This window comes from Mustela erminea, chromosome 16, assembly GCF_009829155.1.
Source record: "Mustela erminea isolate mMusErm1 chromosome 16, mMusErm1.Pri, whole genome shotgun sequence".
Lineage (NCBI taxonomy): Eukaryota > Metazoa > Chordata > Mammalia > Carnivora > Mustelidae > Mustela > Mustela erminea.
In genome coordinates this window covers 83,220,064-83,290,131 of record NC_045629.1, presented here as the reverse complement: position 1 = coordinate 83,290,131, position 70,068 = coordinate 83,220,064, and positions in this window count along the sequence as shown.

Genomic DNA, 70,068 nt, shown 5'->3' with positions numbered 1-70,068 from the left:
CCATCCCAGCTCAGGAGGGAGAGCCGCGTGCGCGCTGTGTCTGCACCTGCTGTGTGCCCCCGAAGCCTGCGGCCTCCGCACCCGACCTGCGTGGTGAGGGGCCGACGGAGGCCCAGCCCAGGTCACGGGACAGTGGGAGCCTCAAAAGCCGAGACTTGGGCTCCCGGCGGGCGCACACACCGTGGGGCCACTGGCTGGCGGGGGGCGGGGGGTGTAGGCGACAAGGGGATTAAGCCGGGGGTGCGGGCGCTGCCCCTGGGGTGTGAACCCACTGGCTGCTCCACAGGGAGAGGCTGTGCTCGGGAAGCGGGCTCCGGGGTGGGCCTGGCCCAGGACGGGCGCCCGTGGGGTGAGCAGGGGGACGCCGGCTGAAGGACGGACGGGGCCTGGCGCCCGGCCCGCTGGGAGCCGAGGATCGCAGCTGCGCCCTTCCCGTGCCGGGTTACAGGAGGCTCAGCGGCAGCAGCGGGGGCGTCGGTGTCACTTCCTTGTTAATGAGAAACGATTGATCGCGCTTCTTGCTCCTCTGTCCTCCTCACCCGGCCCCGGACTGGACGCAGCCGCTCCTTCGGGTGCCCGCAGGGGCTTGCTGGAGGGGACCCCTCGGCCCACCCCCACCGCTCCTCCAGCCGCAGAGCAGCAGTGACCCGGCGGGCAGCAGAGGGCGCTGGGAGCATGTGGCGGCCGGGAGGAAGCAGGAAGCAGGAGGGCGGGGAGTTTACACTGTGTGGCCTTCCAAGAGGAAGGGTGGGTCCCCGTTCTCCCGCCTCACTGAGCTCCTGGACAAGGCGCCATGGGGACCACGGGAACGAGTGCAGCTTCCGAGGAGCCTCACCCCCAGCGCCCTGACTCCCGAGGCCTTGGTCTGGGCGAGCCCACGTCTTTCGCTCTTCCCAGGCCCCGCTGAACATCGCCAGCAAAAGCCACCCTCGCGGCCGGACCACCACCCATTCCCAAAACCGTTCCCTCTCCTGGGCATGGGACTGTCCGGGTCCGCCAGCCTGCCTTGCTGTCGGGGGGTGGCTGGACAACCATGTTCCGGACAGTGGCGTGAGCGGGGGACACGGGCCTCCTGTGGGGCCAGCCGGTCCCCTCCTCCAGCTGGTCACGGATGAGTAGACCGCAGAGCCGTGAGATGGGAGGCATCGGGGGTGGTCCTGCGTCCCTGCCCAGCTTGCCTCCGTGCATCCCGTGACAACTAACGTCCCATCAGGGCGCAGCCGTGGCACGGGCGTGGGCCTGTCTGTTCCCTGGGTCCCCGTCCGTGGCACAGGCGTGGGCCTGTCTGTTCCCTGGGTCCCCGTCCGTGGCACAGGTGTGGGCCTGTCTGTTCCCTGGGTCCCCATGGGGTCTGTGGTGCTATCTATACGAGACACAGGGACAGGCGCTGGGAGGGAGAGTGGACCCCGCCCCACGGATGTCAGTGAGAGGGAGACGGACTGTCAGGAGCCATTCCCGACCAGTAAACTCCCCGAAGCCCACATCAGGTGCCAGAGAGCTGAGGACCCAGGAGGCCTGTGGTCGGGAAGGGCCTCGGGGGATGCCGTTTTGGCCGGGGTCTGAGGACAGAGGGGATCAGGCACTGGGGGTGGGGGGGGCAGTGCCCCAGCAGAGAGAATCACGCACACGGTGCCCTGGAGGTGGGCAGGAGGGAGGTGGGCTCACGGGTCAGAGAGGAGGCCAGTGTGGCCACAGCCGGAGGGACAGTGGTGGACACAGGTCATGGCCAGATCCGGTGAGTCCTCCCCTCCCCCAGCCCACTGTCAGTCCTTGGGTGCCAAGCTTGGAGCCCCTCACGTGAGTGTCGGTGGCCGCGTGGGTGCACAGAGGGCCAGCCGCGGGCAGCGGGGATGGGCAGGTGCTCCGCGGGCCCAAGGCCGCCTCTGTCCTCAGTCTCTCTCGCCTGAGCAAGCCGCCCACGGGGGACAGACAGGCTCACCCTTCCCGGGCGACGTCGGTCGTGTGGTCGGAACCCAGCTTGGCCTCAGGCCTGACGCCTGGTGGAGGGGCTCCCCATCTTTGCGAGCGCCCCCGGGCCTCCCCACCTTCCCCGGGCGCCCTAGCCTGTGCTTGGGGTCCTGCGGATTATGTCTGGGGAGCGTGTGGCACAGCGGCAAGCCCCGACCCCTCTCCTTTGGCTCCTGGTGGGGGGGTCCTGGCGTCGGGGGCGTGAGCTCCTGCCTGAAGCAGGCGGCCGAGGACAAGCGATGACCAGGATAATTGCATCCGTCCCTGCCCCCGCAGTGATGAATGGGCCGGGAGCCGCGGCGCGCGGGAATCGATGCTGGGATGTCTTTATCCCGGTGAAGGGACGAGGGAGATGGGGACACACGTGCCGGGCTCGCCCTCCAAATCCGGGGCAGGCCACAGCTCCCGGGACGGTGGGGCGAGGAGGAACTTCTGGGGGCCCGACGACGTGGAGGCACGGGGACCCTGGCCCAGTGCCCTCCCAGGCTGAGTGGCCTCCAGGCATCCGGGGGTCCCTCGGCCCTGGTGCTCGGAGGGACGGTGTGAAGAGCTCTGCAAAGTTCCAGGGGACGTGCGTGGGTCACACGGTGGGGACAGCACAGGCCGACGGCGGGAGGCCCCAAAGCTGCAGCCGGGGGCCTGCACATGGTGTGATGAGACCCCTGGCCGCTGGCCTGTCCTGCTCTGTGTTCCTAAAAGGTGGTGTTGCAGACTCGAGGTCACATCTTCGGTGGGGCGGGTCGTCTTCCTGAACGCTGCCCGTGGGGCTCGGGGCTCGGAGACAGCCCTGGGGCCAGGAGGGGCCGGGACGGGGACTCCGCACCTTCAGGGGGACCCGGAACGGCCTCCCGCGAGACAAACAGCCATCTGTCTCCTGGCTTTGTTTTTCTCGGGGCACCTCTGGTGAGAAATGGACTTACCTTCCGGCGCACGGAGGCTAAAACAAACGACGCGATTTCTTGGCTCATCTCGTGAGCGACGTCTTCTTCTTGGGAAGAGAAACATCACTGTCTCCTCCTGTTTGCTCAGCCGCGAGGGCCACGCATTTGTTGTTCAGGTGAGTCCTCCGACATCAGCTGTCTCGAGCCCGGCCGGCCGGCGGAGTGACCAGGGTTAGTCTACCATGCACCGGCCCCCATCTGTCCCCCGGCCGCCCTCTCGGGGCAGAGACTGGGCATCCACGTTGGGGAGCAGGGATACGTCTCCGGGGGCAGACACAGCCCCAGCCTGGGGGCACTGTTCAAGCTGACAGGGCAGATGGCCTCTGTTATGCTGGTCAGATGGTGGAGACAGAGCCCCTGATCTGATGGTCAGATGTGGGAGACAAGCTCCCGATGCCACATGGTCCCCCGGCAGGAGGTCAAAGGTGAAGAAGGCCGGATTCTTTTCCCAAGGAGCCTCTGGTCTCCAGGGAAACCACGGGCTTCCCAGGGATGGGAGGCACAGGGCGCCTGCCCCGTGGGCATCCTGCGGTCTGAGGGTAAGCCAGCACCTATCCACGGAAGGGTGAGTATCCCTGCCCCAGAGCAACCAGCATATGCCCAGGCTGCGGGGCGGCTGCCTGATTTGGTTTTATCGACTCTGGAAGGAGCAGAGAGGCACTCCGCCGACTGGTCGAAGGGGGGAAACGCAACGATTCAGCCAGATGTCCTCAGCCTCCCCCCGCGCTGAGCCACACGCGGCAGATCCCTGGACGGTGGGCTCGGCGTCCTCCGAGTTCCTACCTGGGCTCTGGCTGGCCTCCAAGGGGGACTGAGGGGGACGAGTGTCATGGCTTCGGTGAGACTTCAGGCCCGACCTGCATGGCCTTGCCTGGGGCATCTCAGAACCAGAAGCCCCTCACACGTCCCTCCAGAGACCCCAGAAGACCCATCCCCGGAGAGCATGGATGTCTCTCCAGGACTCGGACCCGAGCCATGGCCTCCCAATCATGAGGCCCTGCACTCTGACAGCCTTCGGGTCGGCCCCGTAGGAACCTCTGGTCTTCCTGCACCGTCAAGGGCAGGAAGGCTGCAGAAAGCCAGGGCCACAAAAGGGTCCCCACTGAGCTCTTGGCAGAGCTGTGGGCGTGAAACCGCCCATAGGCATGTCCCCTGGCCCTGGTTCCCCCTGTTGTAGCTTTTCTCTGGTCTAGGGCCATGATGGGCCCGGATCACAGCAGACAGCTATCTCCCCGAGGTTGTGGGACAGACAGCCGTGGGACCTCCTGCTGAGAAGCACACGCTGGCCGTCCTCTGCCTGTCAATTCCCAAAGACCCTGGTCTGTTCCCTCTGCTCCCTGCACGGACCCTTACAGCGATGCCCGCCAGCACCTAAGTGGGGAGAGATGACTCGTGTCTCATTGGGACCTCAGACTCCATTCACCGCCGGGCCCAGGGGAGGGGGACAGAGACAAGCAAAGCAGGAAACCAACCCAGGTGTTCTCCATGACCCAGTTCTGTCTATAAGCTTCTGGGCCTGCGTGTATGAGGACCAGGGTCCCTGCCCTCATCCAGCCGGGTCTGCGGTCCTCTGGCTGCTGGAGCGCGGCCGATGGCGGGGGTCAGCAAAGGAAAACACCGTCGCTGCCGGCAGATGTGCTTGCAAGAGCCAGCCTCAAGTGTCTAAGTGCTCTCTCCTTCTGAGCCCAAAGTCACGGTCAGTAAGCCACTGGACGCGCCCCTGGTAATTGGAGCCAATGCCGATCTTCCTCCTCGGAGCGCCCGCGGCGTCTCGCTGTCTGTGGTGCATGCGCGGATCTGGCCTTTCTCATGTTTATTTTGTTCCCCAATTTCCTGAGGGTTCATGTTCTGCAAGATCGATGTCTGGTTCACCCGCAGCCTTCACCACCCAGCATGGAGCCTTGACCTTTGGGACAGTGTGAGAGGCGGCTGCCGCGGCTTCTGCTCCTGGTCCTGCTGGTGACAGTGGGGCCAGGGGGCAGCGTCTCGGGGCCTCCGAGCAGCACCCCCGCTGGCGAGCCCTCCTGACCACACTCAGAGACAAGCCGACTGCACTCCCAGCTCACACGTGGGCACAGAGAAGTTACAGAACCTGCCCGAGGTCTGGCAGCCCGGGCCGTCTGCTCCCAGCGTCCACGCGGACTGAAGACAAACACGACAAACTTAGCCAAAGCCAACTGGTTTGCTAAGCTGAGCAGGAGAAAGAAGCCGGATGTCTTCTCCTAAGGGGAATAGAATCTCAGAATATGGGGCACAAGAGATCGTCCGGTCCAGAATGATCCCCTAAACGAGCAAAGGTCTCGTGTGTGTGAGGGGTGAGGCTCGCATCCACTGGGCCTCGAGCGGATCAGGTTACAGGCAGACAGTGGCCGTCTGCCCCGTCCCCTGGGATCTGCAGGGCCTGGCCAGCTCCACGGGTCACCTGGGGTTGCAGGGCTGTGCCACACATTTGCTATGGGCACTGGGAGATACTGAGAATGCACATACCAAGCCTGTGCCAAATGTGGGCTCCGCGGGGCTCATGTTTATAGAATAAGATGGCGGCAGTAGGGCTAGACGACATTGGCAGAGCGTGGTTGGGTTTCTGCATTTCTGTGGGAAAAATGTCATCAGCCCACGTGTTTGTTGGGTCACGGGTTCCTCTGGATGAAGTGGACGACTCGAATTTTGAGTGGCTTCAGCATGTGGATGACGGCAGGCGTGACCGGGCCGAAGGGCAGGCCCCAGGCCTGGGCCCCCTGCAGCTCTCGGCCCTGCAGCCTGTGGGGGCCGAAGGTGAGGGGGCAGGCAGGCCTCGTCCAGGGCCATGACCCGGAAGTGGCCATGTCACCTGACTTCCCAATTGGAGGACCCAAGCAAGGTCACGTGGCACTTTCGCCACACAGGGACCAGCCAGGTTATTGTTGGGGGCAGGTGCCCCGTCCAAAACTGGGGAGAAGCAGAGACTGGGTACCGGGCCCGTGTCCCGCTGTGTGCGCCAGCAGCACGGTTCTGACCGACACGGACAGGCACACGCCGGGCTTCGCGGGGAGCCTCGCTCCCTCTCCCGATACTGCCCTTCTCACCTGCCCCGTTTCTGCGTCCCTGGCCTGTCTCATAATTAACGATCTTCACCGCACCCCAGTGACCCCCCCCCCCAGACCTGGGCTTATCCTCGGGTCCAGGGGAGGAAGTGGACGTCCAAGGGCTCTGACCTGTCCACGGTGAGGCTGCAGGGCCCGGGCTCCCCAACAGCGTGCGGTCCTCGTGTCTCACACAACACGGGCAAAGGGCTTAGCAAAATCAGTTGATGTTGACTCAAAGCACGAGGTTGCCACTCTGCCCGGGGCCGTGTTTGCGTGGCCTGGAGCTGGGGCTGCCGCTGTGCAGGGCGGGCCGTGCCCTGGCGGCCGGGACGCCAACAGCCACGCTCCTACTACTCCTGGCCCGACCCTCCCCGCTCCCCCCCAGCGCGGATTCAGGCTTCTTAGCTGCCCCCAGGAGATGGTCCTGGGGCTCTGTCAGTGAGGGTGAGGCACGAGGACAAGGGACACACGGAGGTCTCACCTGCAGCCCTGCCTCCCGGCCAGGAGCCTGCGGGTCACAGACCGCTGGTGCCCGGAGGATGGGCTGAACTTGGCTTCCTGATCTCTGGCAGGGAGATGGATACCAACCTGCAACGCTCAGATCTCATGCCCCAGGGACACCCCTCTCATCCCGTGATGCGATGAATCGCAGCCAGTCCCGTCCTCTGTCGCAGAACAGAAACGGGCCTGAGGGTGCGCCTGTGAAGGAGCGGGGAGCGGATCATTACGGGACTCACGATGGGCCCGGCCTGGTGGGGGGGGCACCTGAGGCCCCGCGTGAGAGGCACAGGTGCGGGGCTGGGTCTTGTCCCGGGCTCTGCTCACACCTCCTGCTCAAACAGTTTCTCCCGGAGTGTCAGCCCCGAGTCCTCCGAGCAGCACACCTGGCCTCGAGGCTGCGTCCTTGTCGGGTCACCTCCCCTTCTTAGAGACACCGGGCCTTCACCAAAAACAATGGTGGATTCCCCAAAACCATTGCCTGCTCTTTTGCAGATTCTGGAAACTCTCTAGCCTGACCGGCCAGGTCACCGATGGGACCCGAGCCCTCGGACGGACCCAGGTCCAACACGGTGGACTCCTCACTGCAGTGTGGCGTGGTGCCCGACGACCGGCGTATGGGCTTGGATGGTCTCGCTGTGGCCACGGCACACAGAGCACTGTGTCCTGGGAGCCAAGATCGGTGTGTGGCACACGGGTCTCCTTGGAACCAGGGCCGGGCTGGGGACTTTGGGCTCTGTGGCCTTCAGGGCGCTCTGTGCCCCCTGCAGCGGGGGAAGGTGGGGATCATACCTGTGTGCAGGGCAGTGGGAGAAGGGGCCCAGTGTTCCTTCCACAGGGACTCCGTGGCTTTCCAGGGTAGTGCTCGGGGTTGGGAGGTCCCATTCCCAGGTGGTCACTCTATCATCTGCCGTCCTGTGTGCTGTTCCTCGGCCCAAACCCGGGTGGACAGGGAGGAGGCTCTGGGCTCACCCTGGACCCACACTTCTTCCTAGAGGCACACCTGGCTCTGTGCTGCTCGGACACATGGCCTGGTCACCGGGGGACAGGCTGCGGCCCCTGTGGAGCCCAGACCCGTTCCCTTCCTGGGACCACCCCGGGTTGGCCTCAGGGCCTGGTAGGCTGGATTTCTTTTCTCCCCCGCATGTTAGGCATGTTATTCCGTTCAGCATGGCGGGGCTTCCCCTGGGGTTATGAAATGCGGGACAATGGGCTGAAGGCCGTGCTTCCTTCTCACCTGCAGGAGTGGTCTGCACGCGCCCCTGCTGGGCGCTCCCTGCACACGGGGCTCGGGGGGGCAGACTCCCCGGCCCACCTCCCCGGGGACCCAGGTTTAGGACCTTCCTCCAGCTTGTCTTTCGTCCAAACAAGAACTCTGACAGGAACCGCGGCGATCTCCAAGGAGGCAGGCGGTGCCGGCCTTGGCTCGTCTTCCTGTGTCCACACGGCCTACTGCCGGGGAGGGAGCAGCTGTCCTGCCGCTGAGACCCGGCCACGGTGGCAGGAAGGCCTGCGCCCAGGCGAGCTGCGTCCCTCAGTCCTGCTCTTCCTGGCTCTGGGCCCCGGGGGATCCAAGGCTGAGAACCCCTTGGTCTCCCTGAATGGCAATCTCTGAGGCACACGGGGGGCTGGCCAGCACGGCCAGGGCGGAGCCCACTTGGAGCCGGGCTTTGGGTCCCCACCCCGCTGAGGCGTCCCTGCGTCTGTCCCTCGTACTTCTCAGCATCCCCCAGGATGGGCGCTTGGACCCTGTCGACTCCAGACCCTGCAACTTACTCACCCGGGGGCTGGGTCTGTGCAGCCCCGGGCATGGCCATGGCCTCTGGCCAGCAGCGAGCCCCCCATCGTCACACCCAGCTGGGCCCCAGCCCGTGGAGGCTTCTTGCAGGAAAACCGTGGGTATAGAAACGAGTCTTCAGTGACGGTATATTTCTTGAGGTCTGCTGGACGCTGCCACCCGCTGAGCCCGTGCAGCATCCCCTGGAGGTGGGTGCTGCCCGCGGCCCCATTGTGCAGATGGAGATGCTGAGGCTGCCGCAGGCCCAGTCAGGTCTCCCCGAGCTCCGGCAGCAGCACCAGGCTCTGAGCTCCGAGCACATCCTGGCACGCAGCCCCCACGCTGGACCGCCAAGCGAGTGCCTGGCTTGGGATGATGTGTGGGGACTTTAAATAAGAACCCCAGACACCCCTGGACAGTTCCCAAGCGCTGGGTGCTCTCCAAGCAGCCGCATCTCCGGAGACTCCGAGACACCCTCTCCCGCCCCAGCTCTGCCCTGCGTCTCCCACACCCTCCCCTTGCTGGTTGTGCCCTGACACACCTGCTGCCTGCATCTGGGGCAGGTCCCCTCCTGTCCCCAGGGTCTAGCTCAGAGCCCAGGGTGGGGGACCCAGCGCCACTCCTGCAGCATGCACCCCTGCGTGCAAGTCCTGTCTGCCGTTTGTGCCGAAGGTCACCCCACAGCAAGAGAGCATGGCCGAGTGTGAGCTGGGACTCGGCAGGCTGTGTTCCAAAAGCAAGCCTGGAGACGCAGGAAGGGGCTCCGTCCACCCAGCAGCTAGCAGAGGGGATGGCGTTTGGGACGTGGGTCCTGGATTCCAGACTGTGGCAGCAGGACCGAACACTCCATTTTCACCGTGGACTTTCGTATCTTCTGAATTTTGTACCAAGCACATTTGAACAGTCAGTAAAAGCTAAGATATTAAAAATTCACCAGGGCGATGCCTGCAGCTGCCCCCTCCCCAGCTTTGCCAAGCACTGGGACCTCATCTGGGGGCCGTCAGCCATGTCCCTGTGCGGCGGTCAGGGTGGCTGTGAGGCCGGGCCCTGCCCTTCCCAGCCTGGTCCCCGCAGGCCAGGCCACCTCTTCTCCCCGTGCCCCGGTGTCCTCTTGTGATGATGGACCCAGAACAAGCGGGTCTGGCGTGGTTTGGGGGGACCGGGGTGGAGGTCTGGCCCTGCTCTGGGCAGCCTAGGCCGGGATTCCAAAACCCCCGGAACTTGTCTTGTGTCTTGGGGCCTTTCTGAGCTTGCCTGTAGGATGCCGGGGGGGTGGGTCTCGCGGGTTGATTTCTTCTCCGACATCCTGTGACCTCACCGCTACGCCCCACGACACAGCTGATGTCCCCCTGCCCAGGCCCCCAAGCAGGGCCCCTAAGCTGGTGGATGCTGACGGCTGGAGGGCCTCCAAGCCACGTGACTCAAGAAAAGGCTTTTGGTTATTCCTGAATCATCAAATGTCACTTAATTATTAAAAAAGCAAACAGCCTTGCCACCGAGTAAGACGCGTGTGATTACACAGATCCGTGAAGACCGTAACTATCGCTCAAGAACCAATTAGCGCCTCATTAACTGTGCCGCTTACCGGGCAGAGGTCATGCGGGGCAGGGCCGTCCTCCCCACCTGCCCTCCCGAGGGGCCCCCCGGCCGCCCCGCACCCCTGCGCCCCTGCTGCCCAGCTGTACGGGGCACAGCTGACAAATACAAACATTATGTATTAAGTTGTACACGATGGTGGTTTGTTACATGCATTATACTGTGCAAGAACCCCGCGGTCCTGCTGATGGGCTCGTCTGTCCCCGGAGGCGTGACCGGTGTCCTCCCTCCGGCCGCGGCTGTGGCGAGAACGCTTCGGGGTCACCTCCCCCCGGGTCTGGGCTCCTGGCACAATCCCGTTCGCGGCAGCCACCCCGCCCTCGCCAGGTCCCGGAATCTGTGCCCTTGACCAGCGCCTCCCGGTCACCGCAGTCCCACGCCCGCCCCTGCGGCTGGGACTCGTCTGTCCTTGGTCCCGCAGGGAGGGGGATCTGCGGTGTGAGTCTCTGACTTTCGCGGTTCCTGCAGGCCCCTCGGTGCCGTCGCAAATGGCAGGATTTTCTTCCTCTTCAAGGATGAGCAACGCTCCTTCCTGTGTGTGTACGCCTCGTCTTCCCCGTGCATCCGTCCGTCCGTCCGTCTGCGCACACTCCGCTTCTCGTCTAGGCTCGTGAATGGTCCCCGATGGCCCTCCCCCTCCCGCTCTGCCTCTCCTCCCCCCTGCATCGGTGCCTTCTGTCTCCCCATCCCTCTGTCCTCCCCCTCCTCTGTCTGTCTGCCTCCCGCCCCCAGACGTCGGTGCCGCTGTGATGCGTGTGTGTCACGGTGCTCGCACTTTCCGGTGATACCGGGCTCGGCGGCGTCTCACTCCTCCCGTGGGAGCGCAGTCCTCACAGCACAGAGGCCCCGCACCAGCGTGCACCCGGGGCCCGGGCCGGCGGGGACAGAGCACCATCGCCCCGGAAGGACTGTGGGTGTTGGCCGCGGCTCCGGAGGCCTGACTAGGAGGGATGGGACAGCCCCCACCCTTCGGCCAGTCCTGGGACTTGGGGTCACCGCCTCCCTGTGAGGTCGAGTTTATCGAGGTGTGATTCACAGACCGTCAAAGGCGCCATGTCAAGCGGCACTTTGACGAGTTTGACAAATACATGAGACGAGCACCAGGACCGTGAGGGCGCAGCACCTGCTGTCACCCCAGAGCCCACGGGGGCCGGGCCGCTCTCCCCCAGCCGGCAGCGCTGTAGGGAGGACCCTACATGTGCGCCGTGCGTGCCGTGGCATGTGTGGCCGCGGGCGATCCTCTGTGCCCTCGTGTGTCCCTGGGCTCAGGCTCTGCAGGTTCTGTTGTCTGACCTGCTGCCGTTTGTCCATCCTGTGAATAGGCACTTGGGTAGTTTCCTTTTGGAGCGAGCCCTGTCAGGGTTGGAGGCTGAGATGGGGACCAGGGGTCCAGGCAGTGTGAGGGACCTGCTCGGGGACACACAGCCAGGGGGTGGCCCAGCCTATGAGCGCAGGGTTTCGTGTTCCCGGAGTCAGTCCTGGGTGCCGGGGTCACAGCTCGGCACCAACGTGGACACGCCGGCCAGCTTCTGGTGTCCTGCAAGGCTTCGGGGGGACGAGTCGGGCCACATGGGTGAAGGGCGGGTGGATTTCCAGGTGGGAAGAGGCACCGGACACATTTCCAGCCCGTGCGGCCGTCCCTGTGTGTGCGCACCCGCACCCGCACCCGCACCCGCACCCGCACCCACACGTTCCCCGCACCCGCACCCGCACCCGCACCCGCACCCACACGTTCCCCGCACCCGCACCCGCACCCGCACCCGCACCCGCACCCGCACCCGCACCCGCACCCGCACGTTCCCCGCACGTGCTCACCTTGTTGCATGTGCAGCCCCTCCCGGGCCTGGAGGTTGCGGTTTGGAGTAATAGTACCATTTCTCTGGCGAGGGCCCTGGACCTCCAGCCTACCAGTCCCCGGCCTGGGCACTGCCAGCCTTCCCCAGGCCTGAGGGGGCTCTTAAAGTCAAGTCCCCTGCAGACAAGGGCTCGTCCTGGAGTGGGGACGGGGCCCCGCGGGTGGGCCGGCCGTGGTCTGCAGGGCCAGCCGTCTGCCCTCCAGCACAAGAGTGTGGAGCATTCCCACGCGACGCGACGTGGGGCTAGGAGGTCCTCTGGGCGCCCTTCATGGGGCGGAGGCGCTGGGGCAGTGCCCGCGGCTGGGCAGCAGGTGGGTGGAGGGTGTGGGAGGAGCCCAGGGGTTCAGCGCAGAGAGAAAAAGATGAGCCCCCAAGTGAGGCTCTTCACCAAAATGAAAAACACAGACGCGAGTCACAACGCACATTTTGCCAAAACATAATCGAACAACAACAGCGACAAATCCACCTTAAGCCCCCGGAAGGCAGCCTGCGTGCGGGAGGGGACAGCCCGGAGCCGAGAGCAAAGTAGAGCCCCGCCGAGAAGGCCCTGCCTGGACCCCGCGCTCTGGACGGGGACTCACGGGGGTCTCTGTGCCCGGCTGGGGGGTGGAGGGAGGGGACGGGGCCGTGCTGGGACACGGAGGTGCAGGACTGGTGTCCTTCCTGTCAGCATCACTCGGCTGTCTCGGCTGCTCAGGACAGGGCTGGGCAGCCCTTTGCCTGGGGGCGGGTGGTCCTCCTAGAGGCCAGGGCCGTGCCCTTGGTCCCGACTGCTTCATTCTTTCGCTCTGCCACGTTCTCCGCAGACGCCGGACGTGTACGGATCCGAGTCCAGGTGGCTGTCTGCTGGAGTCCGGGGACGCAGAAGCACCCTCCTGCCCCTCAGGGGAGTTCGAGGGAGGCTCCTGAGCAGGTGGGGGGCTGCCTGGAGGCGGCGGCCCGGAGCGAAGTCTAAGCAGTGGGGAGGTAGGGCTGCACAGAGGGAACAAGGCTGGGAGGGAGTCCAGGGCTAGGGACTGAGACTCCACCTCTCCAGACGCGCCCGACACCCCGAGGAACCTGCCTCATCACAGCCGGTGAGCACTGGAGGATGGGGGGCCCGAGAGCTCCGAGCAGGGACCGTTGCTGTTCCCACTTCGCTTCCCGGGGTGGGGGCTGCGAGGAGGGCTCGTTCCCCCCCTCACCTCTCTGCAACTGCCTGCGTCCTCCGGCTCAGGCCTCCGGTCTACCCATCTTGCCTCCTGCAAGAGGCAGCGGCCCGGCTGACCCATGCTGGGGCAGGGGTGCGGCAGCCTCGGCCGACTGTCTGAGCTGCCTCCTTGTGGGGTGTCCTGCCTTCCTGCTTGCCGTGCTTGGACCCACTCCCCATCTGCCCCTCATCCGCTCCCCAGCCCCACGGAATAGAGGCTGAGCTCCTTTGCATGGCATGGGAGGCACTCCGGGGTCTGGCCCTCGTACGTACCTCCAGCTCCGTACCCGCCCTGCCCCCTGGAACCCCGGCCGCTAGCAGGGCCCCGCGGCTTGTTGTTCTCACACAGATGCGCAGAACAAGGGGAGTTTACTCCTGAGCCTTTGCAGCAGTTCCATTGCTCGAGCGTCTTTTGTCCCAACTGAAAACTCCTATCCACCCTTCAAAACCCTGCTGATGTACAACGACACGTTGGCAGCATTCTCTGACGCCCTCGGACAGGACAGAACTCTCACCCCGTGTTCAGACGGCTCCTCTTCGGTTGTTCCAGTACTCTCATTTTTGCTTACTTGCGTCTCTCCGCCATCAGGTCAGGAGCTTCTAGAAAGCAAACCTGTGTCTTGAACACCTGCATTTCCTCGGCCCCAGGCCCTTTGATCAGCATAAACCTGCGTGGCACAGACGAGCGGAGGAAGAAAGCAAAGAGGCCCTCGTGGCCTTGTGCGGGGCTGTCCTCCCTGCGAATCTGGGGCAGGAGGGAACACGCTGCCCGTCAAGGTCGCTCGGCACGCCTGCCCCTCCGTTCACACGGACGCCATCTCAGAGGGCATGACAGTGTGTCTCGGGAGCCCCTGCCAACTCGGTGGCCCGCCAGGTTCAGGCAAGACAGATACTCAAACTAGGTCAGAGCCCCGGCTTGCCTGCCTCGTTCACAGGAGCGCACGCCGGGGCTGGAGAGAGTTAAGCTCACGTGAGATGATCTATCCATTTGGCTAATGAGACTTCAGTAAACCGCTTCACGCCGCAGCTCCACGGTGCAAGAGGAATCTCGGTGGGCTTTGCCGGGAAGTACTGTTGGCGTTGGAGGTGCCCAGGTGGGGTGGGGGATGGAGGGGGCTGGCACGGGGGCCGCCACGCCTCTACCCTGTCACCCCAGGCCCGTGCTCCTTATGCACACATCCTGGCTTCCTTCGTGGCACGCACCATGCAGGGCTCTGAGGACACTGGTGAGGCCACCCTGACCTGCCCTCTGGGGCTTGAGGCCCACAGTGGAGGGAGCCACGGAGGGCGGGGCCACAGCCCATACAGGGCCCCGGAGCCCTTCACACACACAAGCCCACGGGATGCGCTTGTCACCCGTCCCACACACCAGGAGACAAGCACAGAGGGGCTCAGCCACTGGCCCAAAGGCACACAGCAGGGGGTGGAGCCCCGGGACCCCCAGCTGGTGCTGGTGAGGCTGCATGTGTGTCTGTCCATCCTACTGCCTCTCGAGTGCACTGCTAAGTCGGGACTGTGGTGCTAAGTGTTCTCAGGGGGAACCAGCACGCCTCCTGGTTTCGGCCGGGGAGGGTCTGGGGATATCTGGACCGAGAGTCAGAGGCGATTAGGAGTTGGCCCCCAGAAGCTCATGGAGTGGAGGTCACAGCAGGTGCAAAGACCCTGAGTCAGGAGGGGTAAGAGCATGAAGGGTGAGCCGGGCTGAGATGGGGGTGGGTGACCCACAGAAGGAGGGTCTGGGGAGGCCGAGGATTGCAGGTTGGAGGGGCGTCCCTCTGCAGAAGGGCACGGATGAGATCCCACTTATCTCTCCCCCTCTGGGAAGCCCACCCAGGTGTCTCCCTCTCTTCAGAGGAGAGGGGCAGAGGGCTGCCAAGGTGACCTTTGGTGGCTCTGTCGCCCCTCTGTTCCCGTCCCCTCCCCGGACTTTTCCGCAGCCGTCCGCGCAGTATTTTGGATGGAGTGCAGGTCAGACGGCCCAGGGGCAAACCCACACCCTAACACTTTCTCTGTGATTCTGCTCAGAGGGCTCCACCTCTGCAGAGGGCCAGGCAGGAGGGCACGTGTGGACCTGGGACGCGGCAGGCAGGAGGGCACGTGTGGACCCGGGACGCGGCAGGCAGGAGGGCACGTGTGGACCCGGGACGTGGCTCTGAGACATACCTTCTCCTGCTTCAGGCTCAAGGAGTGTTGGGGAAATCACGGGGATTCTGTGGCCGGGGTGGACCAGAAAGCACCCAGATGCCTGGGGACGGTGACCTTCGAAGGCAACACTTTGGCGTCCAAGCCTGGGGGCAGCCCCGGCGCAGGCCCAAAAGCCCGCCTGCTTGGCCCCTGGCCCACCGCATAGCTCCGGCGAGGTCACTGGGCCTCCTGGGCCGAGGGTCCTGGTCTGAGAAGTGACAAAAAATAATTACTGGTTCCCACATTCTCTGCTTATTGTGTCCTATTGTCGTGGCCCGTGAGTCCCACATGCTGATGCCTTGATCCCTTACCAGAGAGAGGCGTTGTTAACATCTAGGCCTTCCAGGTAGGGAAACAGAGGCACAGAGAGTGAAGTAACAGGCCCAGGGTCACACAGCTGGCAAAGGCGGGACTCGGCCTCAGACTTGGGCGATCTGGTTTCCTGGTGCTCGGAAAACGGGATCAGACAAGTTCTCTCAGCAGGAGGCCGAGGCCGTCTGGGGCTTCCCCTCCGCGGCCGTGGGCCGGGCCTCAGCCATTCGTTCCCTCGTGTGCTCGTTCATCGAGTCCTGGCCCCGGCCGGGTCCCCGGGCGCTGTGATCCCGGCCATGACGTTGAAACGAGCAGCCTGACGGGTACTTGCTGCTGGACCAGTGTGAGCACACCGCAGGGCCCCGGCTGGTACGGAGCCTCCCCCAAGCCCAGACCGTCTCCACGCGGCCACCTCGACGGCTGACCTTGAGGGGTGACCCAGCCCTTCTTCACCAGGGTTCGGGGCCTGCCGCCGTGACATTTCAAGGGGTGTTGCTAGGTCTGCCTCTTGATGGCCACGGCTCAGGAGGCCCCACGGGTGGGAAATGGCCACCTGATCCCACACCCATGCCCCGCCATGCCCCATGGATGGGGTCTGTCACCTTGCCAAGATGGCCACCCCCACCTTGCCTGGCCCTCCGCCGACATGAGGAGCCTGAAGTACCCAAGGGCAGCCTCGGTTTGCAATTCCATGGGACACTTCCCGTGCCCACCTGTGAGCACCAGAACGTCCAAGTCCGCAGAGCCTGGAGCCATAGGGAGAGACGTGCAAATGCCTGGTTGGGCACAGGGAGTGGGGCATGGGCTGTCCTGTTGGCTCCCTGGTTCCCAGGTATCTTCCTGGGGCCCAGGGGCATCGCCAGGGTCTTGCGTGTAGTGCAAACATTACACTGTTGTGGGGGCAGCACCCCGTCTGCTGGAGAAGTGTCTCCGACAGCTGGCTCCCATGCTCTGTGAACTTGCAGCTTCCGGGCGGTCAGCGTGGGATGTGGCCAGAGGTCCCTGTGGTCATGGGCCTGCCCCCCACCTCCCTGCTGGAAAGTGGGCTTCCTGGCCTGTTGTGATGGTGGGAGGGGGGCCGAGCCCGTGGGCCAAAAGCTTGGGCACCCTCCGTGCCGTAGGCTGAAGTCTGGTAGGCAGGAAGCCCAACCCATGCCCAGAATCTCCACTTGTGAAATGACGTGCAGACCCTTCCGTCCGGGACCCAGTGTGGTCCATTTGCAGCTGTGTGGCCGTCTGGTCCCCTCGAGGGATGAGCTGTATGCTGCCGGCGGGTGGGTGTGGGCTGGGCAGCCGCGTGGGTAAGTGGGAGCTCACGCTGTTGGCTCATGGGGTGCCTCCTTCTCAGCCTCCGTGGGCATCCATTCAAATGTCCTCCAGTCAGTGTAGGGGTGGCAGTGGCTGGGGCTGGCTAACTACGCCTGGTGGGATCAGCCATGCACCAGGCGTCTCCACTGCAGACACGCTCCGTGGGCATGGGTGTGCGACACCACGAGCTTCAGGCTTCATGTCCTCTCCTGCTTGCCTGTCCACGTGAACCTGACTCTCTCACCCTTGCCAAGTTTAGTCGCTTGGACTCCTGACCCACCCGCTAGACCACTGCTCCCTGCCCGTGGTCTGTGCGCCTTTCAAACTTAGGGCAACTCCCTTGGCCCAGTGTGGAGGAGCAGGTGCACGGCCCAGAGCTCAGCTGCACGGGTGGCCTTCCTTCTCCACTATCTTTTGCTGTCACCCGGGGGAGGGTGGAGGGCAGCTTGTCCCACACACTAGCCATGGGCTGAGCTTTGGACTCTCCCTCCTCCTTCAGAGGGTCCTCTGGGATGCCCTCTGCAGCCATGTGAGTGAACTGAGGATGACGGGCCCCGAGGTCTCGGCTACTTGCTCAGGAAGCTTCTTGGGTGAGGTTCCACGTGTACACACCTGGACTGGATTTTGCCGGGACCTGCGCCTCCTGCTGTGTCTGACCACAGATCCCAGAGCTGTCCACCTCCAAACATATAGGGTCTCCCTCATCATGGGGCTCATGTGCCAGGCTGCCAGCATGACAGCTAACCCACTCCTGCTCAAAGCCCGGGCCCTGAATCCAGATTCTCTGCAGGGACTTGGTGTCAACTCTGTGGCAGTGCAGTGAGGACCTGCTGGCTTTGATTTCTAGTTTCCTTCCTTTATGATCTGCTAGACCATTTTTATGATTTCTATTCTTTTGAATTTTTCAGGGTTTGTTTTAAGGCCCCAAATATGTCTATCTTGGTGAATGTTCCACGGGCCCTTGAGAAGAGCGTTCCATCAATGTTAATTAGACCTCGTCGGGGCATACTGTTGTTCGGCCTAATATATCCTCACTGGTTTCCCGTCTGCCTGTTCTACCAATTACAGGGAGAGAAGAGCCACCATTTTTCCCCGGAACTGTGGGTTTTGCCTTCCAGTTCCACCGCTTTGCTCATGTATTTTGAGGGTGTTGTTAGGCGCGTACATGTTTGAACTGGCCCCTTTATCACTATGTTGTCTTCCTCTTTAGCTCTGATAGTAGTCCTCCTTCTGGATATACTTGGTGTAAACTCAGCTAATTCAGCTTTCTTCCCATCAGTGACTGCATGGTGTCTTCTTCCATCCTTTTTCTTTCCCTGCATCTATATTTTAATACCGGAACTTGGCCTCTTGTAGACAGAATATAGCTGATTTTTGCTTTTTTAAAGATCCAATCTGATTCTCTGTTTTTTCACTGCCATGTTTCCACTATTCACAGGGAAGCCTGTGACCAAGATGGTTGGACGCAAATCTGCCATCGTGCTCTCTACTGTTCATTCCACTTCTACTTTGTTTTCCCTTCTCTTTTTGCCTTTTCTGAATTTATTGAGCACAGTTTATGATTTTATTTTATCTTCTCTATTGGCTTATTCTTTATTTCTCTTTAAAAAATACTAGTGGTTTCCCTAGGGCTGACAATGTACATTTTTAAGAAATCTGAGTCTACCCTTGAGCGCACAATCCTTACGTGAATGATGTGACTCTCCACGTGATGCAAAGATCTGAGGACAAGATATTCCCAGTCGCCTTCGCCCATCTTTCCTGCCCCTGTCCTGTGTTCTACTTTTATGTGTTCTGTAAACACACAGAACATTGTTACTTTGTTTTCTCAGGCTGCTTCCTTTTAGGACAAGGGTCCGCGGCCCGTTTTTGCCAACAAGGGCTTCTCAACACACTGCCGCGCCTTTGGCCTCCCTCGGTCCTGCTTTCATGCTTCCATCTTCACTGGTGCTGAGCTGTTATCATGGACCAGGTGTCCCCAAACCCTAAATATTTACTCTCTGTCCCTTTAAGAAGTTTGCCTACCTCTACTTTAGATCAGTCATAACTAAAGGAAAAAAAGCATTTTACTTTACCTTCATTAGTTTCATTTCCAACAATGCTCTTTATTTCTTTCTGGAAATGTGTGTTTCTGACTTATCTGTGCCTCTTGCCTGAAAGAGCTCCACAGACTTCGTGGAGACTAGGTCTGTCAGCAATGAATTCCCCCAGGTTTTGTTTGTCTGAGAAAGTCTCAAGTCCTTGTTCATTTGTGTTATGAACCTGATGCATTTTTATCATCGAAAATTCCAAAGTTGTTTACCATGAAAAGGGCGCCACATAAGGAATGTGCAAATAATCCTCTCCGGCTTAGCAGGACCCGGCTCTGGGCCCGTCTTCAGCAACACCCTGGCCAATCCGCCTAAAAACCCCATGTCATCTGCAATGCAACTTGAGACTGTGTCCGTAACAGATAATAGCTTCAAACCATTAAGGATAGTCATTTAAAAATCTTAAGAAATTAGTTATATCACATATGAAAAATTAACAATACTCTGTTAATATTATTAATACCCTGCTAATATTATTCAAGCAAGGTTTGAAATTCCTTAATGACTGCATAAAGGCATGGCATTTTGGAAAGGTTTCTCTGAAAGACCTGGGGGTTGATAGGCCTTCCTTCAGCACTTTGAAGGCATCTCCAGTGGTCCTCTCACGCACGTGATGAGAAGTCACCAAGATTTGTGCCTTTCTGCTGCTGAAGGTGACACGTTTTCTCCCCCACCCATGCTGCCTTTAAGATTTTCTGGTTGTTGGTATCCGGAAGTTTGAATATTTTGGGGGAGGAGAAGAGTAGTTTGTTCTGCTTGGTGTCCTCAGAGCTTCTCCAGTCTGTGATTTGTGTCTTTGACTATTAAATATTTCTGGGCCGTCGCGTCCCACATACTTCTTCTTGCCTGCCCTCTGTGGCCTCACGCTCTTCCAATTATGCGTGTGTTAGACCACTTGATGTTTTCCTATATGGCTTCCGGGTGCTCTGTTCTGTCCTTCCCCTCCCCCAGCTTCTTTTTCCTCTTTGTGTTTCCAGTTGGATAATTTCTGTAGATACGGATACATTTTCAGGTTCACCGGTTCTTTTCTCTGCTGGGTCAAGTCTCCTTTAGAGGCTATCAGAAGCACTCTTCCCCTCTGTGACAGTTTTCCATTCCTGGCGTTTCGATTAGAATTCCCTGCTGTCTGCTGAAATCACCCATCTGAGTTAGCATGTTGTGCACCTTTTCTATGAGAGTCCTGAACACATTAATCATAGTTATTTCAATTTCCCTGACGGAGGGTTCCACCCTCTGTGTCATATCTGAGTCTGATTCTGAGAGCCGCTGTGTCTCTTGGGGATGGACCACGTCCTGCCTTTTTGCGTGGCTCACAGGTTCTGTTGGAAGGTGGATGCCTGGTTTAGGACAGAAGATGCAGAGGTAGATATGTTTATGCGTGCACGTGAGCCCGCCTTTGCTTCCTGCACCAGCAGGAAGGTCTCTGAGTGGGGTCAGGAGCTGGGCTGGCTCTGAGGTTTTAGGGGCTGACTGCCCTCCGTGCTCCGACTGCAGACCCCGGGGTGTGGGCTGCCCGTGGACTCCTGCTCATTCCCTAGTAATTCTGGTTGGAGCATATGTTCTCGCTCACTCCCTGGGCTGGGGATTGTATTTTAATATTTTCCTCTTTAATTGCTTGAGAGTGGCAATGGTTTCCATCAGTGCCAATTTCTTTGGGGGAGGGGCTTTTCCTCCCATAGATTAAGCCTTTTTCTTCCCCCGTGGGGTGATGGGACGGATGGGTTTGAGCAGACCTTCAGAGCGGCTGGTGTTCTCTTCCTCCAGGTGAACCTTGGAAAGTTTTTCCGGGAAGGTCACAGGTCTTCCTTGTAAGCTCCTGGTGGAGTTTGAGCGGGGAAATTCTATGGGAAGGTATGACACTCTCTACATTCAGAGTCCCCGGGGCTCGCCCTTACAGCGAAACCCACACTCGGTCCTCAACAGCCTAGTAACTCTTGGCCGGCTTACATCGTGTCTGCCGCTCTTGGGTCCTATCTCTCCTCGCAGCCGCCTCCTTTCCCAGATCTCGAGTTACTTGATTTTCTTGTGACATCCATTTTCTGGTGCGCCCAGCAGAGGACATCAACACCTTCCAGCATTTGTCTTTCGTAAGAAAGTGAGGGATGCTCTCCCCGTCCCTGAGCTGGGTTCAGAAGTCCCCAGGAGTCAATCAACAATGAAATGATCTAGAAAATGAAAACACCAAGGTAAAAGCTTATGACTTAGAGATATGACGAAGGCCACCAGGAGCATCCCATCCCGAAGTGGTTGTCTCGGGGGACATGTCGGGGGGGGGGTCCTGGTGGAGGGTGTCTGTTTTTATTCTGTGTCCCTCTGTGCTTTTCTGTGAAGAGTCAATCCCACACTCGTGTTGGTGTGCTTAGGGACCAGTTACACTCGCACTCACACTCACGCCCCTGCAGGAGCCGCTAGAGAGGTACCAGGCGGGTCAGGCTGGTCCCGTGGCATCAAGGAAAGGGGGGCTTGGGGAGAGGAGGGGGGTCAACACCAAAGAACAGATTTGCTCTGACGAGCTCTGCTGGCCTGGAAGTTTGCAAGTCCTCGAAGTCTCGCTCTATCGATTCTTATTTTTCCAAATGACAATATGAATTTAAGAAGGAATCATAACTCCGGGTCTTCCAGCAGCTCATGGAATATTAACAGGCAACTCTCTGGCTTAGTTACTTGACATCAAACTGAGGAACAGCATTGACTGGGAGGGTTTCTGGAGATTGAGTCCTGTGGGGTGTCGCCTGATGCTACTAAAAAGAGTAATTCTGTGGCCAGTCAAGTTAGAACGTTTGCTAAAACAGAAGGAAGAATTCTTGGCTGCAGGACTTCTCAAAGCTTTGAATCGCTCTATCTGCTGTGACTCTCAAAGGAGCCACATAGTCTGTTTTGTCTGGAATTCCCTCTTTTGGGGTGTCCCCTGATTTGGTCACGCTAAGCCTTGGTCCTCCATAAAGTGGGTCTTAAATGCCTTTTGCGATTGTGGTAGGGCAGTAAAAAGTGGGGAAGCCGGTGGGCGAAGCCAGGCCTGAGCATTCCCCAGGCCCTGGCGCTGGGCCGGTTGCCTGCCCGTCCAGCAGGGATGGGTTATGGCCGCCTCCCTTCCTCGCCTTAAAGGAGGTCCCTTGTGGGGACCCGTGGAGGCCGGCGTCCCTGCTGCAGCGGAACACGTAGGCGGCTCGTGGGTCCGTAGGAGTCCGGAGCCGCAGGCAAGTCACCATCCTGTGCTGGGTCTGTGGGAACCACTGACTTCTGGTCCACACCTGCCCTCCCAGGTGGACACCTCGGGATCGGAGGACCGAAGTCGGTCTGAGGAACTGGTTCTGGGAGCTCAGTGCTCAGCTCAGAGCACTTCGGGACAGTTTCCCGACTCTGGCCTTGCTCCCGGGTGAGGGTGGGTCACATTCTTTGTCCCCCCCAGTGACAATATAACGAGCCACGGGGGCCAGCGTACCAAGCCTGCCAGTCGTGTCTGCCCGGTACCTGCGTCATGAATCCTGTCTGCTCGGGGGTCCAGCCTCGGCTGCAGGAGCCAAGTGAGGGATGAGAGATGCCTCAAAGGAAGGTGTTCAGAGGCCGGAGATCTGTGGCCGCCCTGCTGGCCGTCCTGGGGACGGTGGCTTCGTCCACATTCCGAGGGAAGGCTGGGCAGCCAAGAGTGAAACTATACTGAGCAGGCGGCCTACCAAGCCCGGAACATTCTCTACCTCATTGAGTTCCCCCGAGTGGCACCCCTCGAGCTACTAGAAAGGACGCAGACCATGCTGATTGGGTTAGAGACCCTCCCTGCCTTCCCCAGGGCACCCCGGAGTCCCGACTTGGAGTGTGGGGTGTGCGCCTTGGATAAGACAACCCCATCCTTGCCCGGCAGCCTCTGTCCCATGCCTGAGGCTGGAAGCTTACAGACAGCACAGCCCGGTGCCCGGGCCACACACGACCTGACGTCCCCTGATGTCCATCACGGCAGGTGTGGGCCAACTTTATCAGTCACGGTCTCCATGGCAGACAGCGGTGGGGGTTTGGCCCAAGGGCTGTCACCTGCGGTCTCTGCCGTGGGGCTGCCACCACACCATCTGCCTAGTGGTCAAAGCCGCCACGCTGATGTTGGTCTCTTTCTACTCACCCCACTACAGACCGGGTGTGGGTCCCAGCACTTCCCTACCAGCGCCCTTCCTGCGTGCAGGGCGAGGACGTGGGGCCGGGTGGCCTACCGCGGGCTGCCGCGTTCGCTCCCTCCCTCCTCTGTCCGGGCTGGGTCCTCCCCGCGTGGACCTGGAGGCCTCTGCCGCCCAGCCGGCTGCCGCGGGAGCCGGATTCTACTGCCTGCTGGAGGCGAGCGCATCAGAGCGTTGCGGACAAGGGAAGGAAGCTGCAGCCATTCCTGCACATTCCGGGGTTCGGGGACAGTCGCTCTGAGGCCCTGCCAGCCCCCGACTTCTTAACATCTGCCTTCGCTGCCAGCTGCGCCTCTCGCCTACGGGCGCGTTACGGTGACGTTTCAGTGGAGATCTTCTGCTCTCGGCTTCCTTCTGCCTTCAGTACCGGGAATCCTTCCGTGAGGAGGCTCTGCCCCCTCCCCGCTGACTCATCTATCCAACGTTTATTTACACCGGTTCTGATTCGCGAGCCGACGTCCTGCCTTCAGCTCCGGGTTCCTTTGTCACTCAGACGGCTCAGCTGCGGCCCCGGGACCTCTTTCCGGGTTCGCCTCTGTTCTCAGTCGGTGCCCATTGGTCACGTCTCATCCGTACCCCGCTCCCTTGAACACTCGCCTCCTGGCGCCACAACATGCCCAGGGCGCATCTCACGTGCCCTCCGCTCCGGCTCCGGAATGATCCATCTGCGGATGTTGGCGGTGGTGCTTAGAAACCACGGTCGGGCCTGGGTGTGCTCACGTGGCGGGGGTTCCCGGGGCGGTGCCGGGATGCAGGCACCAACATCAAACCCCGTGCGCCTACCTTTCCGTCTCCAGTCCTGTGTGCACCTGCATGTGTCTACCAGAAAGTAAATCTCAGCCCGTGCGCCCCACTGACTGCGAACCTGCCCTGTGGGGTGACTCTGGCCTTCCTCTCCTGCTTGTTGCTAACCTGCCCCTGTTACCCACATCCGCCGCTGTCCAACCAGGTACCACCAGAGCACGGAGTTTATGTGGGTTTTCGCACCACTAGTCTTACAGCACCGAGTGAAACCATCGCAGCTTGCACTGAGCTGCTGCAGGGGGCGGTTATGTCTCCCACCTGTGATGGGTTAGACGCACCTGTCGCTGCTGCTTTCCGTCCCGGGGCTCCCGACGCTGCTCACTTACTTTTGTCTTGTGGTGCCGTCGAGTTCACTCTTGGTGACCCACACTTTCGTGTGGTTCCCACCATCACTCGTTCGGAACGGCTCCCCGCCCGCCTGCCTCGTCCCACCGAGCCAGCCTGCCCAGCCCTCTGCCCTTCCTCAGCCCCCACAGCGGCTTGTTCCCTAGTTCTGTCCTTCCAGATTGTCCTATAAATGGAGTCACAGCGTCTGGAGGCTTTGGGTCTGGCCGCTGTCACCGAGCCAAGTGCATCGGAGAGTCGGTATTGCGGCGTAAGCGGGCCGCGAACCCTTTCCGCGGCTGACCAGGGGTCCACTCTCCGGACGTGCCAGGCCGTTTGTCCACATGATGCCTGCACGGAGCTCGGGGGACGCCCATTGGGGCTGATTATGCATAAATCTCCCACCAGCATTTCTGTTCACGTGGACATGACTTTCCACTTCATCGGGGAACCACCTGGAATTTTCGGAGCGGGGTCATGCAGGGTCACAAGAGCCTGTTTAACTGGGTAAGAAACCATCAGACCCTCTCCCAAAGCCGCCACCCCACTTTGCGTGCCCCCCGGCAGCGAGCAGGGTTCCTGCTGCCCCACGTCTTCCCAGACTTGGTGGCGTCAGGTTTTCTTGTTTCGTTGCGGTTTTGAGTTGGCCAGTCCGTAAGGACCGGCACTGACCGGCATCTTCTCCGGGCTCTTTTGCCATCCATGTGTCTTCTTGGGTGAGGTATCTGTTTTCACCTTTTGTCCACTTTTCAAGCTGGATTTTATTGTTGCACCTTGTGCCTCTGGCCAGCTGGGGCGGGTCCATTGTGCTCTGCGGGAGCACAGAAACCCTCTCCTAGGAGCTCTGGGGTGTGGGGGAGCTCTTCTCTGGCCTGGGCTGCTTCCTTTGCATGAGAAAGAATGTTCCGTCTATTTGCTCTGGGGGAGCCTCTACGGGTCATAGGAGCCCTGTCTCTGGGCGGCTCTTTCCTTGGTCCCCCCACACCCCAGGCTCTGTTTCCTCATCACAGGGGTCCAGAGCTCTGCCTGGGCTCCCGCTCTGAACCTGAGGCTCGCTCACAGCGGTAGGCCCAGCTTTGCTCATCCCCGTCTCTGGGGTTCACAGTGCTCCATTCCCTGGTGTCTGATACCTTGAGAACAACTCGGCTTGACTGTTTTTGTATCGTTCTAGGAGGTCCCGTCCCTGCATCCTGGCAAGTCCTGGGTGCATCTCTGCCAAGGGCTCTACTGTTTGCAAAACACATCACGCACAATGTTCCCACTGATGGTCACAGCGACCAGAGGTCAGTACCATGTCCCCAAGTTTACAGCTGTAAACACTGCAGTGCGGGGGACAAAGGTGACTTAGCTCAGAGTTCAGAGGTCAGAGGTCCTGCCCCAGATGGTGTCAAGGCTCTGGCTTCCTACTGCTAAGGTTAGCGACTTTTCCAAATTCAGCTAGGGGTGCTGGCTCCAGCATGCGGGGGCTGGGGGTATGTGAGAGGCACAGAGAGGCTCGTGGATGGGGTAGGACACGACCTGAGACCAGAATGCGGGACCTTGGGGATAAAAGAGGAACAGGGACTCTACCTTACAGGCCAAGGCAGCCGAGCTGAAGTATGAGGTCCAGGGGAAGAGGGGCGTTCCCAGGGGGCTCACTGCCGGGCGACACCATGCGCTGTCTGGTTTCTGTGACAAGTGCTTAGACAGAGTCTCTGAGTCCAGGACCGGTGACCCTGGAAAGAACCGTGGGCATTTTCTAGTTCTGCACTCTACCGGCCTGTGACAGGCGGGGAAACTGAGTCAGGAGGCTGGCGGGCCGGGGAGCTGCGTCAGGGCTGGGACCTTGCTCCCTTCTTCACAGAGCAGCTTTTTTTTTTTCTAAAGCTTTCTCTTCCCATTTATTTATTTTTGCCCTCAGCTTGGGCATTTTGTGCTGTTCATATCTAATTACGCACAGCCTCGGGTTCTTCCGTTATCTTCGGGCGCGTGTTTATTTTAGACTAGAAGTGGCGAGCGGGAGGGGAACCCTTAAACTGCAGAAATACGGCGAGATCAGCCATGGGGCCCGGAGCCCGCGAGGCACGAAACACGGCCACCCGCAGCAAAGCACAGGGCTCCCCGCGCCCCTGGCCAACCCCGCGATGGAACTAGGGTTTCCATGCTGCCGCCAGCCTGTGGTTTGGGGAATCCCCCAGCACCCACCTCAGCGTAACGACCAACGCACGCAGTCTCTGGGCTCCTCTCGGGTCCCCGCTCTCGTGTCAGAGCACACAGTGGCGTCGTATGATCAGGGAGATGCTGGAGCTGGGGAGGCAGCTCTCCGGACCCGCCGGGATGGCTCCGTCTGCCGGCATGAGAACCACTGTCCATCCCCAGACCCCACGCCCGAGCACCTGCGCTTGCCAGAGCCGTGGCTCTGGGTAACGGACCTGCGGGGTACATGGCCCTGCACCAGCCGTCAGGGCTTGCCCACGGGTCTGTCGACGTCTGTGCTCTGCGGGGTCTGGCTGCGGTCTGCCCCATGAGTCCTTCATTCTAGAAACGGCGGCTGCCACGCCCCCCTTCTGTGGCAGAAACACAGACACCAAACCACGCTGTGCCAACACTTCTAAACCTCTTCCTCCGATGTGTCTGCTGCACGCCGGCCCCGGCTGCGGCCACAGCCGGGCTCCCGAGCCTTCAGTGCCGCATCCCGGGTCCCTGGCAGGGGGGGGGTTGCTCCCATGTCTTCTCTCTTTCTGCTGGCGCTGCTTCCTTGTGCGTCACCGCGTGCATCTGGGTGACCTTCTCCAGCCACGCGGCGTGCGGGGAAGGCACCCTGGGTGGGACAGCCGCGGCACCCTCGGAGTCCTTAAATGTCACCAAACAGCGCCCCGAGGTGGCTGCATGGACCCCCGCCCCCGTTTTCCTAAGGGCTGACATCCTGAGCCTCACAGACTGGCACACAGGTGCTGAAGGGCGAGTTCCTCTGGTTTTAATTGCATTTCCCTGACTAAGGGTGAGGCTGAACACTTGAAAGTGTATTTATTGGCCACCCGCGTGTCATTTTGTGTGGGCTGCTGTGCGCCGGGCCCCCCACCTGTCCCTGCTTCCGGGCTGACTGGCTCTTCCCCGCCGACGGGTGGGCGTTCGCTCTGTCCCCCAGCCCGTCTTCCTCAGCCGCACGCACTGCACATGATCTTTTCCTGTATTTTTCCTTTGTTTGCGGATTTTTTGCTGTAGAAGACGTTTCAATTTTAATTGAGTCAAAGCGACTATTGAAGGTCATGGGCTTTTTGTGTCTGGTTTAATTAATCCTTTCCCATCTCAAGCTTATGCCGAGCTGATCTAATATTGTCTCCTGAAAGTTTACTTCTTTGCGTTAGGGATTTACTCCCCCGGGATTTATTTCTGCACGTGGCATGAAGTAAGGACTCGTTTTGTTTTATTATGGGGCACCAGTGGTCACCACATCCTTTAATCCGTGTTTGGACTGCTCCATATTGAATCCGGCCCCTCCTCTGACGTTTCCCGGGTTCTGCGCGGCAAACCTACCCGCTCTGAGGTCTCCCTTCATCCCGGGACACCCCCCCCACCATCCTGTGTCCTGCTTCCATCTCAGCATCAGGGACAAGCCAACTCGGTTCTTGTCACTCTTTAAGCATCGACTTCTGAGCAGACAAGCTGAGCTTCCAAATCTTGGCTGTTACAGACGCTTCGTTTTTCCTTAATAATTTCCTGATTCTCTAGTAAGTTCCATAAAACACCCTATTGAAATTTGATTGGAACATAATGACTTTAAAGACTATTTTGGGGGAAATTCACACCCTAACAGGATTGACTCTTCTTGATAACGGACTCGGTGTAAGTGGAAGTCACTGGCTGTGCCCCGGGGAATCTGGGGGTCTCTCCCCTCCCAGGAACAGGCACATGGCACTTTCTGTTCTTGGGGAGGTGGAATCCCATGACCGCCTCTGGGCATGAGTAGCAGTGACATGGGGCACTTCTGGGCCCGCAGCACAGTGGCCTCCAATCTGGGAGATGCCGTCTGCTCTGCAGCCCAGGGCCGCCCAGCACCCCACGTGGGCAGGGAGTGTGGGAGTGACACCCAGTGGTATGCGGTGCCGGCTGACGTGGGCCATGTTAAGTTTTCTAGAATTCTGCGAGCTGGTTTTTTTCACGGGAGCGAGGCCGGATTGTCCTGTTGGGTTCTCTGGAGGGGCTGGTCTCTTCTAGGAAGACCACTGTGCTGCTGCAAACATGGGCAGTTTTGTCTGATTCTTCCCGATTTTTACTCTGCTTTCTTTTTCTCCTCTCGTTGTCTTGGCAAGTGCAAGTGGGAATGGTGACGTGACCCGTGTCCTCCCTTGCTGGACATGGGAGTTTTACCACTGAGTCTGTTGTCTACTGTAGGCTTGTAACAGACCTTTGCTACTCCTAGGTCATCCTATTTCTTACTTTTAAAAGTTGTTTCTACTCAATAACAGATGAGGATTTCACTTTTGCGTCCTATGTGATACTCCCTGGTGTCTTCATTTAGATGTATTAATGTGCGATATTTATCAGAATTTCTGACCTTGAATTATCCTTGCATTCCTGAACTCAAGCCTATTACATCCCATTAAACAAGCCTCATAAACTACTAAGGTAACGTCTCCCTTTCCCCTTATCCCTGACGGTTTGCACAACAAAAAGATTGCCTTCATGAGATCAAACTTCTCACTGCTGGGTCCAAATTATTTAATGATTATTGGTTCATTCAAGTGATCTGTTTCCTCAGTTAATTTTAATGTTTATGGTGAATGTGTTAGGGTCCCGGGGCTGTCGTAACAAATGACCACAAACCAGAGGGCACGGTTTCCAACAAGAGAAACGGATTCCTCCAATGTCCTGGAGGCTGGAAGTTGAGATCAGGGTGGCAGCAGGGCTGGCTCCTGCCGGAGGCTTGGGGAGAAGCCGCCCCGCTCCCCTCCCCTGCTTCTGGTGACACCGGTGACCCCAGGCATCCTGTGACTCATAGATCTACTGCCCGGACCTCTGTCCGTCTGCACTGGCGCGTGCGGTGTTTCCCGTGCATCTTTCCCGCTCTAACCGAGAACGAGCTCGTTTGAACCAATGTCGGCAAAGATCCTGTTTCCAGACAAGGTGGCGTTCTGAGGGTCAGTATTTGGAATTTGGGGAATACTGCGTAGTGCAGCATGGTGGGTGTGATGACCTGCTAGCCTCCCCCTCGCCTGGACGGGGTCCTTATTGCCAGAGCTGGGAGATGAGCCGGACCCAGAGACCTAATCAGGGCTTGCTTGCTGGGCGCAGCCCTGGCGGTGCTGGTCACAGGACGGTCTCCTGGACATGGCAGCTGTGGGATATTCTCACGATCAGGGCCTGTGGGAGGTGAGGGAACGGGGCTGGGCCGAGGGGGCGGGCTGGCGGCCGTGCAGTCAAAGCAAAGGCCTCTGCTGGTGTGAAGCGTGTGTGGGTCTAGGGTGGCCCTTTAGCACTGGTCCAGATCGGAGCAGGAGGGTGAGGCCCTTGGCTTGTCTCTGGGTGCGAGCCAGCCCAGCAAGGGGCCTGACCTGGAGGGGGACAGCTCCCTCCGGCCAAGGGCAATTCTGGGAGGGACTTGGCAGTGAGCATCTCTGCCCAACACTGCTTGTGGCTGAGAGATGGGTCACCCTGGGCCTGAAGCCGGCATTTGGACACTGGGCTGGTGTCACCAGGAGGAGCCCCGTGCCTGTCTTGGAATGTTCCTGCCACGTGTTGGGGTCCTGGCCCCATAGGCTCTTGCGTGGCCCCAAAGACAGCCCATCTGGCTGATGTCGTCTGACAGGAGTGGGGCCCACGGTGGTCAATCCTTTCCTCCACGTGGTTGTTATCGGTGGGGGCAGGCCCCCAAGGCGCATACGCTGGCACCGGACTTGGAGAAAGAGCAGTTACAGGGGTGATTTAGTCAATGCGGGGGTCATCAGGGCGGCCTGAATCCAGGGTGACTCGTGTCCTCATAGGAAGGGGGGTTTGGATGCGTGCACTCGCACACACAGAAGGTGGCGGGAAGACGGGGGCAGATGGCTGACCACAGCAAGGCGGGGGACCTGGCCTGTCCCCCTCGAGCCGACCCGGCTGAGGCCCTGGCCCTCCACCTTCTGGACGGTGGGGCCGCACGGGTCAGTGTGTAAGACGCTCGGTCCGTGTGGTGCTCGGGCACGGCAGTCCCAGGAAGCTCCCCCACCTCTTGTCCTGCTAACCGTCGCGTGCCGACAGCGCTGGGAGCTGTCACGCCCATGTCATGGAGAAGGGCTCTGAGGCCGGGAGACACTGAGTGACCCAGCGCGGCCGGCTGATTGCCGCCGGCTCCCCACCAAGTACTGACGTCAGCCCAACCTTCCCGATGTCTGCGAACTCCCCACGCTGCAGGTAGGCGCCGGTCCGCCGGGTCACATCCTGTGGAGGCGCCCTTCCCGGGGCACCCGACGCCCTTGGGTGGGGACGGCAGGGTCAGACTTTGAGCCAGCGAGGCCCCAGCTCCGCCCACTGTTTGTCCCAGTCTGTCCCAGCGCGGCGGCGGCCTCCAAGGGGTCTCAGGAAGTGTGAGCTGCCCTGCACTTGCTCGATGGTAGTGACCGCAGTGGCCTATACACACGCCTCGTTCCCTCCCCCGCAGGCATCCGGAAGGCTCCGCACGGTGAAACCGGCCGTTCCGAAGCTCTTTATTCTTCGCCTGTGTTTCCCGAGTTTTCCACGAGAAGCGCCAATAGCTTGTCTGACAAGAATAAGAAACAAAGCAACAAAAGGCGCCATTAAATGACATTATTGCCTAATATTTAGCTTCTTAAGCCAATTAAGGTTTGCGTGTTCCCGTCGCATGGAGCGCAGAGCCAAGGAGCAGGGGAGACGCGGCGCTGGAGACAGGGTGCGAGCTGCCGCCTCATTAAACCTCGCACGAGCGCGGCTGAACACGCCTGGCAACCTCCGTCCGTGCCGGGAAACACTCCGTTTTAACCAAATACCTCCTAACATATTATTATGGTGATTAACTTGTTTTTGGCCAAATTATATTTGGCCACTATCTTTTCGACCAATTGGTTTTGGCCCAATTACATCTTCCTTGTGGTTTCCTGGTCTGTGAAAAAGAGATAATTATGTGTCGCTGACAGCGATCAATGAGGGACCCAAATGTCCAGGAGCGTAGTGCGGGCCTGGCGCGTGGCCGGTGCCTGTGAGCGCTCCGTCCCTCCTCCTGGAAGGACCCACGCTGGCTGTTAGCCCATGTGCATGGATGCGGCTCTGTCCACGGTGGTCTCGGGGCCGCCTGGCGGTTAGGAGTCCTGGGGCCAATCCACGGACACGGGGCCTGGCTGTGGCTCGGCTCCTAGGTCACTGTGCCCTCAGACCCAGCAAGGTCCTCAGCTCACTCAGGAACCCAGCACCCCACTGCGGCCACCAGAGACCCCAGGGCCTCTGGCCAATTTTTTTTTAAATCAGGATCCATTATGGCGCGGAGGCCAACACCGGGCTTGAACTCACGACCTCGAGATCAAGACCTGAGCTGAGATCAAGAGCCAAATGCCTCGCCGACGGAGCCGCCCAGGTGCCCCAGGGGTTCTGGCAATTTTTAAAGGAAACGTTGACAACTGGGGTGTCAGTGGGTGGGTGGGAGGTTGGGGTCGACCTGGGCCCCTGCTGGGGTGGGAGCTGCCAGGGAGGGGGGACCACACATCGCCCGTGTGCAGGGGCACCTGCCCTCCCCGTGGGCCGGGGTGATCAGCCCGCGGGCCGCTGGGACAAATGCCACCAACCGACGGAGCAGTTGACACCACAGAAACCTATCGTCTCCCAGCCTGGTGGCTTGTCACCAAGGCCAGAGAGTCTGCAGGGCCAGTACCCCGAGGCCTCTCCCTGCGTGTCGTCACGTGGTCGTCCTCCTGTGCGTGTCTCTGTCCTGGCCTCCTCTTCTTAGGGCCACCCACAGGACCCCACTTTACCTTACTCCTCTCTGGAAAGGTCCTCTTTCCCAACACAGCTTCTGAGCTGTTGGCGTCCAGGACCCACGTCCGAGTCTGGGCCACGGTTCTGTCCGCGACGCAGGGTCCATGTCGTGAGCCGATGGGCGGTGAGGGAAGGGGTGAGCGGAGAGGCCAAGCCTCAGCTCTGGTGCGAGTCCGCGGTCTGATGGGCTGGCTGTGTCCTTGCGAGCCCCGCCAGGCAGCAGACCCTTCCCGGGCCCAGCTCCGCCCTGAGCCGCCCCCCTCCAGCCCCGGTTCCCGTCTGCAGGGAGACAGGCGTGTGCAGTGCCTGGAGACTCTCCGAGGCGCCTCTCTCCCTGCCAATCGGCTCACTTTGTGGGACCCTTGCCCAGATACTCTGCACACGCGTGTTTATTCCCCAAAGGAGGGTGACCCCCGACACGGTCAACAGGAGTGGGGGCCGTGGGGATCTGGTTGGGGAACGAGGCAGTGGGGGTCTGCGTCCTCTCCGCAGACCCGACCGTGTGGGCACAGGCATCTGGAAGGGGACGTGGTGGTCCGCGGAGCGCTCCCCACGGCCCGGGTGCAGGAGAAGCCGGCGGGTACGGGGCTGTGCATCGTGTGTCCCTCAGGAGCCCGGCTCCCCCAGGCCCATCGAGCCTAAGTCCCCAGGGCTTTTCCAAAGGGGACACTTTGGCCATTTGGAAGGAAGGAGCTGGCACTCTCCCATTCAGGATTGTGGATGAAGAAACTGAGGCTCACAAGGTCAAAGGGACACATCCAAGGTCACATGGCAGGTTAGTGCCCAAGCCGTGACCGGAGCCCGACCCCTAGTAGCCCCTGGCCCACAGCACCGAGGGGTGTCTCCTGGCGCTGTGAGCCTCAGGCCTGCGCTGCTCTGTGCTCGGGCCCAGCCCCCGCCGCCACCGCCTGCGTGGGGTCGACGCAGCCTCCGCGGAGCCCCTGCTGGCGAGACCCGGCCGTGGCCCCGCACAGAGCTGGGGACGCTGGTCTCGGCGTGCGCCCAGCACCACACCTCCTCAGGGAGCCTGTCACCGGCGCTGGGCGCTGACCAGCACTGCGGCGAGTGGGTGTCAAGTCACCAGGATCCAAGGTGTGGACACGCGGGAACTCGGGAGTCAGAGCCTGAGAGCTGGGGGGGGGGGGGCTGGAGGGGCGCCAGGGCTTGTCCGACCGCAGTCCCGGAGCAGATCCGCGTCACAGGCCGGGGGAAGACCCAGGGCAGCTCCAAGCCCCTGTTGGGATCCACTAAGCCTGTCAGCAGCCTGGACGCTTTCAAGGCTCCTGAGTGAGTCGGGGCCGGCGGCAGGGCTGTCTGGGGAAGGCAGCTTTGTGAGGAGCAGCCATGGGACCCCGTCTCTGCTGTGAAGGCTGGCTTTCATCCATGTCTAGTGCAGACCCTCCGACGGTGGGTGCCGCAGACGCAAACCAGCGCTGACGTCTGGGGTCTCTGAGCCTGCCTGTCCTGGCTTGAACCGCATCGGAGCGCACGGCAATGGCGGGCGCCTGCCCTCGGCCTTCCTCTGCTTGTTTACTTGCTTCTCTCCAGGAAGGGGCTCAGAGACCCTGAGAGCCAGGCCTATGCCCTCTGGGGAGCACGGGAAGGAGGCCTGGTGTCCTGTGTGTGAGCCAGTCACTGGGAGGGCAGGGACGGCCGGCGAGGACGGAGAATCCGCAGTGTGCCAGGGGTTGGGCTCACAGCTGGATTCCTGTTGCGTCCGCTGCTCGTGGAGCGGGTCCGGTTCTCCGCGCGAGGTTGCTGAGGCTCGGGGCCCCACGGCAGGAAGGGGGGAGCCGTCGGGGCGGGAATCCGCCTGCTCTCGCCTGTGGGGGACGCTGAGGGCTGTAAGCTCAGCACCGAGATTTCTGAGTGGGGTCAGGACTCGAAGGTCAGGTGCGCAGGAAGGATCCCAGAGGGGGCCTTGGGCTGGTCTGGAGGGGAGGGTAAGCTGTGGCCCTGAGGAGGGGCCAGGAGGACAGGTCGGAACAAGCTCCCCCCGCGAGAGTGGGACACGGAGGCTCCCAGGAGCAGGGAGCGGGGAGTGAGGGCGGCCAAAGCAGTCGGATGGCTCACGGCCAAGGCAGGGCTGGGCGGACATTCGGAGGGACCCGGAGGCCCGGGAGTGAGGACAGGGCCCGCAGCCGCTCTGACGCAGACGTGGCCGTGACTCAGAGCGCGCCGGCTCACACCGGTGTTTCCGGTCCTTCCTGCCCCGTGGCAAGAAGAACATCCAGTAAATTCAGAAACAAAAAAACTTAACTTCCTGGAGTTCCTTAATGCAAGCTCACTGTAGAACATCTGGAACATTCCATGAAGGACAACGGGGAAACTGACGTCTCACCTCCTGCTCCAGCGGGTGACGGGCGGGCCCTTTCGTGCGGGTCTGCCGGAAGTCTGCTTCCCTCCCTCTCCCCCCACCTCTCCCCTCCTTCCTGGCTGCGGTAGAACATACCTAACGCAAAATGTGTGACTTTAGCCGTTTCCAGCGCCCGGCTCTGGGGCACCGAGCGCACGGACCACCGCGCACCTGTCACCTCCGGGCACCTGCAGGACCCTCTCCTCTCCTCAGAACTCTGCCCCGTTACACACGGGCTACCCTGTCCCAGACCCTGGCTCCCCGTCCACCCCGGGTCCCTGGGAACTCGCTGACACCAGGGCCCTCATGACCGGAGTCACGCCGCGCTTGTCCTTTTGTGACGGGCTGACCGTCACACAGTGTCCTCATCCACGTGGCCCTGTGTCCTCCCTTCTTGAGGCCAAGACTCCCTGGTCATCATGCCGGGCTTTGTTTGCCCATCTGTCCATCTGCCGTCCATCCGTCCGTCGGCGGGCGCTTCTGTCACTCAGCCTTGGCCACCGTCACCAGCGCTGTCCACATGCCGGGCCGTGCGTGGTGTCCCCAGCGGCTCACCGCGGTGTGCGTGGCCGCTCCCACAGCGTCCGTGCTGGGGCTCAGGGCTGTGCCCACGTGCTCCTCGTTCCTGGTCACTCTGTGTGCGTGTTTGCTCCGAGCGTTAGCCCTTCGGCTCAGTGAGCTCGTCTCCATGGACAGGCTCTCTGCAGTGGAATTACCGGTCGGCCCTTCTGACCGACGCTTCGTGCGGGAACTGTCAAGCCGCTGCTCAGAGGACGGCCCGCCGGTCCACACTCGCCCGCACCCGGTGGGACTATTAATCTGTGCAAACCCGCGAGACCGCGGGGCATGGCGGGCGGCTTCTGCTGTAACGTCTTCCGTCCCCGGGCAAGGTCACTGACGTGTCTCCGTGCGGGTGTCGGGCTTTCAGGATTCCTGCTGCTGAGTGTCTTTTCCTGGACTTTGCTCATTTTCCAGCCCGTGGCTCGGTGTTTGTGTTACCGGTTTGTAGGAGGTCCTCCCAGAATGAGAAATGAGCCTTGCTGGAATTGCTGGAGGCCTCTCCTGGCTTCCCTCCTCCACGGCGGGGCTCGGGCTCTGCCGTGTGACACACAGAAGTGCGGCCGCTGTGACCAGACAGCGAGCTTTCTGCTTCCTCCTTCGCTCGCAGGAAGCCCTTGTCCACGCGGGCCAGGCCAAGCAGGCCCCACCCCGACCCTCTGCGGTTATTTCAAAGGCGTTATTGAAAATCCCCAGCGAACCTGCTCTTGGAGTGAACTTAGAGCCCGAACTCTTCCTGCCTCCCGGTGGCCCACAGTGGCCAATGTCCTCAAGTGGCCTTCAGGGGCCCGGGTCTGCCGTGGCCTGTCCCCCACTCCCATCTCTGCGCTCTGGTAGCTTCCTCATTGTTTGGGGGAAATCGTTCCTACCTCAGGGCGGTGCCTGTGTCCTTCCTTCGGGAAGCCTGTCCGGCCTCCCCTAGACACGGTGTCCGCCCACCCCGCCCCACAGACCGTCTACAGTCCCCTGGGCCGGCACCGGGCCGTGTCCAACCCCCTGACCCTGCCCCGCAGTCCCTGAGCCTCACCTGGAGCCCCTCACTCACTGGTCTGTCTCTATGCCGGGGGTCCTCAAGCCCCCCTCAGGGTGTCCTGCCCATCCCCGGGCCTAGCCCACAGTGGGTGCAGCCACACGAACGCTCTGTCGGGGGACAAGCTGCGCTCAGCCTGGCATGACAGAAACGTGGTCATTCGGTGTCCTCGTGCAGGGCTGGCTCTCGGGACCCTGCTGGACAGGCACCTGGACCGGAGGCGGGCTCCTTGCTTTGGGACGTGGGGTCCGTCCGTCCCTTCCTCACCGTGGGTCTGCCCTGGGACAGTTGGCATGGGGTCACACCTGGGTGGCCGTCCTGGGTTCCCAAGGGCAGCTGGGCAGAGGGTATGGCCAGATTTCCCAGGTGGGAGCTGGAGAGAAGGCCGTGGCGCCGGGGCCGCCCAGTTCCCTCCGGGGTCCGCGGGCTCTGGCTGGGAGTCTCGCGGACCCCCGGCCTCTGGCGGCGGCTTCTCCAAGGAGCGTCCTCACGTCCAGAAGGCCTTTCCTTCCTGCTCCAGCTCGGCAGCCCACGGTCACGGGAGTGTTAGGCGGCTTGCCCTCCACAGGGCCCTCGTGGGGCTCAGGACCCGGAGCACGAGCCTTCGAGCCTGCCAAGAGGAGACACAGGCTGACGGGAAACAGACAGGGCGCTTCACCCCTCAGCTGAGCTCCGGGGACGTCCGCTGCGCATGAGGAGCCTTCGTAGGGCTGCAGCCAGTGAACAAGAGCCTTCAAGTGTGTTGTCGCCGAGTCTCCGGGGCAGGTGGGCATCCGGCAGGGAATGAGAGGAGCCTTGGCCATCAGGCTCCCTTCGGCCAGCGAGGCTGTTCTCTGGGGCTGGGGACGGCGTGTGGGACCCAGGGCGTCACCCCGGAGTGCTGGTTAAGAGCATCCGCCCCAGTAAGCAGGGAAGCCGGACTCGTCCCAGCCACCTGAAGCATGATTTGGGCAAAAACACAAAGTGGAGCGGGTTTCGTGCCTCCGTGTTGACCCGGCCCAGGGAGAAACCTGGCAAAAGGGAAGCTTGAGGGTCTCGGTCGACGTCTGTCCGGACGCACGTGCGTCACGCGCATGTGACATTTCCCTGCCCCCGACGGCATTGCCAGATTAATTCAGAAAATCCCATAAAAGGGCTCTATTTCAATTGACTTAGAGATAAGTAAGCATTTAAATATAAATTAAATATTCTTAAAATTCCGAGAAATATAGGAACAAACCTAAATGCTTTTCAAGTTTATGGGCTTGGGTAAATCTTTGGTAAATAAGGTTAGTTTAATATTGCTGGTTTAATAAAAATCAAATTGTCTTCTGAGTTCTCAGCAGTAAGTACCCTAGGAACACACAGTTTTAGTCGACTTGGGTTTCCCACTCAGAATAAGGTGAGAGGGCCACGATCCAGTAGATGGTTAACATTAGAAAAATGATAAATTCAACCTACGAATGAATGCCTGAGAGGCCACGAAAATGAGCTGCTCGACACCCATTGCTTGATACGCATCCAAGAGAGCAGAGGAGCAAACACGGAAACCACCCGCGTATTTGACTTTCTTAAGTATTTGTTTCGAGATGATTGCCCAAACGCGCCTGCTGTAGAAACAGTTAACAGACTTGGCAGGACGCTGGCTTTGCGGAGAGTCAGCCCACGTCTGTCCCCGTGATGTGGCCGGAGGGGAGCCGCAAACGTTCACTCCAAGCCCCAGCTCAAGGTTACTCAATCACGGTTCCTTATATTTATAGGATGGAGAGACACTAAACACCCTTGCATCTGTTAATAAGCATGTACTTTGTGCTAAATTGTAAAGGCGTACTGTAAAGATTCTGAGAGGCGTGTTCATGCAACATGCGGTCCCGCTACGGAACGCGGGAGTGTGGCAGTCGCCCACTGCCTGGCTTTCTCTGCAAAAGAAGGTGTGCTGGCGGTGAGACGTTGTAATCGATATATGGAAATGAAACTGCCAGAAATAATAAGGCACACAACTTTGTGCACAAAGTACACAGGGAGAGCAGGGTGTGTGTTCGATGAGGAAAAGCACGCGAGGTACAAAGGAAGGGTTTTGTTCAGGGAGAGAGGGAGTCGCTGTGCGCTTCCGAAGAAGAAAGCAGGAAAGCACAGGTCGGGACCTGCATGGTATAGGAATTGTAGATTTGCAGAAAAGGAATTGTATGTGTAGTCAGGTCGGCCGGGAGCTAATGGGTTTGTTTATTAAGCTTTTAGAAAATGAGCTTGTTCGTGCACTGATGGAAACCGGGCTTGGTTTTCTTTCTGTTACAACAATGCGTTCTTGGATTATTGTCTGCTCCTCAGAAGAGACTGTAAAAGGTTTTTTTCTTTACCCTGGAGTTCAGCTCCCTAGAAGGCAGATTCTGTGTTTTATCAGAATAATTGTCGTGCTCTGTGTGCACCTCGTTTGATCTTTGATTACTTACGGGAGGCTGAGTATGGTTTCACCGTGACCTGCGGTCCTGCTTCAGCAAGTGCACAAAGCTTTTGACATCTTTGACAACATCCCCAAATCACATCCAAAGTGGAATTTTGAGCTTGAACTGACCTTGAGATTTCCCAGCGGGAATCTGAAAAATCTCCGAGGACTTGTTCTTTTACTTTGTCAAGGAAGAATTGTTAAAACAACAACAACAATAATTTGGTTTACTGACTGTGCTGCCTTGCACAGAAAGGGTCGTCTCGTAAGAACAGAAGCTTGGGGCATCCTGGAAGCCTTTGTCGGTTGAGCGTCCGACTCTTGGTTTTGGCGCAGGTCACAGTGTCAGGGTTGTGGGATTGAGCCCCACGTCGGCTCCGCGCTCAGCGGGGAGTCTGCTGGAGACTGTCTTCCTCTGTCTCTCCCTGCTCACACTCTTCCTCTAAAATAAACGAATCTTAAAACAAGAGGAGGAGAGGCTCAGCCTTCTCTACCCGGCCTGTGTGCGAACATGTTATCAATGTAGGTATTTCAGAAAGCGCGTCAAGTGCATAGCTGTTGGGTGACAGCCTCCCTGTCCTCGAGGGACCCGGTTAGGTCAGTCGGCATATGCCGTGTGCCCCGGAAGTCACCAAACTTTCCTGTCAACGGACTCACAGACACTTCAAGTCTCCCGTCACACAGCTGGTCTGTTTTTCTCTGATTCTGCTCTGATGTGTTTGCAGCCTCCAGGGAGGCAGGCAGGCATTCCCATGAAGACTTTCCTGAGGTCAGAGGCTGAATGGACCTGGCCTGGATCCATCCCCAGAAACTACAAAGACTATTTATCCTCAGAAAAAGAAGATGACCTTGAGAAAGCATTTAACCTTTCTGATTCTGGGTCCTGCACCATGGAAGTTGTGGGGAGGTCAAGCTCAATTCCCCACCAGGAGCCAGACCAGCTAGTGTGAGCTCAGCCAGGTCTGCCATGGACAGGTGTGCAGGTTGTTCACTGCCCAACTCAAGAAGCACTTTCACATAAAGTACTGTGTGAATCACACCTCTTAGAGCTGAGCAGTACAGGACCTATGCAACTGAGCACAGAGGGCCTGGTGCCTCCATCAGTCATAAGCCTTCAGTGGATGCTGACTGTGTGTTCTGCTCTTTCCAGGGAACAAACTGGGGACAGGCGTGTGGCCTAAACCTTGCTCTAACGGTCTGGCTGGGAGGGCTAGAAAATATCACTGGACACAATTCATGGTGTAATCATGTGAGGTCCCCCGGATGGGCCAGACAAAGAGACCTAGGCATCCTTGCTGGCAGATGCATGGGCTTGGTTCCTACTATGAAAATCTCAGGCTGGTCTCACTGAGCAGCTTGTCCGGGGTCACTCAGCCAGTAAAGGCTGAGGCCAAGGAAGCCTTGGGTCTGTTCTTCATTTTTCCAGGTCTTCCTGGCCAATGCTGCTCCGAGAGCAGGAAGCTGGGATGAGAGGTGTCACTTTCCAGTAGGCCTTTCATGGGCTTATCCAAATCTACAGGCTTGGGAGTGAATCTGTAAGGACGCCAGCTGTGCTCATTTCCTCCCCAAAATGAAGTTCACATCCAAGGCTAAGTGATGCGAATCTCTCTCTCTCTCTCTGTCAGTTCAGATTAGAGACGAGTTTACAGGCTGGACTGTTTTCACACGTGCAGGTTACACGTGTCCCCTGGGGAGCACGAGCTCACCCCTGTACACAGAGACGTGGACACACACAGGCACGGACGGTTATTCCCCCAAGCACCTGCACAGGAAAACGCTCACGTGACCAGCCGACGTGGGCCTGTGAGCTCAGAATAAGCCACACACAAGTGTAAGCAGACAGGTGCTCCCAGACGCCAGCTTACCCAGGCATTCAGGTCCCGAGTGTCCTCCTGCAAAGAGACACACGTGGCCCGTGCGTACACAGGCGTGTGTTCACACCGCAGATGGTGTGCTCCTCACGGGAAGCCCCCAGTGGCTACAACTCAGACATTAAAAGCATCAGTAAAAGAAGCTGTCAGAGGTTCAGTTGCAACATTGATTTCCGTGGTTGTCAGAGCTGAGTAAATAAAGCCCGAGTGACATTTAATACCGGGTCTGCCCTCCAAGGACGGGCACTGGCGAGGAAAACCAGTAAACGTTTACAGCCTTCTTTAATGTGGAGTGGCCTTCTGTGAGGGTCAGAGATGTCCAGGACTCTCCGGGGACCTTGGGGTCTCCCAGTCTGTGTGTTGACCAGTCTGTATGGAGCGGATATTGCTTTGTGTTCCTGGGAAGTCATCCAGAGCCGCCTGAGGGCCCCAAGGACTACCCAGGTCCGGGTGGGGTCCACGGACCTCCACGTGTCCCCTCCCCCTGCTTCCTAACGTCTGAGATCATCCTGAGTTGATCACCAGTCTGCCTGGGCCCGGACCACCCATGGTTGGGCTGAATGGTGTCCCCAAAACTCAACCATTGAGTCCTAACCCCGAGGACCTTGCTGAAAACCAGCACCTTTAAAGAAGTGGTTACGGTAAAAGGAGGACATAGACGCGTCCTCGCCCAGTGTGACTAGTGTCTTCGTAATAAGAGGAGACACAGACATGCAGTGGGGGACGCTGTGGGAGGACGAGGGGAGGAGAGGGTGTCTGCACGCCAGGGAGTGGCCGGAGGACCAGGCTTGCCCACACCTTGCTCTTGGCTTCTGGCCTCCTGAGCTGTGAGAACACGCATTTCTGTTGCTCAGGCTCACCGGTCTGGGGAGGTCTGTTGCAGCAGCCTGGTGGACTGACACACCAAACAACCGTCAACTCTATCATTCTACCGCAGACCGACCTTCAGACATGGGCCCATGTTGGAGGCCTGATGCTGGTCACACCTGAGCCCTTACGCCGAACCACGCGTGGCCACCACCTTTAAAAGTTGATCCTTTAAGGAGCTCTGAATAGTAATGAAGACGTCCTGTCCATTTACCAACATGGCTCCCTTCGCGTGGGTCCACGTTCACACTTGCACCATCTCCTGCCCTCCTGCCCGTGGGCTCTCCTCCAGTGCTCCCGCAGCCCTGGGAGCAGGCGGTGGACGTTCACGTCTGCACGTCTTCATTCTGCCTTTGCTGCAGAGAGATATGTTTGCTGGGTATAGAATGTCTGATTGGTGTGTTTTCTCTCAGGATGTCATAGCATCATTCCAGGAGAAGCTCGTATGTGTTGTTTCCGGCGAGGAGTCTGCCGTCACCCTCAGCTCTGTGCCTTTACACACAACGTGGCGCTTCCTTTTCCCAGTGTTCTTTTTGTCGCCCTGGCTGTGAGCAGTGCGACTGCCATGTACGGTCTGTGGTGCTTTTCTTTTTCTGTGCATGTGCAGTTTCTACCAAATCTGGAAAGTTTTCAGCCCTGACTTCTTCAACGATTGTTTTCTGTCCCTGTCTCACTGTCTCCCCTCTGTCGCTGTCTCTGTCCCTGTCCTCTCTCTCCGGCTTTGGATGCCTGGGTCAGGCTGCTGCTCTGGTTCCTGACTCACTTGTGCTCTGCTTGCTGGTCTACTCTCCATATTTCCTTCTGATGGCTTCTGCTGCTGTGCTGTCAAGGTCACTGACTCTTCCTCTGCAGTCTCTCATCTCTCGTGAACCCCGTCTAGTATGCCGTTCCTCTTAGACATGCCAGCTTTCAGCTCTAGGGTGCAGCCCCCAGAGGGCAGCTTGGCACCTGGTCGAGCATTGCCATTGGTTTTGGCCGGAGGGGTACTATGTCAGTAGGATGCCTCTGGCTGTTCAGAGAGATGTCAGGGGTGCAGGGAGCCCAACACAGGACTGTAGCAGGACCCCAGCAAGAGAGGCCTCGACAGACACGGGACGATTGCTCCAAGTGTCTATTGTCGAGTGGAGCCAGCTGGATCCTGCGCAGAGGAGGAAGTGGGGTCAGAGAGGAAGACAGGGTCTAGCAGGTTCCACGAAGGGCTCAGGTCCCAGGAGACCAGGTGGGGCAGCCAAAGGGCTCAGGCTTGGGGGCAAGGCCAGGAGTTGGTCTGACCCACTGACTTGGGGTCATGTTTGTCTAGAAAGTGCTATGGGACTTGGTCTGCCCTGAGGCCATCAGCGTGGCCAGGATTCCAAGTGGGCACTTGACCACCAGCCTCCCTATCATTCCATGAGGCTCAGGCTGCACCTCACCCAGGCAGGAAATCAAAGGGTGATGATGTATAAAGGAGCGTTTGTCTGGTCCTACGGTTTGAGACAGTGGCCCCGGGCTGCAGCCTGAGCTCTGAGCCTTCTCATGTCCCTTATGCTGCGGGAACCCTCCCACCACCATGGAGGCTGGGATGTCCACATTAAGCCATGCACAAAAGCCAAGGAACTCTTTGGTCGTTGGTCCATCTGTTGGTCGTTGACGATCAGATACGACGTAAGGGTGGCGAGAGGGAGAGTGGTGAGCGGGACAGCATCTCAGGAAGGGTTTGCTTTTCCAAGTTGACTCTTAAGAGGAATGAGCATGATGGTGTGCCGCCAGCACTCGACAACAGCGGAGGGCAGGGGAGCCTTCGGCGTCTCTGGCTGCTCTCCATCATCTGTCCTCTCCACACACACATGGGAGAGCCAGAGCTTCCTTATCTGACGGGCTCAGCTTCCCTGACTCCCTGCCCGTCCTGCCTGGAGCAAGAGGCCCCCCTCCCAGCGCTGTCTGTTGTGGCTGCCTCCAGTCCCGGCACGAAAGTCCGACCACCAGTCGAGTCACGGCCCAGACAACCTCCATCCATTCACTCAACATTTGCTGAGCACCTACTGTGTGTGCTCCGGGAATTCTACCGTGATCCAGACGGACAGACACACAGAGAGCTCACAGGTGCTTTTCCAGGGAGTGAAAGGTGCTGTGAGGAAGACAAAGAGGTTGATGGCCACATGGGCGGTGGGATGGCAGGCAGCAGGAGCCCTCAGCGGAAGGGTCCTAAGCTGGGGCACCTGCAGCCTCGGTGGGAAGGAGGAGCCCCTCAGGGAAGACCCACCTCAGGGGCCCGGCTGCCCTCTGTTGCCTGGGCAACTATCCTCTGTCAGCTGCACATCCAGACTCTCTGAGCCCTGGACGTGCTGCCCGGTGGATGGGTGAATGACCAGAGCTGATTCCCATGACCGCTCTCAGGTGGGGGCCGGTATTATCCCTGTAACACCCCTGTTTCTCAGGGGAGGAGACTGTGATCTCAGGGCATGGGTCATGAGTGAGTGCCAAAGGGTCCAGGAGGGTCCGTGCCCATGGACGTCCCAGGGCACTCTCGTGGGTCACTGGAGCTCTGGGAGGACTGGGGCCACACCTGCTCCTGGAGCCCAGACATCTGTCCCGGTGTCTGGCTGGGCGCAAGGCTCTGCTGTCAGGCACGGCGGGTACTGTAGCCCTACCAGTCGGAGCAGACGGTGCCTGCCCGAGACAGACACCGAGCCCCAGTGCTGGCATGGGTTTCCGCGAGCCTGGCAGGCAGTGGCTGTGGGCATTGGCCTGGCGCCCACCGTCCCTCTGAACTGTGCCACCTCGTTGCTCTCAGCACCTCACCCACAGGCCAGGCCACAACCCAAAGCCTTCTCCAGACAATGTGCCGAGGACGTAACTGTCGTGTCAGGCCCTAGGCCTCCGACAGCCACCAGCGGTGACACTTGGAGAGGCTGCTCTGGGGCATGGCTCTGCCTTTCCTGGTGGTGACAGGGAGTGTGAGGATGGCTGAGCTGGCAGAGCTGCAGGTCTGACGTTCGGAAGCTGTGGGCTCTTCGCGGGGGGTGGGAGGACAGCTCACAGGGCACCACCGAGTCCTGTGTTGTCTGTGGGGTCTCCAGCCCCGGGCAGCAGACCCTGCGGCCTCCCCTAGAGGCGGGGGCCTGGGGCAGCCCTCACAGCAGGGTCACTGGGGAGAGGCTCCCCAACTGTTTCCTGAGCGTCAGAGCTGGCGGTGATGGGCGCTGGTCGGTGGGAGAGGCTGGGGGTGCAGGCGACGGGGAGGGCAGGTACAGGGGTGCTTGGAGCTGGGGGAGGGGCCAGAACGGAGGCTGCCAGGAGAGGATCCTCAGGCAGCATGGGCGGGAGAGGAAGACCGTCTCCCGTTGGGTCAGACAAGGGGTCGGGATCTTGGTGTGCTCAGGGCTCGGTCAGTACGTGAAGGGGAGGCCGGTGGGGGCGGCGGGCATGTAGTCAGGGGGCAGGTGGCAGCAGCGCGATCTGGGTGAGCACAGGTGATCGGGCCCTGCCCCCTCCACCACAGTCCCAGCCTCGCACGGAGCCTGTCCAGCCTGGGCACCACCTTTCGCCGTCCTGGCATGTCCTGTTCCGCTGCGGCGCCCCGTGCCCTTCAGCCTCCGCACAGTGGCGCAAGGCCTCCTTCCTGGCTGTGGGACTCCATCTGGTCTCTGCCCTGAGTCCCCCGCAATCCTGTATCTCTGTCTTCAGAGCACGTCACCCCCCGAAGATGTCACATGGTTAGAACCTTCCCCTCCGGACTCTGAGCACTGCGAATGCAGGACGGACCTTGTAGCTGGGCATTTAGACATAAGTTTGGTGTCCTCGGTCAGTGGCTCTTCAGAGAGGGATCATCCCAGCTGCCGTCACTCCCTGCCCCTGCCACTGGCTTCGCCTCCTGCTCGGGACCTCCCGGCGACACGGGCCCCTGCGTTCTACAGCCGCCACTCAGTTCCCCCCCGCAGCCAGGACCCACTTCCCTTCCTGTCTCCAGAGGGAGGGATGCCCCCTCCTCCGGGCTCCCTGGGGCCCAAGCCCCCAGCCCACGCCCTGCTGGCCCACCTCTCAGATGCCAGGAAGGGAACCCGGTGTGTGCCAAGAGTGGCGGCGAGCTCATGGACTCAAGGCCCATGAGTGCCTCTGGATGCATTAGATTTGGACATAGAGTTGCGGGACCAGGTCACACCTGCCCTGTGGGCCTGCGCCTCACCTGGGCTGACCCTACAAGGGCTTGTCAGCCCAGGTGCACTGAACCGGGACAGGAGGTGCCAAGGACAACTCAGCCAGGGAACCTGGGTGAACAGGGCCACGTCCACAGGGAGAGGCCACCCAGGATGAGGGGTGGGTGCCCAGAGGAGGAGGAGCTCGGGGTTGGACCCTCGGGGCTGAGAGGCCGATGGCCCCCCATGGCGAGACGGGGAGGAGGGTGGTCCTGACGACTAAATGAGCAGATGCCCAGACGCACGACGGGTCTGTGTCCCCCGTGCGTGTTCACATTTGGTGCTTGCGAAGAAAGGTCTGCTGGGTATGGTCTGGGGACCACAAAAACGGGGAAGTGCACACGTCCGCATGAAAGTGTGCAGGGAGAGGCCAGCCGTCCTGGCCAGGGAGAGGTTGCTGGGCCAGACTGCTGCACACAGCGCAGCGTGTGCACCTGTGTACGTGCACGCACACACGCATAGATGTGCGTGCACACACAGGAACGCCCACACACGCATATGGAATGTGTACACGTGTGTGCACACAGAACCCCCTCAATGCACTCACACGCATAAACACATGGACACGTGTGCATGTAGACACACGGGTGTGTGCATGTAGCACATGTGCACACACCCGTGCACACACCACACTCACACGTGAGCACACACGTGTACACGCATGCAAGACCACACACGGACCATAGTGACACATGCATGCGCACACACACACACACACACACACACACCCACGATGGCCTGTGTCACTCTGTGCTTCAGGAATGGTGTACGCGGTAACTTCACCTTCACGCCTGGACTCCACCAGCGGGAGGCCCGGAAGCCCAGCCCGTGGGAGTCACGTCTGCAGGTGACACGTTAGCTCTGGTCCCCGAGCCACTTCCCTTCCCCCACGACAGAGGGCCAGAGCAGGTCACAATGGCCACTGCCGACCTGGACTTTCCCTTTTGCTTAAAGACCAGGTGCAAGCCGCCGGCCCTGGTCTCGCTGAGTTACCGGGGCTGCCGCGGCGTGTCTTGGCCTGCCTATGCGTGTGGGCCTGCGCCGCTCCGAGATGCTCTCTCTACTCGGCAGAGGGGACCCGCCTGAAGGAGGGACCTGGGAGGGGGCCCATCGTCTGTGGCCCCCTCAGTCACACAGGGCGTGGCCTTGGTCACTGTCCCGGCTGCTCCTGAGGACGGGTGTGGGGCCCTCCCACGTCCCTCAAGACGCCTTAAGAAGGCACAGGACGCGCCCCCCACGGGCGCCTGGAGCGGCACGACGGAGCCTTCTCTCCTCTGCATCAAAGACGACACGTCCTCTCTCTCTTCAATGACAAGTGTCTTGCCACTTTGGCTTTCAGCGTACCTCTGAGGAGGGACACGGTCTGGAGCGGAGGCAAGAGGGGGGTACCCCCAGGCCAGGACTGACTCCCTGCCACTTGCCAGAGCTTGCTCCAGAGAGGAGCGCAGACCCACCTCAGGGAAGGCTCAGAAGGGGCCTGACAGAGGGACGAAAGGAGCGTCAGTGGCAGGTGCACAGCTCGCAGGCGCTGAAGCGGGAAGGCTCGGCCCCTGTGTCCCCCCGCGGAGCAGGCAGCTGGGGGAGGGGCTCGACCGGAGGCTGACAAAGCCGGGAATCAAGGGCCCTGGAGCTCAGCGACGGGCCCAGGCTGCTGCGGGAGATCAGTAGGCTTGCCTGGGGAGGAGCCGCTCCGGAGGGGGTGCCCCATCCGGGAATTTGCATCTCAAAGAGATGAACGGAAAGCTGGCTGTCAGCAGGTCCCCGCACACCAGAAGAACTGTTTGTCCCAGAGGAAGGGCAGAGAGAACAGAAGCAGATTTCAAAACACCAGGAAGAGGAATTGCAATCATCCAGGAAGTGGGGTGAAGGGCATTTAATGCCGCAAGCAGACCTTCCTAGGGGCTGCCCCCCACCCCGCTTATAGGCAAGCCTTCAGGGGCGCCCCGGCCGCCCACCTCCCAGCCCACCTTCCAGGTGCTGAGCTGGGTTCATGGCCAGATGCTTCTGCTCCGTGACCCAGTGGTGGTCGGTGAGAGCTGAGGACTGGCTGTAACTGGACCCCCCCCTCCCCCGTCACAGGGCTCCCGCCTGTGTCCGTGCTCTTGGGAGCTCATGGATGGCTCTGCCTGGTGCTCTCCAGAGCAGCCCTCCCTGGTCCCCAGGGCTCCCCAGCTTCCACCTGCTACTCAGGCCAGAGGGGCGCCACTCAGCACAGACTGCGTTCTTTGCTTAACAGGTGTCTATGACTCTAACTGATGAGATGCCCTTGAATTTGCATGGTAAGTACTTTAGAAATGAAATGCCAACGTGGGCATACACTCTGGTGGGCTGAAACAGCCGGGGGGTCCTTGGGGAATTTCCTGAGCCCTGGCCTGAATGGGGCCAGGGAGGGCAGGGTCCAGCGCCCTGACCCTGGCGGGGGGCCCCGCTCGGCTCCCACAGCAGAGGAAGTTCACAGGGGAGGGCGCGTCCTGGGGGAGAAGAATGACTCCGAGGCCTCCCTTGGGGATGAGAGTCCAAGTCCGGGTCCCATGGGCCTGAGCACGGTGCGGGGGGCGGGTGATGAAGCCGGGAGAGCTAAGCATGTCAGACCTTTAGGGGAATTCACACTCCTTGAAGACCAGCCCAGCGTCAGGGCAGACGTGAAGGGGGGGGCCAGCAAGTCCCGGGTCTTTGGCGGTTCCTGCCAGTGTCACAGCTTCCTCTTGTCACTTTGCAGGGACAGGATGAGTGACGCCTGCTCCCTGGGGACAAAGTCAGCAAGGCACCGATGGTCCAGACTAGGGCGGGCTGAGGTGGGCCATCCGGGTGGGTCGGGCCAGCCCGGCTCCTGCACAGGGTTGGAGATTGGACCGGCAGCGGGAGAGTCTGGGGCCACCTGAGGGCCATGGCAGTATTGGAGGGAGGCCTGGGCCAGAGGTCAGTCACGGGGTCTGTAAGAGGAAACATCCCGGATCAAGTCCTGGTGTGGCCTCAAAGCACAGTTCAAATGAGCCACAATTCTGGCATCTGATGTGACCCGCTTAATCCCAAGAACAAATACTCACCAACCGTCTACTGGCCCCGGACACCAAGCTCAAGGTCACCTCCAGAAAGTCAAGGATCTTCTGTGACTCCCTGGCCTGGGGCTTCTACGAGTCTGGTATTGGGGGCAGAGGGAGGTCCAGCATCAACCCAGGTTACCCTGGCCGCCCCGCCCTCGATGCGTGCTGCTGTCAGGGTCAGTGTCCCCCCAAACGCCATGTCCTCTTGCTCTCCACCACCCCCAACCGCCCCCAGCCTGGTGAGGGGATGGTCACGTTGCTCTGGCCCCGATGTCCCTTCCACTCCGCCACCACTGCCCGGCTCCAGTCCCCACCCCCCCAACTCCTGCCCCATGTGGAGGTTGTCCAGGCGCTCTCCAGACCACGCCAACAATGCTGACCACAGACGCTCCCCTCCGTCTGCCGGGCGCGGGCCTGGGCAGGGCTGCCTGGGTCCCTCACACTTGGCCACGCTCCCTGGCTTTCAGCCCCTCAGCGGGCCATGACCCGTGGGTTCCCGTCCTCTGACCTTCACGGCCAGTCCTCCCCCTGGGGTCCTTGCACACTTTCCCCCAAATCACAAAACCCTCCCACGGAAGTCTGTTGCCCGAGAGCAAGAGGAGATGTCGGCAGTGACGGCCCCAGCTGTCACGTCCCCCAGTGTCCCCTGCCAGCCACACGATCTGGCGGAGACTCCAGCCCGGCCGGCGGCCCGTGTCCCTTCAGCCCTGCGGCTGGACCTGAGCCTGCTCAGTGGGGTTCAAAGGGGGCATCTTGCTGTGGGATTGGGGTTCCCAGACCCAAACACCCCTCAGGGCCCCCCACCCGCGCCTGAGCTCCTGGCCCCATGCTCAAGAGTGGGGGCGCCCCTGTGGAAAACAAGGCCCCTCCGTCCCAGGTGGGGCCTGTGTGTCTCTGCTGGGACAACAGAGCGGGCAGAGGTTTAGGCCACGGGCCTGACTCTGTGAACAGAGGAGAAACTGAGGCCCAGAGAGAGGGGGCCTGTCCACACTGTCACTGAGCAGAGCCGGCCGTGCCGTCCTTGGGCATCCGCGGCCTGCAGGAGACACAGAGCAGGCGGGGCCCACAGCTCTGGGCCTTGCTACCCCCTCCGCCAGCTCCAGACGGCTCTGGCTGGCAGGATGAGGCTGGGCGAGCATATGCCTGCCGCAGCGGGCGACAGCTGTCCGCCGTCCAGAGAGCTGGCAGAGCCAGGCCCGGGGGCGCGGGGTCCGCGGCCAGTTGCCATTTATGCTTGGAAATTGGAGACATGCTCCCTGCCAAAGGCCCCCAGGGCGGCAGAGGTGTGCAAGGCTGTTAACTACCTCTGTGTGCACTGGGCCCGGGTGGCGGCAACGCGGGCCACCGTGTGCTCTGTCCCCGTCAGGGAGGACGGGGCTCCCTCGTGCCCAGCAGAGCGGGAGGTGGCCGTCCAGGAGGAGGCCGGCTCAGAGAGGAGGGCATCGGTGGGTGCTGGTGGATGGACATTCAGGTGGGCGGCCGGGGAGGGGCTGCAGGCGGCAGGTTCCTGGGCTGGCTGGAGAGGCGGGTACCCCGGGCACTCAGGCGCGGTGCCGGGCTCAGCTCTGTCGCAGCCATGAGCCATGCAACTCAGGGAGGGCCAAGCCAGCCGCCCGCTGTTTGTGGCTAGCTCCAGCCTCTTCACCTGCCCTCGGCGTCCCCGCTTCTCCCGGACGGCCCTCTGAGCCCCGAGCCTGTGCTCTTCCTCTTAAGCCCAGGACCCCATGAAGGAGGGAGAAACTCTTTCTTCTCCTTCCCAGGCAACCCATCGGAGGCCCAGAGGGGAACCAGACCAGACACTTGTCCCTGGGACCAGAAGCACAGCCTCCTGACCCTGACCCTGACCCAGGCCTACCCTGACAGGAGTCAATCTCTTTGACGTCCCACGCTCTCAAGACGCGGAGCTGCCCTGTGACCCTGAAACGGGACAGTGGGGCTTCCTGGAGACAGGGGTGCTTGAAGCGAGCCCAGGTTCAGGGCGCAGGGAGACTTGGTTTAGGTGTGAGCTTTGCTTCTTGCTCTGTGCCCCCGAGAGGCTGCTGCACTTGGAAGCTCAGTTCTGTCCCCCACAAGGGAATCGGGGTGCCCTTCCTTCCAGCTGCTGATTGTGGGACACCCAAGACGTGGGCACCTGCATGTCACCGTGCTCAGGAGACGTGGCTCCGGCTCCTGTCCTTCTCTGGGTGCTCCTGGGTAGTCGGGGTGAAGAAGGAGACATGTGGTGGACTTGGCCCCATGTGAGGACTTGTGGCATTCCTGAGCCTTGTGGGCTGTCTGCCGGCCCCGAGTCCCACATGGGAAGCCTTCCTGGGGTTCGCACCGGCCGGCAAGCCAGCAATGTTCCGGAAGCAGGGGCCTGGCCTGGTGTGCGCAGGAAGAGAGATGTGGTCACAACCCATGGAATGCCAAGGGCACCAGGAGCTGCAAGAGGCAAGGGTTTCCTCCCCACTGGAGTCTCCAGGGGAGCGTGGTCCTGCTGCATCCTGGCTTTGAACGTCTGGCTTTCTCATCTGTGCTAACCTGTGTAGCAGCCACAGGAAAGGAATGGAGTCTCAGAGAGAGAGAGCCCATGGTGTTGGCAGATGCCAGAGCCACCTCTCCAGGCAGAGGAAAGCTAGATAGGCTGGCTGAGCTACCAGGTACCAGCAAGATGCCGGCCTTGGGTGGGGTGGCTGGTGGGGGGGTTTCCATCAGGAATCACTCGGCATCACCTCAGAGGGCTGGAGGAACTCAGTGTCACACAGGCCTCCTGATCCAGCCCAGCCTCCTGTGGTCCCAGGGCCCACACAGGGCACATAGTTGCTCCCTTGGGGAGCGGGGAGCAGCGAGCAAGGGTTGGCAATGTGTGAGGGCTGCATATGTGCAGGGAAGAGCCTGGAGTGGGGTGCTCTCGGCATGCAGATTCTAATGTGGGACTGGGGCGTTGGCTACCGCTGGAGCAGCCTGCTCCGAACCTTGTCCTTGTTGCTCAGAAGTCCTAGGCTGGGGGAGGGTCAGCTTATTTTAGGAGAAACTAGGATAGTTGGGGCAGACGTTGATGATGGTGATATAATGTGATGACCATGCTGGTTCTGATGATGGTGTGGTGGTGGTGATGATATTGGTTCTAATGGTATTGATGGGGGTGATGTGTAGGTGGTGGTGATTACGATGGCATTGATGATGATGATGGTGATGATGGGAATGGGGTGGTAGTGATGATGGTGTTGACATGATGATGGTGTAGATGGTAGTGATGGTGATGATGGTGTGTATGGTGTAGATGGTGGTGATGATGGTGGTGTTGATGGTGTAGATGGTGGTGAGGATGGTGGTGTTGATGGTGTAGATGGTAGTGATGGTGATGATGGTGTGTATGGTGTAGATGGTGGTGATGATGGTGGTGTTGATGGTGTAGATGGTGGTGAGGATGGTGGTGTTGATGGTGTAGATGGTAGTGATGGTGATGATGGTGTGTATGGTGTAGATGGTGGTGATGATGGTGGTGTTGATGGTGTAGATGGTGGTGAGGATGGTGGTGTTGATGGTGTAGATGGTAGTGATGGTGATGATGGTGTGTATGGTGTAGATGGTGGTGATGATGGTGGTCTTGATGGTGTAGATGGTGGTGAGGATGGTGGTATTGATGGTGGTGATGGTGGTGATGGTGATGAAGGTGATGATGATAGTGTTGATGATGATGACGGTGTAGATGGTGGTGATGACAATGATAATGGTGTAGATGATGGTGGTGATGGTGGCGATGACGGCATTGATGGTATTGGTCGTGTGGATGGTGGCAAGGATGGTGATGATGGTGGTGATAGTGATGGGGGTGATGAGGGTAATCCCCAAATCCCTTATATCCAGCAGAGTTTTGTTGTATGTGTGAGAGATCCCAGTGCCCCACAAGCCTACACTCTCACTGTGTGCTCGAGCCAGAGCCGGCCCGGAGCAGAGCCCCCTCCTCCACCTGAGCTCCTGTGAACAGCCTGTGAGTGCGTCGTTTCATCTGAAGCTTCACAATTTACTCGCGGATTCAAGGTGTCGAACCAGGATGAAGCTCAGATATCAGCCAACCCAATCTCTTATTTTCTCAATGAGGGACAGGCTTGACCAAGTCACACAGCCCTTAATAAGGGCCAGCCCTGAGATCTCAGTCAATCCCGCTTTCGCCTGCTCTTTCGGCTGTTCTGCCACAGCTGGGGAGGGCCAAGGGGACGTGTGGTCCCTCACGGTGCATTTCTCCGCGTCAAGGGGGGCAGGGAGAGAAGGGGCCAGCTGCGGGCCAGGAGCCATGGAACCAGCCCCCAGGGTAATGACATTCTATATATGAGCAATGCCTCTGTCCAGCCCCTCTCCCTGCCGGGCGTTCACCCCGACACCCCAAGACAGGGGGCAGGTGCAGGGTGTGGGTGGAGCAGAGAAGAAGCTGGCCCAGGGCAGCGCGCTCCAGCCTGCTGGGAGGCTGCGTGAAGGGGCGGAGGGGCTGGGGAGACCTCGCCCTGCAGGAGACGGAGTCATGGACCTCAGACTACGGCTGTCACGGACCGTGCGCCCTGGGCCTCCACTGTTCCATCTGGTGAGCGGGGGTGGGGCTGAGAGCACAGTGCAAGGACCTGGGCATCCAGGTGCCACAGAGCCTTTGTCATGGAGATTCAGAGAGAATGGATGGGGGGAGGGTTGGGGTCAGGGATACCTGAAGCATAGTGGGGCAGGGGTTGGGCTGGAGAGGGTGGCCTGTGGCCGGCTCGGTACGGACAAAGCCAAGGGGACGGACATGGTGGATGCAGGAAGCATTCGGGGTGACACAGATTCCGAGGTTGCGCCACTAAGTGAAGCAGGGAAGGAGCGGGCAGGAGGAGCGGGTTGGAGGGAGATAATGAACTCGGCTTTGGAGCCAGCTGGGGCGGGAGCAATTAATCCACGCGGAGAGGGAGGGCGCCTGCTCTGCTGGCTCAGTACCTGCACCGCCGCTTGCTCTGAATGTCCCTCTAATCGGCTTAGAGATTTATGCAAAGCCGGGTGTGCAGGAGCCCTGATTGGGTTGTGAAGGGACTGTCCAGGCTGCCAGCCCTCAGTTTCTCCCCAGCACCCTGGCTCTGAGCTCTTGCTCTCTGATGAAATCCCTTAGCCAAAACGGGGGTTTTAAACATCATTACGGCTGGAACCGAAGGGGATTTCCACAGGAAAAAGTGCACAGGTCCAGAGGCCAGGCCACCCCGGGGCCAGGACAAGATGCAGAGATCATTCTCAGAGCGGTGGCAAGTAGGGCGCTGGCAGGGAGGTCATGAGTCCCAGCCACAGCTGAGACTGAGCCCTGACTCCAGGCACATGATGAGCCCTGATCAAGGCTACACACTGAGCCCAGATTCCAGAATCCTTGCCATAGACGGAGTCCTGACCATGATCACACATGGCTCTCTGACCCTGGTCACTGGCTGGTCTGTGAGCGCCATCCCAGACCAAACCCTAATCCCGCTCACAGTTGGAGAGCTGACTGGTTCAAGACTGAAGCCTCGTCCTGTTCACTTACTCAGTCTCCTGGTGGTTCCAGATTGAGCGCAGACCCTGGTCACACTCTAAGCCCTGACCCTGGTCACACTCTGAGCCCTGATCCTGGTCACACTCTGATTCCTGACCCTGGTCACACCTTGAGCCCTGATCTTGATCACACACCGAGCCCCGACCCTTCAAAACGAGAATAGCGTCATGGATGGTACCGTCCCCTCCTGGTCTGGGCATTCTGTGGCCCCCTGGTTTTATGACAAGGGCTGCTTGAAGTGAAATCTCACACTGCCATTCGGGTGGACAAGTCTAGGTGTCTCTGGTCACCACAATGATCACACTTTACCACTGCTGTTCAGTTCTGTGTGATGCACCGAGAGGGCAGGCTCCGTGTTTGTGCTGCTCTCAGGGCATCCCCGGGGTCTGGCACTGTACCCCCGCTCCGTACAAGCTGTGGACTGAATGAATGAGTGAATGACTTGATTAAATCCCAAACTTTGGGAAAGAGGAAGTTGTGTCAGATGACGGAGGAAGCAGTCTCCTCCGGCGTCCTGCAGAGGACGGCCAGATCAGGGTGTGGGAGCGCAGGGGCGGGTATGTTAGAGTCCAAGCAGCACTTGCTAATGACGTTCGCCAGTGAGGTTAGAACCGGTGTGTGTGTGTGTGCGCTCGTGTGTGCCTGTGTGTGTTGTGCGCCTGGCTTGGGGATGCCACGCCCCTGTGTGCATGTGCGTGTGCGTGTCTGTGCGATGCGGTTGGGGGCTAGCATCCAGGAACGAGAGTGGGGAAGAGCCTGGGGGTGCATCCTACACACTGAGCCGGGGTTGGAGGGTCACCACCGTGGGTCACTCGTCTCCTGGGGTACCATCTGAGCTTTAGGGTCAGCCTGGATTGTGGGTTCAGGGCACCAGAATCTCTGCCTACAAAGTGTCTGTGGGGACCTTGGGACAGATGGCAGAGGGGCACTGAGGGCCCGTGGTCATCCACGTGCTGGGCAGGTGAGATCCTGGCCCCTCCTCTATCAGCGGCAGGAAGTAATGTGAGCCCAGGGGTGCTGGTTTGCTTTCAGTGTTTATTTTTTCTCTGAAAAGAAATTAGCAAGCACACAGGACATAAAGCTTAGAAAATGTTGTGAGCGTAAGTAAAACCACAGCAGTGACTCATCATCCGTGCCGCCTTGGAGTTCATATTTTAGGTTGCTCTGTATGGCTGTGCATGTTGCACACTCCTCAAAGGGGCTGGGGGAGGAGATGGTTCCCACTACCCCAGGAGGGCTGTATCCACCTGGGTGGGACTGTGGGGGCTGGGCGTGGCTCTGCGGTTTCCAGGAAGGTGCCGCTCGGCTGCTTTCATTTTGGTTCTTCCTTCCAGACCGTCTCCGACCCTAACATCCCGCAGACCAGCGTGTACACATCCACGTAGCTTCCCAAGTGTAGAGGACGCGCACCCTCTTCTCACCTCAGGTTGCGCGTCGTCCCGCGTAGGCGCCCGCCGCGTGCTCACCCCTCCCCCGCTGTCAGACATCGCTTTGTTCCCGGGTGCCTGTTCCCGCGACGTCCGCGGCGACCCACATCTCTGCACGGGAGCGCTCACCTTCCTCACAGCTGTACGGGCAGAGGCTGGACTCAAAACCTGCCCCCCACGGGATGTCAGGGCTGGGGGCATGTGCTGCTGGGTCCCCGGCTCCTAGGACAGTGGGGCTGTTGAGTCTGGAATCTGCAGGGCAGGCCGGCAGGCTGGGCACTCAGGTGGGGTGTCTGTTACAGCCTTGAGGTCGAGTTCCTTCCCCAGGAGACTTCGGTTTTGCTTTCAGGACCAGCTGCTGATTAGACAAGACCCACCACAGCACCGAGGGCAATCTGCTTTACTGAAAGTCCACCAGTTGTGGATTTGATCGTAACTACAGAATATCCTCACAGCAACGCTGGGTCCGGTGTTCGAGCAGACATCCAGGCCCTGCAGCCCAGCCCAGCTGACGTTGCTGGGACCTTTGCAGTCACTTCGAAGGGCATCTGCTACCAGCCCACGCACACACACGAATGTTTGTCCTGACACATCTTCCCCAATTAATGAAGTGTCAGGATTTATTAGCTTAATATTAGCACCAATATCCCATTTGAAAGCGCATTCATTTGGTTAATAGAGAATCGGGGCTTCTTTTCCCCCATTTCTAGGTCATGAGACATTTGCCAGAGCCCAGCGAGGTGGGACTGCCGCGCAGTGCTGTGCACCGCAGGAGAGATATGCTGTGGGGGGGACAGGCAGGCGTGGCTGGGGGGCCCTCGGTGTGCGAGACGTCGCAGGGCTCCGAGGCTGCGGTCAGAGCGAGGACTGTTTCTGCTCGTCTCCCTCCTGCTTCCACCTCACCCCGCGCCGTCCTGCACCTCCGGGAGTTCCAGACCACGTGGGAGCTAGCACCGGGTCCTTGTCTCCGCAGGTCCATGGGGGCAGAGAGAAGCACGGGGCCCGGTTCTGAGTGCAGACCCCATTACCGTTCCTCACTGGTAGCGTCTTATTGGTGCTGCCTCCGAGGACGCACGGCACGGCTGCCCGATGCCAGCACGTAGTAGGGCTCAGTGAACCCACCCCCCTTTCCCCTTCATCTCACAGCTTGATTTGCCGTTAGCGTGGCTGAAAGAATTGGGTCAGTTCCTATAATATCTTCTAACTGATTCCGATCATTCAGGCAATTGCTCCGTCATTAACCCAGATCATCACAGTCTTTGATTAGCCGCCGAGAATAGTGACACGGCAGGCGTCCGGCAGGGAGCCCAGCCCCACGCGGACCGTCATCTGACATTTGCCAAAAGCTGCTCGAGACGTTTGGCATTGGAGGGACAGCCAGTGCAAGGCACGCGCTGACTGCCCGTTTGCCCAGCTCACTCTGTTTTCCAAATTTGTATTAGCCCTGAATGTGGCCTCCTGGCTCCTGTGCTTTGTCCAGATCACTGGTGCGTGTGCGTGTGTGCATGTGTGAGTGCACGCGTGTGTGTGCGTGTGTGTGTGTGTGCATGTGTGCACGTGGCACGTGTGCACAAGAGACAAGATGTTTCAGATCCTTTAAGGAAAAAAAAGCTTGTCACGGAGGAAAGGTACAGGTTTGTGAGGCCACAGCCTTTCCTGGGGTAGGCTCTGTCATCGACAGGGCATGTGACCTTGGAGTGTCCTTGGCTCGTCTACGCGCCAGTGCCCCCTTCTGTAAGCTGGGCTCGGGGCTTCGTGTCCAGGGCGCTGGCGGGATAAGGTCCAGCACGACGACCACACTCAGCGTGAACCAGGTGTTCCGTCGCCACTCACGGTGGACCTTCTTCCCAGCTCATTTCCCGCTATGATGTCACAACTCCTATCACATGCGTCGCCTGGGAACACACTCTCACTGCACGTAACTCTGAGTTCCCGGATGAAGCGTAGGACGCCCGGCCTCGGCCCCCTCCCTTCTCTCGGGCTCCGACGCTGACACCGATTTCCCCGCTAGAAGTGAGCGCTGGTGTCCTTTGCTGGGTGGCTGACAGCACGGAGCGGCGTGCTTTTATCCTCGAGCTGATCCCCGCAGAGCCCTGGACCGGGCTGTTTCCCCTGCACCGCTGACGGCACCCCAGGAAAGCCAGGCGGTGGGCACCCGGGTCGCCACTGACGTCTGTGGTTATGGCGGTGCTGCAGACGGTCCCTGCCTGCGCCCCCGGATGCTGGCCGGGCTTCTCTGGGGCTGGCGCTGAGCTGTGTCCTGAGGTCCCATGGGCCCGTGGTTGGTGTCGCAGCTGCTGTCAACCTGCCTTCCAAAGTCCTCGTCACCAGTCCCCGGAGGGCTGAGGCAGCGTCCGGCTGTGGTGTGACTGTCTCCCGGCGCAGGCAGAGCAGCCAGCGAGAATTTATGGACTGGGCGAGGGAATGAGCAGGCAGGGGCTTCACTCTCCTTTTGATGGGAATGTGTGTGTTCCGCAGCCACACGGTGTAAGATGCGTCACCACACCTGTCCCCGCTGCCTGGCAGGGCAGGCCCGCTGAGGGCTGGGTGTGGACTTGGAGGCTTTCTGGCACGTTCCTGAAGCTAACGTAACATTGAGCGTTCGTTATTCTTCAATTAGAAAATCAGGACAACGAAAAAAGTCTTTCATTTTATTTCAATGTCAAGTAAATGCAGCACTTAGCAAACCAAATCATGAAGCCCCTGACCTCTCAGTAGATGTTGTGAAACCCCACACGGCTTATGTTTCCGTCCCCAGATCCAGGCATCGCGTGCGGTGCTAATGACGGGGTCCCGGGGTCAGCTGGAGCAGCGGAACGCGACAGGATCATCAGGCCCGTGATCTCCGGCACGGCTCCTTCCCAGACCTGGGATTTCAGGCTTTGTCCCCAGATTCTAGAGAGGAATGTAATGAGAAAGATCCATCTGAAGGCCGTCCCCTTTATCTTTTGCAAAAACGTAATCTGAAACCTCATCCACGCTGCTGGTCAGAGCTCCTTGTGGGAAAGCCCGTGGCGCGTAAGTTCCTCCTCCTCCTCATGTCGTCCTAGATGCCTGTGCAGGGCCCGCGGATGTGGAAAAACACTGGCCTCAGAGCCCAGACCTGCCTGCACCTGCTGGGTCCCCTTGGACTGGTCCAGGCCCCGAGTGGGGCTGGGGGGAGGGGAAGGCCTGGCTTGTCTGGGCTCAGCTCCGGACAAGAAGCTCCGAGCAGGGACCCCTGAAAGCCACTGATGGAAACGGTTGAGGTCATGTCACCGTTGTTTGAATATCCGTGCATCGTGGCCTTGGAAAGACCCTCTTGGAGGCAACGTGTTCTCGGAGCATTTCAGAGGATCAATGGACTTTCTCTACCGACTTGGAAGGTCCACGAGGGACGGAGCCTCACTTAAGGGACTCTGGACCAGGCTCTGGTGTGTCGTCACTTCCTTAGTGTGCGGGGCGGGGGGCGGTGAGGGGCGGCCCTCAGCCCCGTTTCAGGGTCAGCGTCAGCCTGGGCTCCTCACTCAAGGCCTGGCCCCGCCCTGGTTTCCGGGCCACTCAGGTCAGACGTGAACTGGCTGGACACTGACCGAGGGGGGAGGGCAGGAACGGAGGCCCCAGGAGCCTGTGGACGTGGCCTTGTCTGGAGAAAGCGTCCTGGCAGATGAAATTAGCTTCAAGGTCCTCACGTGGGAACATTCTGGACCACTCGGGCGACCCTCGCCCAAGGGCAGGTGTCCTTACAGGAGGCGGGAGAGGGGAGGGCTCAGAGAGCAGAGTGGCTCTGTGGACGTGCGGGCAGAGGCGAAGGGACACGGCAGGCCCAGAGCCCCAGAAGCCGAAGGAGCAGGAAGGGCGCCCCCGGCGGTCCTGCACGGGAGCGAGGCCCTGCAGCCCTCGGACCTGGTGCTGAACGGTGACGTCCCCGTCTGGTGTGCGGCCCGGCCCGCCTGCGGCTGGGTGCTCCGGCGGCTCATCCAGGATGCAGACGTGCCCCGGGAGGTCTCGGCTCAGATTTCCCGTGGAGGCTGCAGGAGGGGCCGGCCGCTGTGCCCGGAGGCCTGCGAGCAATACTGAGGAGCCACCGGCCAGGGTTGGGCCACGGCATGGGCGAGAGGCCCGGGAGGGTCCCGGGCGCCCGAAGGGCTCGGCGATGCGCTGGTGCTCGGGGCGCCCACGGGGTGTCAGGGAGCGCAGGAGTGGCCGTGCGAGCCGGCTGCCGGCCTCCCCAGGGCGATGACTGTTTCCGTGGCTGAGTCAGGAACTCCGCCGAGTAAGTGCTCCCGTTCATCCTCCGTCCGTGAGTCCCGTCACTCCGCTCAGTCTGCCGCGGGAGAATGAGCTCAGAGAGACCGGTTTGCCGACGGCGGTCATGCAGCGGATGTGCACGGGGCCAAGGCTGGAAGGGAAGCTGTGACCGCCTTCCCGAAGGTCCCCGTGCCCTTCTCGCCTCCTGCCGACGCCTGTGGTGGTGGGGGGGAGACAGGCACGCTGGGCCCCGGAGGGCCGGGCTGACCGGCCGCGCACACTCTGCACTCACACTTACCAGCGACCAAGGTACAGGTTCGTTTGCTGCTTGACAGAGCCTTGGAGAATGAGGCTTCAAGCTCCCCAGCCTGCATCCCACTGCCCCCCCAAAGTGTAGGCCTCCAGCGGGGGTCCAGGGATGGGGCAGAGACTGTGGATACCCAGGACACAAGTGGCTCCGGAGAACGAGCAAATCCCAGGTGACCTCGTTCACACCTGTCGCTGCCCCTCAGGAAGGAGCCGGGGCTCCCAGGTCCCCCAAGAGCTGTGAGTGGAAACCCACTGGTTTCTAACTGATGGGCTGGTTGACAGCAGCACCGTTTTGTTAGTAATAGGGATAAAAGCAGAGAATCCCTCTGCATAGTCGGGAGCTCACACAGAAGCCCAAACCCGAGTCCCACGGGCCACAGCACAGTGCGTCATGGGTGCCCCGTGTCCCGGGCTCTGCCTGAACGCTTCTCAGACAGTGAGCCCATGACCAGCCCCCACAGCCTGTCCCTAGTGGACACTCCAGTCACGTCCCGGTAACGTGCCCCCTTTTCGTCCTGATCCCCCTGGAAGCATCAGCTCTGGCCTTCTCGCCCTTGAGAAGCCCGGCGCGTCTGAGGCCCATGCCCTGTGCTTGTCGTAAGGGGGCTAGGACGGCGTGTTGAGTTCCGGTCCCCGGACACGGGCGCAGTGGGCAGTTGTGAACATGACGAAGGCGGTCGTCACCCTCTCCGCTCCGAGGGCCCGGCTTCCTCGCCTTTTTCCCTGTACCTTTCCTTACCTGCCGGTCACGCTTCCTGGACCCCGTGGCATTCTGCTCAGTGTCCTCTGAACACCCATATTGTCCCAGAACTGTGGCCTGGGTCGTGTTGGAGTGAGCCAGGCTCTCTAGACTCAGATAGAAAGAGGCGGACACCTCCTCTGGGAAGCCAGCAGGGTTTGAGCCCACGGGAGGGTGGGCCACGATGATCACCAGGGGTGGAGCCGAGAGCGAAGGCGGAGCGGTGGCCGGGACCACAGCCCCAGCCCCAGCCCGTCCAGAACTGTTGGAGACTTAAAGCCATCGCCCTGAAAATCGCGCTGGACGTCAGAAGAACCGTAAGTTCTGTGCAATTTCCCGCTCAGTAGGGCTGACACATGCCCGGGGAATTTGGCCTGATGAATGGGCCCTGGGGGTGGTTTTTAAGAGCCATGACTGCAAGAGAGCCAGGGGCCTGGGCCAGCCTTCCCGAGCAGATCGAGGGCCTTTCCAGTTGGGCGGCCGCCGCACTGGCCTGGCCCGTTATCACTCACAGATGGTCTGCAGATAGCGGAGGCGGCGGGAGACAGGCGGGTGACGGACGTGTGTGAGTCGGCAATGGATCCCCGGCAGATCCCGAGCGCCCGCCAGTGCCGGCCTTGATCTGGATGCTGGAGCCAGGGAGGAGGGCGAGGCCCAGGAGGCCCCGCAGCCGCCGCTGGTTCAGCCATGCCCACTGCCCACCGTTGGGGGCCGTCTGAGGGCTCTCCTGCCTCTGCCGTCAGACCGCGAACTCACGCACGCGTCGTCTCCAACATTCCACCCGCTATGGCACGCCTCGTCCCTGTCTCCTGAGTCAGCGCCACCAAAGCGCCCGATCCTAGGAAGTCCTCTTTAAACCCTGATCGACCGCAGTTAAACACAGGGTGGGGGCGGCACACGGGGTTAAACAGTGTCTCCAAACTTCATATCCACTTGGAACCTCAAAGTGTGGCCTTCCTTGGAAATAGGATCCTTGCCATCGGTTAAGATGAGGTCAGAGTGGGGTGGGGCGGGCCACTGTTCCAGTCACCAGTGTCCCTGTACGAAGAGGAGGGAAGGCCATGTGAAGCCGGGGCAGAGACTGGAGCCACCGGCCACGAACCAAGCGCCGTCGAGGACTGCGGGTCACCCCCGAAGCCACAGAACCCAACCCAGACAACACTGGTTTCAGACTTCTGGCCTCCAGAACCGTGAGGGAACACATTTCTGTGGCTTTAGGCCAGCCAGTTTGTGGCCCTCTGAATCGGCAGCGCCGTGAGACTAGTATGGAGGGTGAGGAGGGTCAGAAGACCTGAAGACGGCAGGTTGGTCGGGACAGGCCGAGCTCTGCTGTGTAAGAGCTCCCACATCCCCACGGCTGAACGCCACTGCGGCTTCCTTCTCACGCCCACATACGTCGGCAGGTGCTCCGCTCACCACAGGGGCTCCGTACCCCAGTACCCCGGCTGACAGAATAGCCACCGCCTCTCAGATCCCGCATCTTCCTGACGGGGAGACAGAGAGGGGGGCATTTCCCAGCAGCAGGCGCACCTTCTAGCCCGTACCCCACCTGCATGGCTCCAGGCAGCTACTAGGGGGTGGGAAAGCAGATCTCCTCTCCACCCAGCCCCGAAGGAGAGGAGGCCTGGGAAGCCACCATGAGCACCGACATCACCACAGCCGCGGCCCGGGCTGAGGACCATTCAGCCCTGAATCACTGAGCCGCTTTCATCTCCACGTCTCAGCTCAGGACTGTGGGAATATCATGGGACTGGAGTCAGATGACTTGAATCTTGCTTCTAATGAATTTCGTCACAACGCTTGGTGCAAGGTGGCCTGGGTCTGATCCATTAGTACTGGTGAAGGAACAAAGGAGGGGAAGAAAGATGGATGAAGAGACAGAGGGACGTGCGGGAGGGACAGGTGGGTCGATGGGTGGGTAGTTTGAGAGGCAGGTGGGTGGGTAGCTGGGTGGCTAGAGGCAGGGGTGCATATAGACGGTGGACGGTGGATGATGGGTGGTGGATGGGTGGGTGGGGGGTGCATGGGTGGGTGGGGGGTGCATGGATGGTGGATGGGTGGATGGGTGGGTGCATGGGTGGGTGGGGGGTGCATGGATGGTGGGTGGTGGATGGGTGGTGGATGGGTGGTGGACGGGTGAGTGCTTGGGTGGGTAGGGGCTGGGTGGATGGTGCACAGAAGGATGGGTGGATGGACGGCGGATGGACGGTGTGGGTAGCTGGATGTATGCGTGCACGGATGGACGGATGTCAGGCGGATGACGGACGGATGGGTATCGTTGGGTATTGCATGGATGGGAGGCTGGGTGGGTGGACAGATGGGCAGAGGGTTGGACGGATGGTGAGCAGCTGAGTGGATGATGGATAGACAGATTTACTGACAACTTTTCTTTGAACCAGAAGCTTCATATACATTAACTGGTTTAACCTTTACGCCCCACCTATGTTACTGTGGTTCCTAATCTATAGTTAAGGAAGCTTACTTGGAGATGCCCAGCGAGTTTCTGGGGTCACACAACTGATTGGTGACTGAGGTGGGATTTAAACCCGGACAAGGCCAGACCTGTCATTCACGAGTCCCCGCGACCACCACAAGGGCTGAGAGCAGAAGGGCTGGCCCAGGTGACTGCTCTCTCCAGATCAGGGAGAGCTCCTCCCCCACAGAGCTCCGCCCCCAGAGAGCTCCTCCCCCAGGGATGCTCCGCCCCCCTAAGAAACTCCTCCCACTGGAGGTCCCGCCTACTGAGACCCTGTCTGTCTGGGGAACGTGCCCACCTCCCCGGAGCGCTGCTCTGGTAGAGCCAGAGCTGGCTGGTGCTGCTCGGCGGCGCAGGGAGGACAGTGATCCCGACTCCGAGTGCGGGATCTCTGGCAGCCCAGCTTTCAGGCAGACTACGCTCGTCCTCTCGGGGTCTTTGTGCGAGGGAAGCGTTCTTCTGATTCCATTCTGTTTTATACAAAGAAAAAGTATCATAAAAGGCCCAAAGCCACAGTGATTCGTCTCCAACTCATTTCAGAGTTTCAATTATCTAAATTATTGCTTTGCCCCGGCACAAAAAGAAGAGGCTCTATTTTTAAAGGCACTGGGAGATAAGTGCGGGTTGCCTCCCTGTCAACAATGCATAATAATTCTGATCAGGCGCTCATCACGTTTCAACAGCAGCAACAATGGCAGCCATCGGGGTCCCCGGGTGTTTTATTTTTAGCCTGAAAATCACAAAGGAGGAGCCAGGAGAAGATTTCATATGGCAGCCTGGGCTTTTGAATGTCGCCTCTGTCAGGCCAGCCAAAAATCCTGGTTGGCTCCCTGGGAGCTGGGAGAATCCTGGTGGGAGGGCTGCTTGGCCGGGAGCCGGACAGGCTGTCTGGAGCACGGCTCCGGGCATGCATCCACCCTGGATCCAGCAAATGGCTCGGGAGTCCTGCAGGGAAAGGCCGGCTTGGGCGATCTGGCCTCCATCACCCCGATAAGACATGCCCCCAAATGGGCACCAGCCCTGCAGGAGAGAGACACAGAATGCTTGAGGGGTTTGAGGTGAGAGCGGTTATCAAGGGAGGCTTCATGGAGGAGGCGTGGTCAACCTGAGCTTGGGGAAACAAATGCAAGTAGCCGGCTGGAGATGGGAGAGAGGGTGTGGTAGGAGGTCGGAGGAGCCCCTGCCAAGGAGGCCTGAAGGAGAAGGTAGCACGGGCGGGCAGTGAGCCTGGCACAGAGGGAGGGGCCGTGAGAAGAGCCGGGACAGAGTGGGGTGCTGGACGAAGAGGCAGGCGGAGTCTGAAGACTGTCCAAGCCCGGGTCTGTGTCCTTCCTGCTGACCTGACGGTTCTCCGTCTCCTGCGCTGACGAGCACACACCGTGTCCGCACCCGCATGGGACAGCCTGCCGTGGGTGGAGCCTGCAGCCGCCCTGCAGGCCCTTCGACCTGCCCCGGAGGGATTCTCAGGATGGAGGGCTCCTGGGCCCCTGTTGGCTACGGGACTCTGGGCCGGCGGGTGAGGCTGCTGCTCCCTCGGGGGCCCGTCGGGGCGAGAGCTGTGAGGAAGGGCACTTCGCAGGCCTGTTTTCCGGCTTTACGGGGTAGACGTGTGACACTGTCGCTCTGAGCTGTGGGAGGTGCCGACCGGACACATTTATAAAGGCCCGGGGGTCACCGCCAGTACCAGCTGCTCACAGGGCTGCTGTTTCTTCTTCGTGTGCGGTGCTGCGGGCCTGGACTTACTGCCCAGATCAAGTGGAGAGAGGGTGGGAGCCGACGGAGCCCCGGGGCCCAGCGTCCGAGCAAGGGGCTGCAGAAGAGGGGACTTGGTGGAGGTCAGACCTGGTGCTGGTTCTCATGGGTCCAACCGGCAGTTCAACCCCCGCCCCAGCCCAGCTGACGAATCCAGGCAGGCCGCGCCAGACTCTCACTGGGGACACGCCTTTTTCTTACCGGAGTCCTGGATACTGGTCACCTCGCTTCTCTGGACCTCAGTGTCCTGGTGAAAGCAGGATGAGCTCCCCCCTTCAGGCTGGCTTTGAACGCCTAAGGTCCTGGGTGAGCCGTTCTGGACACGGTGCCCTGCCCCGAGGCTGCTCCTTCCAGCAGATTCTGTCCTGCCCTCCTGGGTCTGGCCAGGCAGCTCAGCCCAGCCCAGCAGGGCCCCTCCCCTCCCCCAGCCTCTCCTTCCCTGGGACAGTCAAGCCAGAGCAGAGGGAAGGCCTGTCTAGAACACGGCCCAGAATGCTCTGTATTTGGCCTCCTGTGAACACAGCCAGCAAACATGGGACACATCCGTGCACAAACATTCAGCTCAAATCTGGCTGCCCCTGGCGGAGAGGTGGGGCCTGGCTGAGGAAGGGCTGGCATTGGTCAGTGGCCAGAGGAGGGGACAGGTGACGGGGCATGGTGAACTGTAGGGGGTGGGGGCCATTGGGGAGGACAGCTGCCCTGAACTAGACAGATTCATGAGTGAGTGACCCCAGCCCGTCTCCAGACCACGACATCTGCTTTCTGCCTCTCTGCTCACGATAGCAGACAACTCAAAAGTCAGACCCAGAAGGGAGTTTGTGCCCAGTTCCCCCTTTACTGAAAAGTGTACTTAGCGTAGTGAAGACTGGGGGCTCAGTAGTGAGGGGCCACCTTTCTCTTCCTCGGGGGGTCTTAGTTAGGCAAAGCCCCAGGCCAGCCTTGATGGGCCAGACCCCTCCGGAGGCCGCACCTGTAGGAATACAGAAGCAGACGCTGCCTGCTGCCCTCAGCAGGTGTCAGCAAGCCTTACCCACAGCCCCAGACATTAGCACAGACACAGGACTTGACCTTCTGCACTCCTGTGCCGTCAGTGGAAGTTGCTGCCTGCGAGGTTGACCAAGCAAGCTGGGTGTTTCTGTAAACAATCGATAATAGCTTTGGACTATGGGTGCTTAATGTGGACTGTGGCCAGTTGGTGTGGTCCCCAGATGGTCAGTGTGGGCCCAGCATGGCCAGTGTGGACTGTGGATGGTCCCTGTGGACCAGTATAGACTATGGATGGTCACTGTGCACCATAGTCTGTCGATATGAAGAAAAAAGTCACAGAAGACATGGTCACTGCCTTTGAACCTCAGAGTTGATCCTTTGTCAGAGAAAAGAGAAGCATCTGTGGCCATCAGGGTAAACCCAGCACTAGAGCATGGGAACCCAGCAAGGCAAGCTTGGTCACAACATATAGGACAGCATTCTAGCACAATAGCCATCCTGAGTCATAGGTAGTGAGCTCCCCACCCCTGGAGGTGTTCAAGCAGAAACCACATGAGCAGGAGGCTGCTGAGGACATTCCTGTACAGAAAGGAGATGTTAGACTCAACTCTACCGCAGCCTCTGCACTCTTCCAAGACAAAGTTTCTAAGATTCTGAAACTGAAAAGATCTGAGTCCTTGCAGGACCCTCCCCGCTTGCCCACCCCTCTGGTGCTGCCGCTGGTCTGTCCTCCCTGCTTCCTCCTTCCCCCCTCCCCCTGCCCCTGCCTCCCCCCCCCTCCCCTGCCCCTTCTGCTCAAGACTCTCCTCACCGTTTTTGCATAGTCTCGCCCGTGGACTCAGTTAGTGCGTTTGTGAAGGATTCTTAGCCGCCGTTTCAGCCTCTCTTCTGAGCCATGCCCGGTACAGCCCATAGCCGACGGCCCCCGGGCATCTTCTCGTGGACGTTCCGACGGTATCCAAAATTAAAGTGCCCACGCGGCATTATTAATCCCTCAAATCTGCTCCGCTCCCAGGTGCATAACCGCAGGAAAGACCCCGTGATCATCCCTGCATCCCAGGTCCGAACCTGGTGTCGCACGGGGCCCCCGGCTCTGTGTCCCCCAGCCAGCCCGTACCGGGACAACGGTCAGCTTGCGCGTGTCCTTTCTCCTGAAGCTGCTCCCCCTCCCTCCTCACTGCCACTCCTTCCTGCTTGTGGCCACCCTCACTCCCCTGTGGGTTTTTTACGCTGCAGAGTGACCCTGCCCCCCAAGCCCACTGGTGCCATCTCCATGCTGCACCTGTTGGGATGGCCCTCCTGTCTCCGGACACGTCACGCCTTGGCTTCGAAGGCTGGGACTACGCAAGGGCAAGGATGAAGCCTAGCTTCCTGCTTCCCAATCGGGTCTCTGTTTGCACCCTCTCTCTCCCATGACACCCACACACCTTTAACTGTGCGGAACAGCCTGCTGTCCCCATGAGCACCGTGGTCTCTCATACCGCTGGACTTGGCAGACCCTGTGCTCTCTGCTTTGATGCCATCCCTCCAACGTTTCCCCCTCCTGTAACCCAGAGAAATTACTGCCTCTGCTTCGAAATGCGGCTGAGATGTCAGCTTATTCCCCTGGAGATAGTCCCGAGTGCGTACACCAACACTGCACCTTCTTGGGCTTCCCTCTTTACTATGGGATCTATCACCCTGTTCTCCACACTTCCTAGCTCTCCCTCAAATGTGTCAACTCTTTGAAAGCTCTTTCTATGGCTCATCTCAAAACCTCTTTCATGAACAAATGTTCCTCAGGTTTTGCGTCTGTTTTCTGCTCCTCTCTTGGAGAAAACAAAACTAAGGGGGACTTTCCCTTTGTTTCTGTACCATAACCATAGTGTCTAAGATGAAGGTCATCAGAAGTGAATCTCAGGGCTATTCATCCTGTCCCTCATAAAGCAGAGCCTGAGGCAGGGGTTAAGTGCTACTCTTTTTTTGGGCAGTTGCAATCTTAGGGCGGCAACGGTGAGGGGGAAAGGGACATGAGTCAGCAGAGGATGGGAAGGAACATGTGGTGCCGCATTGTCCCCCTGCAATGGCTTCAGGACAAGCTTCAAGGAGGCCAGGAGTGTCGCTCTAGGCGCACCCCAGCCAGCCAGGGGCACCTCCAGTCAGCACGTCTGTGGAAGCCATGAGCCAGGACGCTTGGGAGGAAGGGACGGGGGTGAGGTGTTCTGCCCACCTCTCTCTCTTGTGTCTCCCATTGGTTGGTGCACACCTGGGGAGTCATCTCCCCTCATGTCCCTGGCACAGTGTCCTGCCCATTCGCACACGGTGGCATCTCCCCTAAGCCTGGAAGTGTCGGAGGTGCAGGCGGGTGTCTGTGGCTCAGAAGAAAGAAGAGGCGCAGGTTTTGGAGGCAGATGGCGGCAAGGGAGGGGTCAGCTCGTAAGGCGGGCGTGTGGGCAGGAAGGTGAAGGGCCCGACGCCCCGCCCCAGGGAAATGCCGGAACTCCAGGGCCGGGGCTCACCGCGGGCAGGGCTCCCAGAAGGCTCTGGTTTCTCACTGCTTCCTGGTCTGACCATGACGGTGGCTTGTGTCCTGGTTTGGCCTCTGCACGCCTCCCGCGTAGAATCCTGTTCTGACCCAGCCTGCCCGAGCCCCGCTCGTTGGAGAAGAGAGACCTGTCTGGTCGCATGGCCATTGTCCCGCTGCACATGTCCCTAAGGAGGCCTCACAGGGTGGCCGCGGCTTCATCCCCAGATCTTCAAGTCACGTCATGACTGCGTGTGCTGTCGCTCCTCCCAGACAGAGGCACCCGGGGCTCCCAGACGAACGCCTGCTTCTCGGGGCTGAGGTTAGAGGACACAGAGCGGCGCTCCCTCCGTCGTTGGTGTGTTGGCAGGTCTCTAGAACACTCCCTGTGTCCCAGACAGTGTTGTAGGGCCCCCATTTCAATCTGCCTGCGGCCCTTTCTATCGGGGGACGCAGAACAGCCATGGCAGAAACTCTCATGATGACAGAGTCTGGTGCAAACAGAGGAGGGCGTGAAGCCTGGATCAGACCAGGACCGGCAGCCTTGGGGTCCCTGACATGCACGGGCTATGGGAGAAGCAGAGAAGAGTATGTGGGGAAGGGTATGGAAGGGACAGACGTCCCCGTGGGCTGTGGGATCCGTGAAGGGACTGACAACAGCACAGTATTCTGGCTTCTGGCTTCTGTGGGGCTCCTGTTGCTTCTGCTGCCTTCCTGCCGTGGGAAAATCACAGGAATGACTTCCGGTTACTCAGTCGTGGGCTAGCCTTGGGGTAGGACCGGGGCTTGGGGCGGCTCATGCAGTCTTTACCCGGTACTTTGAGCTGGATGCAGGAACCGGCTCAGAAGGTTCATGGACCTGCCCACCGTGGCCGTTCGGACCAGGTCAGCGGGATTCTGAAGGCCGCTGGTGGTTTCATCCACGCGTGGTACGTATGGGGTGGGCGCGTGTGGCCTGCATGTCATTAGCTCACGAAGGCAGGTGCTGTGCCCACCTCCTCTGCCATCCGTGCCTGCAGGAGAGGCCTGGCATCAGGGAAGAGATGTGCCCAGAGCGAGGGCTCCAGCATGAGGCAGACGCCGTCTCCCTCAGCACGGAGACACCCCGATCCGTCCAGCGCCTGCTCCCCAATGAGGCATTTCACAGCTCAAGGTGTGACCTGGCAAGTTACAGGCTGTCAGGGCCTCTGGTCCCCACTCCGTCTGCCCTGGAGGTCTTCACAGATGCCCTGGGCTTTGAGCCTTGCGAGAGCCCCAGAGAGGGACGTGGGATGCTGGCCCGGGGCCGGAAGTGCAGGCTGAGTGGGGAAGGGCCGTACGCTTGCCCAGAGTCAGCTCACTGCTGGGGGCACGTTAATGACAGCTCTGGAGGGGGTCCTGCCTCGACCTTCACCCATGTCCTTGGCCTCTCTGGGGGAACCACTTCGTGTCAAATAGGACTGGGGGCCGTGCTTCTAGACCATTCTCTAAGAGGGGTTCTGATGTGATCCTGGGGGACGTGAACCTGAAAGCGAGTGACCAGAGTGCTCGGCCACCACCTGTGGCTCCGCAGCCCCAGCGGAGAGACGGGTCATGGTCATGGCCAAGCAAGCCTGCGGCCCAGTGGTGAGAAACAGCCAGGGACTGCTTGCTCCCAGGTTCAGTCCCACTCAGAGGTGGACGACAGGGACAAATCAGGGCTGACAGGAGCCCCGAGTGTTGTCGCTCCTCACCCCTGCAGAGGGCAGGGCCTGCTGTCGGCCTGGCTTGGTACCCCAGGGGCTGAGGACAGAGGGGACA